Raw genomic sequence first — 72,089 nt, forward strand, 5'->3', positions numbered from 1 at the left:
GCCGCCCTAGTTTCCGTCATATCGGTGTTATGTTCCCGGATTTTGCGTTCCTTACGCGGTTGGGTTATAATGGGAACCCCTTGACAGTTCGCCTTGAATAAAACTCCTCCAGCAATGCCCAACCTTGTTTTTACCATTTGCCACCTAGCCTCTTTTTCCCTTGGGTTTCCGGAGCCCAAGGGTCATCTTTATTTCAACCCCCCTGGGCCAGTGCTCCTCTGAGTGTTGGTCCGAACTAGGCAGCCTGCGGGGCCACCTCAGGGAAACTCGAGGGTTGGTTTTACTTGTAGCTTGACCTATCTGAGTGTGCCCTGAGAACGAGATATGTGCAGCTCCTATCGGGATTTGTCGGCACATTCGGCGGTGTTGCTGGACTTGTTTTACCATTGTCGAGGATGTCTTGTAAAACCGGGATGCCGAGTCTGATCGGAATGTCTCGGGAGAAGGAATATCCTTCGTTGACCATGAGAGGTTGTGATGGGCTAAGTTGGGACACCCCTGCAGGGATTTGAACTTTCGAAAGCCGTGCCCGCGGTTATGGGCAGATGGGAATTTGTTAATGTCTGGTTGTAGAAAACATGAAACTTAACTTAATTAAAATGAATCAACCGCGTGTGTAACCGTGATGGTCTCTTCTTGGCGGAGTCCGGGAAGTGAACACGGTGTTGGAGTAATGCTTGACGTAGGTTGTTCTAGGATCACTTCTTGATCATAGTTGTTCGATCGTGCTTTTGCCTTCTCTTCTCGCTCTCTTTTGTGAACAGGTTAGCCACCATATATGCTAGTCGCTTGCTGCAGCTCCACATCATACCTTGCCTTACCTATAAGCTTAAATAGTCTTGATCGCGAGGGTGCGAGATTGCTGAGTCCCCGTGACTCACAGTTTACTTCCAAAACCAGATGCAGGGACCGATGATACCGCTCCAGACGATGCGCTTGAGCTCAAGTGGGAGTTCGATGAAGACTCTCGTCGTTACTATGTGCCTTTCCCAGATGATCAGTAGTGGTGCCCAGTTGGGGCGATCGGGGACCGTGTCGCATGTTGTGGTTGATCTTTATTTTGGTACCGTAGTCGGACCATGAGTGTATTGGATGATTGTAATGTTATTCATGTATTTGTGTGACGTGGCGAGTGTAAGCCAACTATGTATCTTTTCCCCTTTTATCTATTTACATGGGTTGTTGTGAAGATTACCTTACTTGCGACATTGCTTTCAATGCGGTTATGCCTCTAAGTCGTGCTTCGACACGTAGGAGATATAGCCACATCGAGGGCATTACAAGTTGGTAATCAGAGCCTTCCCCGACCTTAGGAGCCCCCTGCTTGATCGAATCGTTGGCATTGTTGAGTCTACAAAAATGTTTTGAGTCATTTAGGAATTATATATCGGAGAGTTTAGGAATTCTTTTTACTCCCCAGTCCCTTCATCGCTCTGGTGAGGCATCCTGACGTAGAGTTTTGACTCTTCTGTTCTCAAGTTTCACTAAAAAAAATTTAGGATCACGCGGGTATCTTGGAATCATTTCGATCGATTTTTGACGAGAACATTGTTCTTGGTGCCTCCTGTCATTTAGGGGTTGTGGCAGTGTCCCGGGGAGTTGAGCTCCGAGGTGTTGTCGTCACAATTTTATCGTTGAGATTCTGGAATACCTGAGTTTCGCCTACATCGAAAATCTCTTTTATGCAGTTGTTGGTGAGATAACCTCGACGCCACCCAGTACTGGGGCGAGAGTTCGGGAGTATTGCCATAACTCGTATAACGGATGCTTTTCGAAGGTTGAGGTAGATTATTTCCGAAGGTTTCTCGGTTATGTGTTGAAGGATGGATACAGCTGGATGTAGGATTTGCTAGATTTGGGTGAGATATTATGCTTCCCTTGTATCCCCAACACCTGATTTCATAACCGGAAAGGTTCGGGAGTTTCATAGGTGGGAATTCTTCTAGCTCTAGTTCTTCTTCCGCGGATATTTGGTTTGGGATTGGGTAATCCTCACCAAGTATTTGTTCTTGTTCCGTACCTTGTTGTTTTTTCTTCTACCTCAATTCTAAGTGGCTTCTCAATTTATGGAAATGTGACCATTTCGATTAGAATGCATTCGTTCATTTTGTTCGGATGTGAAGACTTCATGTTCCAATTTCAATTCGTTTGATTCAGCTTCAATATTTGTCTGTCTATGTGCTAATGGATGTCGACCTCTTCAGGATGGCTCCTCCAACACGCACGACTCCGAATCCTGATCCGCCATCACCACCTCCACCTACGGAGGCATGGCAAGCTGTGATGGCTGCTACCAATGCAAACACGTAGCTGATCATGCAACTTCTTCAAGAGCGCAACCAAGGGAACCAGGGCCTGTAAGTGCATCTAGTGCCACCCCTAGTTGGTTTTGGAGTATTGACGACAAACCTAGTTGAGGGACTAATGTGTTTGTGAGAATTGCAGGATAACACAGGTAGAAGTCCCTCATTGATTCGGTTTTCCTACCAGAGATGACCCCTAAAAATGTATGAAGACATTGATGTCAAAGGTGGTATATGAAGATATTCACTTAGAAGACTATGACAAGAGAAGACATCGCATGAAGCCTATGGAGCTCGAAGACTTAGATCTTTCGTAGTTCTTTTTCTCCTTTCTTGAGTCATAGGAACCACCGTACTATTAAGTGGGGTCCAAGAGAACCAGTCAGAATGACTGAAGTGATGCTTAACCAAAACCTATGTCTTCGAGTGAAGACTATGAGAGCGAATCTTGTCCAGAGTCGGACAAGTCACCTTTGCTTGTAGCCCAAGTAAAGTTGCCGTGTGAGTTTGAAATCTGACCGTTGGAACACATGTCAGTTCCTTAGTGACCCAGGGTCATTTCGGACAAATCAGGTCGGGTTGCCTAGTGGCTATAAATAGCCCACCCCCTACAACCATAAACGGTTGGCTGCTCAGAGTTAAAGTACGGCTTTTGTCGTTTGAGAGCAACCCACCTCGAAGCCTTTGAGAGAGAATTCCTTGCGAGGATAAAGCCCTAACCACCTAGAGCCAAAGAGAATTAGGCATCACTTAAGTCTTCTTGTCTCTGTGATCTGAAGACTTATTACACTTGAGGACTGTGAATCCTCCAGCCGGTTAGGCGTCGCGTTCTGAGCATCCAAGAGACATTATGGATCGCCGGTGAACGAAGTCTGTGAAGGTTTGGGAGTCTACCTTGAAGACTTACCAGAGTGATTGGGCGAGGTCTGTGTGACCTTAGCTCAAGGGGAATACGGTGAGGACTGGTGTCCTGAGCTGCGTGTTCAGGACTGGGTGTCCGGGACTGTGTGTCCTCAGGTTTAAATACATAGCCGCCCTAACCAGACGTACAGTTTTCACAGCAACTGGAACTGGTCCAACAAATCATTGTCTTCAACGAGTCACTGGTTTCATCCTTCTCTTCCCTCTACTTACTGTTACTCCTTGTGAAGTCATTATATGTTTGCACTATCTTTTGTCTTCACTGAGTGACTGCGTGTTCTATTTGGCTTCATAACATCTTCCTACCTGATCCTTACTACATTGCTGCTATTAGTCATTGTTCTCTCACTCCATTGAATACTTGACTATGGTTTGCCTAGTGTAGTCTACCTTCCGCTGCATGGTAATAGGTTTATTTCTATCGTTTGTCTTCGAAACTTCCACGTTTTGAAGACTTTCATAAAAATCGCCTATTCACCCCCCCTCTAGTCGATATAACGCACTTTCAATTGGTATCAGAGCAAGGTACTCCCTTGTTCTGTGTGATTCGGTTTAACCACATGGAGTTTTAGCTATGTCGACTGCAGGGATAATTAAAGTCTCCGCTGCATGCCCCGTCTTCGATGGAACTGAATATCCCTACTGTAAGAATAAGATGCGCATGCATCTTGAAGCCATTGACGTCGACCTATGGTATGTCGTCAAGAACGGCGTTCCCAAGGCTGGAGAAGGTGTCACTGCTGCTGACATCAAGAAGTTCGTTCAACTGGACTCTACTGGCAAGAATATCATCTGTGGTCATCTGACCAAAGGACAGTATGGCTGCGTGAGTGCTTTGGAAACATCTAAGCTAGTCTGGGACTGGCTCTCCAAGGTCAATGAAGGCGTCTCAACTCAGAGAGATCAAAGAATCAGTGTCCTTCGCAACCTCTTTAACCGCTTCAAGCGAAATGACAATGAGAATGTCCAGCTCACGTTTGATCGACTCACTGACATCACAAATGAGCTTCAAGCCCTCGGCGCTACTGAGATCACCAAGCACGAAGTCGTCAAGACACTACTGAGATCACTTGACAGTTCGTTTGACACCCTAGCCCTGATGATTCAAGAACGTCCTGATTTCAAGACACTCGATCCGTCTGACATACTTGAGAGGCTCAACACACATGAGTTTCAGCTTTCTGAGAAAAGAGATATCTACGGTCCAAACTATGGGCGAACTCGTGCCTTGAAGGCAAAAGCTGTCTCCTCATCTGAAGAAGAATCTGACAGCAGTTCTAATGATCCTGAAGACATTGGAAGGGAACTTGCTATGCTTGTGAAGAAGTTCCAAAAATTCACCAAGAAGAAAGGTTTCAGAAAGTCTTCACGATCAAGCTCAAGGAATGATGAAGCTTCTGCTCATGACTACAAGAAGAAAACATGTCACAAGTCCAAGAAACCTGGCCACTTCATCTCTAAGTGTCCGCAGTGGGACAATGAGAACAAAAAGAAGAAGAAGAAGAGCAAGGAATATGACTCTGACGACAAGAAGAAGAAGAAGAAGAAGAAATACTCAAAGTCTTCTTCCAAGTCTTCCTCAAAGTCTTCATCACACAAGAAGAGCTCATCTGGCAAGGCACGTGCGTTTGTTGGCAAGGAAATGGATTCAGAGGAGGAGTCCGCTTCTGAGGAGGCGGAGGTGGAGTCTGAGGAGGAGTCCGATTCTGGCGTCGCAAGTCTGGCTACAGCATACGTTGCCAAGTCCATCTTCAACACTGAAGACAATGACCTCATCACCGACACCGATGCAAATGACAAGGACTACTCCGCTCCTACCTACTGCTTCATGGCACGCGGTGCCAAGGTAAATACATGCACTACTCACTATCAAACGTCTAGTGACGATGACTCTGATTGTGGTTCAAAACCCAGCTACAAAACACTTGCTAAAATTGCAACTGAACAACAGAAAGCCATGGAACATATTCAAAAACTGTTAGACAAAAGCGATGATCTGTTAGGCGCTGAAATGACTCAATCTGAGTCCTTAATTGAAGACATAAAAAATCTTCACGTTATGTATGAGGAACTTGAAAGTCGTCATGAAACACTCTCAACAACTCATGAAAAGCTTTCCTATGATTATCTTCAAAGGAAGCAAGATCTTGAAAAATTGAGAGCGGCTCATGAAGATCTTCAAAAAGAAAATGAGTCACTTCGCGCCAAATAGATCAGTTCTGCTCAGGAAGGATTTGAACCACCATGTCTTAAATGCATTGAGCGTGATAATACTACTTCTGTTGCTGAATGTTCTACTACTGCTACTGTTGCAATATCTTCAACTGTTGATGTGGAAACTAACCCCTCTGCTGAGGATACCACTGCTATTGCTGATGAGAATGCTAGGTTGAAGACATTGCTTGAAACAGGGATGTACAAAAGTCTTAAAGGGCATCAGACACTATGTGATGTCCTCAAAAAGCAGATCTTGAACCGAAACCTGAGGAAAGAGGGTGTTGGGTTCGTAAGGAAAATGAATGCTGATGGATCTTACTGGAAACCTGAGCAGTACCCCAAAACCACATGGGTTGCTGCAAAGGAATCTTCAGCAGATCCATCCACTCTATCTGGCTTCACTTGTGCAAACCCCATTGTCATTGATGAATCCTTTGATGCAAACTATAAACTGTTTAAGAATCAGAATGGTGAAGTGATTGCCAGGTACATTGGTACTAACTGCAGGAATGGACCGCCTATGAAGAAGATCTGGGTTCCGAAAAAGTGTCTGGAGAATCTTCCTATGAATGTCATCATGACACCACACGTGAAGAAGACAAACCCCAGACCACAGGCTTCATACGGTCCAAAGGCTTCATACAGACAGAGGACTCACCTGAGTCGCACTAACGCAAATGTTTTGCAGGGAAACCATACTCAGGCCTATGAATATGAGCGCGGTTCATCAAACCGCCATGTTCATAAGACCAAGAACTATTCTACTTATTCTTATGAGTACTATTGTCCGCCTGCAAGACTGTTTGCTAGGGCTCCAAAGCCAAAGTTCTAAGATGCTGCACTTAGACTTATTGCTTCTAAGACACCCTTGAAGATGTGGGTGGCTAAGAAAGCTTAACTCTCTTTTGCAGGGATAGGTCTCCAGCAGAAAACCAAAATCGTCTGACGCTATTGCTGGGGACCTTAAACATCTTGTAGGGCGCAAGATCAAATGCCCGAATGGTCTTACTATGTACTTCGTTCCTGAATCTCTTGCTACTCTCCCTATTAGTCCTAATCTGGATCTAAGCTTTCATAACCCACTGGTTCGTCAAATGTTTTTGCTTCACAATTCTCTTCGTGAAGCCTATCCCCCTAACTGCACTGTAGGGTATGACACCAGCGTCTTCAGAATGGATTATTGATAGTGGATGTACCAATCACATGACTGGCAAAATAAGCCTTCTTATGGACTCAACCTTATGTCCATCCGACAAGAGTCACATCACATTTGCTGACACTGGTAAAAGTAAGGTATTGGGTCTAGGTAGAGTTGCAATCTCAAAGGATCACCACATGTATAAAGTCATGCTTGTTGAATCCCTTGGCTTCAACTTAATGTCTATCTCAATGCTTTGCGATTTGAACATGATCGTAATGTTTGGAAAATATCGCTGCCTTGTTCTAATGGAATCTGACAAGTCTCTAGTGTTTGAAGGGTATCGGAAAGATGATTTGTACATGGTAGATTTCTCAGCAGGACCACAGCTCGCCGTATGTCTTCTAGCAAAAGCCTCAGAATGCTGGCTCTGGCATCGGAGGCTAGGGCATGCTGGCATGAGGAACCTCCACACTGTTGCAAAGAAGAAGCATGTCATAGGCATCGAGAGCGTCAAGTTCAAGAAATATTACTTATGCGGTGCCTGTGAAGCAGGAAAGATGACGAGGGCTAAACATCCCTCGAAGACAATCATGACAACTACTCGACCCTTCGAACTGCTCCACATGGATCTTTTCGGTCCCACTCATTACTCAACTCTTACTACTACTGCTTGTCTCTATGGCTTTGTCATCGTTGATGATTATTCTAGATATACTTGGGTGCACATAATCCTCTACAAGACTGAAGTGCAGGATGTCTTCAGACGCTTCGCCAATCGAGCAATGAACAACTATGGCGCCAAGATAAAGCACATCAGAAGTGACAATGGCACTGAATTCAAGAACACCGGCCTTGATACATATCTTGATACCTTGGGCATCACACATGAATTCTCAGCCCCGTACACGCCACAGCAGAATGGCGTCGTCGAACGCAAGAACAGAACACTCATTGAGATGGCCCGAACTATGCTTGATGAATACAAGACTCCAAGAAAATTCTGGCCTGAAGCCATTGATACTGCATGCCATACAATCAATCGTGTTTATCTTCACAAGCTTCTGAACAAGACATCTTATGAGCTCCTTACTGGCAAGAAGCCAAATGTCAGTTACTTCAGAGTATTTGGCGCCAGGTGCTGGATCAAGGATCCACATCACACTTCAAAATTTGCACCAAAAGCACATGAGGGTTTTATGCTTGGATATGGAAAGGATTCGCACTCCTACAGAGTCTTCAATCTCTTTCATTATAAAGTGGTTGAAACAGTGGATGTGCGGTTTGATGAGACTAACGGTTCACAAAGAGAGCACCTCCCAAATGTGCTAGATGAAGTTCCATCCAGCGAATCAATCAAGCTTATGGGAACCGGAGAAATCATACCCTCTGAAGCTCAACCTGAAGAGGAACTTATCATCTCCGCACCTGATCAACCTGAAGACAATGCTCAACGTGAAGACAATCCCACTAACAATGACAATGATCAGCAAGAGCAAAACCTTCGCCCTGTACATCCTCGTGTTGCCAATGAAGTGCAGATTGAGAGAATAATTGATAGCATCAATGCACCCGGTCCGCTCACTCGTTCAAGGGCAACTCAGCTAGCAAATTTCTGTGGGCACTTCGCATTTGTCTCAATAACAGAACCCAAGAAAGTTGAAGAAGCCTTCATGGAACCTGAATGGATTCAAGCTATGCAAGAAGAGCTTCAACAGTTTGAGCTGAATAATGTATGGGAACTGGTTAAGCGTCCTGATCCTCGGAAGCACAACATAATAGGCACCAAATGGATATACCGCAACAAGCAAGATGAGCATGGTCAAGTTGTCAGAAACAAAGCTCGTCTCGTTGCTCAAGGATATACTTAAGTGGAAGGCATTGACTTCGATGAAACATTTGCTCCTGTGGCTAGACTTGAAGCCATACGCATACTGCTGGCCTATGCAAATCATCATAACATACTTCTATATCAAATGGATGTGAAGAGCGCCTTTCTCAATGGCAAGATTGAAGAAGAAGTGTATGTTGCACAACCGCCTGGCTTTGAAGATCCAAAACATCCTGACATGGTATACAAGCTCAACAAGGCACTGTATGGCCTCAAACAAGCCCCTCGGGCCTGGTATGACACACTCAAATACTTCCTGAAGAGCAAAGGCTTCATACCTAGTTCCCTCGACCCCACTCTCTTCACGAAGACATATGATGGTGAACTATTTGTGTGCCAAATATATGTGGATGACATTATCTTCGGCTGCACCAATCAGAAATACAGTGAAGAGTTTGGATATATGATGCAAGAGCAATATCAGATGTCCATGATGGGAGAGCTGAAGTTCTTCCTCGGTCTTCAAATAGGACAGCAACGCAACGGCATCTTCATATCTCAAGAGAAGTATCTCAAAGATTTCCTGAAGAAGTTTGGTATGCAAGACTGCAAAGGCTTCACGACGCCAATGCCACCCAAACATCATCTGGGTCCTGACGACAATGGTAAAGAGTTCGATCAAAAGGTATACCGCTCCATGATTGGTTCTTTACTTTATCTATGTGCATCTAGGCCAGATATTATGCTTAGTGTTTGCATGTGTGCTCGATTCCAAGCGGCACCAAAGGAATCGCATCACTTAGCTGTGAAGCGAATTCTTCGATATTTGGCTCACACCCCAACTCTAGGATTATGGTATCCAAAGGGCTCAGAGTTTGATCTGGTTGGATTCTCAGATGTTGATTATGCTGGTGACAAAGTGGATCACAAGTCTACATCAGGCACATGTCATTTTCTGGGACGATCACTTGTATGTTGGTCTTCAAAGAAGCAGAACTGTGTATCTCTCTCCACTGCTGAATCTGAATACATTGCTGCTGGATCTTGTTGCGCTCAGCTTTTGTGGATGAAGCAAACACTCAAGGACTATGGCATTCATCTGAAGCAAGTGCCACTCTACTGCGACAACGAAAGCGCCATCAAGATTGCCAACAACCCAGTTCAGCACTCGAAGACAAAACACATTGAAATTCGTCATCACTTTCTCAGAGATCATGTTGTGAAGGAAGATATTGATATCATACACGTCAACACTGAAGAGCAATTGGCAGATATCTTCACCAAGCCCTTGAATGAGAAGAGATTTTACAAGTTACGGTGTGAGCTAAATATCTTGGAATCCTCAAATGTCCTGTGATCAGGCACACATCCTAACACTTATGCATATTGATGACTTAGATGTGCAACACACGAAGTAAAGTATATCTTTAATCAATGAAGACATACATTCTAAGTGTGAATAAATTAATGTGGAATTTGACTTCGGAGCACCATGATAATTGTGCGCCGTGTCTGGGTCTAATACTTCCTATACGGTGGGTAATGCCACCACCAAATGTTCTGTTTGAAGTGTTTCACTCATGGCGTTACATTTGCTATGTCTTCACATTTGGTTTGGCTTCAATCTCAACATGTCTTCATGATTATCTTCACTATGTTGATTATATTTATATATATACTAGTATTCTGTCCTCTACAGCATTCACTTATAGCTATGTCTTCTTGTTGAATCTTTTGAACTAAGTGAATGTGACCGGACCCTAATCTCTCTATGCTTTCTATCTCAAACTCTATCTCTCCAAATCATATGCATTCTATTGAAACTGTCGAATATCTTCTCTGCGTCCTTGTCAGCAGAAGATACAGAGACAAACATTAAGTCCGTTTTCAATGCTCATTCCTTCACCTGAAACCCGGAGAAGTGGGAACGACCACCCGACAATCCAGGCGTGCGTGGGACGTGGAACAACCCCCGATATGCTGCATGATGGCCACGTGTTCCTCAGATGTGAATCGCCAGGGGCACCTGTGTAATAACGCAGTGCCGCCCCTGTACCTATAAATACACACCTCACAGCAGTCATTATCTCTTCTTCCACTCTCGCACGAACCCTAGCGCCACCGCTAGCCCTCGACGACGCTGGCGACGAAGCGCTTCACTGCCGCAACCTCTCCGACGCCGTCTTCACGCCGACCGCGGACATCATCTTCTCCGCCGTCGCCGTAGGTGTCCTCCATCACCAAGTTAGGGCACGGACGATCGAACTGCTCGGCCTCCTCTTCCACTCCATCTAGCAGTTCTTCGTGTGGTAAATAAAACTTCCTTTTTACAGCCCCTTTGATCCTATAGCTTTATCACTTTCTACCACAAGAAGTTTCTATTCACACAAGTTGGATCTCTTTCATACTGCATCTCATAACATGCCTAGTATATTCACTTGTACTTCACAAAGTAGTTAGATTCCTCACTTGTACTGATCCGTGGATTCGTACAAATCTGGAACCAACTCCTTATCTATGAGTGAATGTCTTCGCACGATGAGGTCAATGTCTTCTAAACTGATTTATCTTCAAAATCTTCTGAGAATGCATATGACCTCTTCCCCTTCCCTCGCACCTTAATGCTGTCACAGGTACATGTCTGTGGGAGAATCCCTTGGTTCTCATAGTCTGCATTCATTTGCAGAATTCTTACAGTATCACATAAATTCTCCCGAAGCCAGTTCCTGTCTGTCCAGCAAGCGAAAGCCTTTGAAGCCTTTGAACGTATTGAAGCCTTCCAGTTTAAAGTTCATGGCTTCAGAGAAATCAGCAAGGAAGGGTGGCAGAAAGCGTCGAGGAGAAACATCAAGAGATCTGCCCGATGACCTCTCAGAGCTGTACAAGACAGATCCTGAAGAGGATTACAATCAGCGCAAGACACGAATCCAATGGATTCGACGCTATTGGGCAGAACAGTGGTTCAAATACAGATTTGTGACAAAGGAATATGCTGAAAAGAATGCCATCAAGCGACCATGGGGAGACATCCTCTACAAAAATCTTCAACCCAGGACCAGAGATGAAGCCATTGAACAAGGCTTCTATCCCTGCATGGTCCGTGGACCACAGCCTGCGGATGCTGACCCATCGTCCCTGCTATGGTGTCGTGATGACAATCTATTTAAGCGCAACTTCCAGTTTGCCCAGAACTCAGCGAAGCAGAACAAGAAGTCTTTGGGATTAGATTTCAACCCTGGTCCCTCTGCTCCCCGTGCCGATGGAACTCACGAAGCTAAACCCAATCTTCTTGGGCCCTTCTACAACCTTGAAGGTCTCATCACCCACATAGTGGTTCAAGGGACTGCCGTAAATGAGCCTGCAGATGACGCTGACTCAGATGAAGCGCCCGCAGCACCGAAGCCAAAGAAACTGAAGCAGCCAAAAGCTTCCAAGCCTGCCTCTGCACCAAAAATCTCACGAGCGAAGCCATTGGAAACTGCACCTCCTGAAGACAGTGTGCAGTCTGAAGATTTGTCACGCATCTCCAAGCCCCAGAAGGTCAAGATGCCTCTGCCACACACCGGCCAAGAGCTGACAGCTGCTGCCATTCTGCGCAATGATGCCATTGATCTGTCCAGTGATGAAGATCTTGCAGATGACGCTCTTGAGCAACTCATCAAGAGCAAAGAAGAAGCAGAAATCTTCAATGATCTGCCTCTCTTTGATGTGACAATCATCCACAACTTCATTGATGAGTGGTTTGACACGCCAAACATCAGCTTCGAAGATCCGCAACTACCCATTGGCCTCAGTGTCGCCTTCCATGGCGCCATTGCTTCAGAGCTAGCTCTCGCTCAGTGCATCGTCGAACTGAAGCAAAAGATTGACTATGAAAAGGCTCAGTTCAAGAAGCATATGGCCAAGCTCAGCGTGCAAGAGGTGAAAAACTTCAAGATTATGCTGCACGAGCTCAAAGAAGTCTTTCTCAAGAAACGCGCGGAAGCTCAGGGTTCTCGGGAGCGCATGAAGAGCCTTGCTGACAAGTGTGTGCAAGGCTACAACGAGGCTGAGAAGCGCAAGGCCCTTGGGCGTCCGGGCATTGATCCCAGGATGGCTGCTAAGAAGAAGAAGCCCATTGTGGCCAAACCTCTAGCACCAAGGCAGGAAGCAGATCCCATTATCTTCCCAACTAGCATGACTGGCTCGAAGCCAAAGGCCCGGTCAACTGCTTCAGAGCTGAAGAAAACGAGGACTGCTGAGGCTGAAGCCAGGAAGAGGAAACATCCTGAAGCTTCTGCTACTGCCCCCTCCAAGAAGAAGAGGAAGACCAAGAAGGAACGGGCTGCTCCCACAGAGCCCTTGATTGTTGAACCCATTTCCATGGTTCGTCCTGACGCTGAACCTCAAGAGCGCCAACTAACAATCCATGAGCCTGCTTTCACAGAGGCTCATGAAGCTGAAGACTTTCCAGCAGTTGATCCCATCGCCGCTGAAGACATTGGTCACCATGACCATGTTGAAGATGATGCAGTCCTTCCTCAGCTCGAGCACCAACAGGTATCATCGCCTATGCTAACGCACAGCGAACTCATCAGCATTGGTCATCCTCTGATGCCAATTGCTCAGGATGCTTCATGGGCAGATCGCCCACAAGAGGAAGAAGACTTTGAGGCCCAGCCAACTCCAACTCCACAGGCGTAGCCAGCGTTGCACAGGCTTCGCAAAGGACCAAGGCCTCCAGTCTCTGCGTCTGAAGCTAAAGCTGCTGAAGACATTCCGGCTGCATCAGCCGATGAAGAAGAAGAAGCCCCACAAGCTACTACTCCCCTGTCCCACCAAGAAGCGGTTCTCGAGGAGAACGTGATTGTGACTGACCCTCCAGCTCATCAAGTGGAGGTTGAAAATCTTGAGGCTGCCACCACCAACACCAATGAAGCCACTGACATTGTCATGGCTGAAGCTAATGTGGAGCCCTCACCAACAAAAGCACCAGAAGTCAGCGAAGCCACTGATCCCACTGCTTCTGTTCCTGCGTCTGTTGCCGGTCCTCAGTTCGACTATCATGTTGAGCACAGGCCTCAGGTACAGAAGCCAATCCCAAGATTGCCCAGGTTCCCAGGTCCTGCATCAGCACCTGGATCCTTCAATATCAATGGCTTTAGAGCAGACAACACATTCTTCAATAGCTCCAGGAACCCCTACTCAAGGGAAAGAATATCATCTGATCGGTTCTGGAGCTATCCGCAACGAAGCTATTACTCCTGCATTCCTTACAATCAAGGTCGCATCTTCCCACACAAGCGTCTTGACATTGAAGCAATAGCTGGTCTGCCCTGTCTGGAAGAAGCTCTGGATTGCTTCAAAGAGGTTGGATTGCTACCATTCGTCACCGATCAAGAGCATTGGAATGAAGAGTTGCTGCTCCAATTCTATGCTACACTTCACATCCGCGGGTATAACAGAGATCCGAAGACTTGGGTCCTGGAGTGGATGACAGGAAATGTTCATCACGAAGCCAAAGCCTTTGACATCATTGAGCTCACTGGTCTACACACTCCTGGCGATCTCTACGAATCTGGCTGTCAACTTCACAGTGAAGCTGTGGAGAGCATCTTTCAGAAGCCTGAACCTAACATGAGTCAAACGCTCAGTATGATGAAGCCATTGCCCCAAGATGCTGCATATCCCAAAGAGTTCTTTGTTGAAGACCTTGAGTATCTGCCAAGGACTATTTATCACATCATAAGGCGAACTCTCTGGCCCATCAAAGGACACTCTCCACATGCCAAGCTGGAAGGTGCAATGAAGACTTTGGTCTTCTATATTCTTCATGGCAAATGCTTCAATGCACAGGACTTCTTCATTCGCCAACTTGCTGCATCAGGCTCTGATCTCTTTGGCTTGAAGTTCTACACCCCATGGGTAATGCGGCTGATCAAACTTCACTCCGCTATCTCATATCAGCCATCTGCTTGCAATCATCGGATCTTTCTGCCTGATGTGGATATGTCTATTTAAGCCATCTATCCTGAGCCTGCCAAGGAACCTCTAAGTCTTCAGAATGCAGAGCATCAAATTTTTTCTCAGAACATTGAAGGAATTGAAGCAGTCACTCGTGTGTATCCTTTGGCTGGCACTACACATGCACTGCATCCTGCTCTCACTGAAGCCACTGATAGCACAACTGCCCAACGACCCAAGAAGCGCACTCGTGTTCTCAATGACCGAGAGCATCTTGTGGCTCTTCATCAGAAACAGGATAGGCATCATGACTGGCTGAAGCGTCAAATGCAAAGCCTCTTGGTGGATGTTAATCGCATTCGCAATCTTGCCACCAAGAATGCCTTTGTTGCCCATGAAACCTCTCGACGCACATGGAAAGGGCTAACGCTGATGTGTTCTGAAGATGATCTTCAAGAGGGTGGCTTCTTTGAATGCTTCAAGTTTGACTCCACACCTCCTCGAAGGTCAGTGCTGCGACGAACTCCATCTCTTGAAGACTATGAGTTCTCTTCCTCTGCTGCAAATGTGAATGCCAGAGTGATCGAGGATGAAGACACTTCACCGCCACCTCCTTCAGCATGCTTCGACGCCGCTCCAAGTTCTTCTGCACCGCCGAACACCACCGACGACCCTGCTGCTTCACCTACTCTTCATGGGAACGAGTAGATGCTCTATGTCTTCAAACCTTTTTGGTCCTCACTGACAAAAGGGGGAGAAGCATATGAGTTTGATAGTTTTCAAGCGGGTCCATATGGGCGGGTGCTTTATACTTTTTGCTTCGTGTTTACAACTCTCGTTTGCTTTGATACAGTTGGTTCTTTGAGTTGTAACACTTAAACTCGATGGTCGTCTGCTACTTATTTGCCACCTCGTGATGCGATGATAAATTCCGCACTTAGATCATTTTGCAGACGTCCATTTTCCATTATGCATGTCATTATTTCACATACCTTCACATGCATAGTGGATTGTCATCATAAGTTGAAGAGGATCTCCACAAGCACAACCTACCATGTGCATTTACATTCCAAAAGCAAATTACTTATATGCACATCTTCAGGGGGAGCCCTTGCAACTTATGAAGACAATTCCTTATCCTTTACAATTTCAAAATTTATATTCCCCATTGAAAACTTCAACTAGTTTGTCATCAATCACCAAAAAGGGGGAGATTGTAAGTGCATCTAGTGCCACCCCTAGTTGGTTTTGGAGTATTAGCAACAAACCTAGTTGAGGGACTAATGTGTTTGTGAGAATTGCAGGATAACACAGGTAGAAGTCCCTCATTGATTCGGTTTTCCTCCCAGAGATGACCCCTAAAAATGTATGAAGACATTGATGTCAAAGGTGGTATATGAAGATATTCACTTAGAAGACTATGACAAGAGAAGACATCGCATGAAGCCTATGGAGCTCGAAGACTTAGATCTTTCGTAGTTCTTTTCCTCCTTTGTTGAGTCATAGGAACCGCCGTACTGTTAAGTGGGGTCCAAGAGAACCAGTCAGAATGACTGAAGTGATGCTTAACCAAAACCTATGTCTTCGAGTGAAGACTATGAGAGCGAATCTTGTCCAGAGTCGAACAAGTCAGCTTTGCTTGTAGCCCAAGTAAAGTTGCCGTGTGAGTTTGAAATCTGACCATTGGAACACGTGTCAGTTCCTTAGTGACCCAGGGTCATTTCGGACAAATCAGGTCGGGTTGCCTAGTGGCTATAAATAGCCCACCCCCTACAACCATAAACGGTTGGCTGCTCAGAGTTAAAGTACGGCTTTTGTCGTTTGAGAGCAACCCACCTCGAAGCCTTTGAGAGAGAATTCCTTGCGAGGATAAAGCCCTAACCACCCAGAGCCAAAGAGAATTAGGCATCACTTAAGTCTTCTTGTCTGTGTGATCTGAAGACTTATTACACTTGAGGACTGTGAATCCTCCAGCCGGTTAGGCTTGCGTTCTGAGCATCCAAGAGACATTGTGGATCGCCGGTGAACGAAGTCTGTGAAGGTTTGGGAGTCTACCTTGAAGACTTACCAGAGTGATTGGGCGAGGTCTGTGTGACCTTAGCTCAAGGGGAATACGGTGAGGACTGGGTGTCCTGAGCTGCGTGTTCAGGACTGGGTGTCCGGGACTGTGTGTCCTCAGGTTTAAATACCTAGCCGCCCTAACCAGACGTACAGTTGTCACAGCAACCGGAACTGGTCCAACAAATCATTGTCTTCAACGAGTCACTGGTTTCATCCTTCCCTTCCCTCTACTTACTGTTACTCCTTGTGAAGTCATTATATGTTTGCACTATCTTTTGTCTTCACTGAGTGACTGCGTGTTCTGTTTGGCTTCATAACATCTTCCTACCTGATCCTTACTACATTGCTGCTATTAGTCATTGTTCTCTCACTCCATTGAATACTTGACTATGGTTTGCCTAGTGTAGTCTACCTTCCGCTGCATGGTAATAGGTTTATTTCTATCGTTTGTCTTCGAAACTTCCACGTTTTGAAGACTTTCATAAAAATCGCCTATTCACCCCCCCCTCTAGTCGATATAACGCACTTTCAGGGCCATGGCAACAATCAGAATCAGTTTGCTACACTCAACCAGTTCCTTGCTAACCAGCCCAAGACCTTCAGCAATTGTGTTGAGGCAACAGACGCTGATGATTGGCTCGTGGACATATGCAAGCATTTCGAGTGCAGTAACGTCAGGCCTGAGGACTTTGTCAAGTTCGCCTCCTTCCAACTCAAAGACCAAGGTGCAGAATGGTTTCAGCAGTACAAAGATTCCAGAGGAGGCCGTGTGATTACCTAGGATGAATTCCGTCAAGACTTCAAAGCTCATCATATTCCTCAGAGTGTGGATGAAAGCAAGCCTGAGGAATTCCGCAACTTGAAGCAAGGCTCTATGTCTATTTACGAGTACAACAAGATGTTTCAGAAGCTCGCCCATTTTGCTAAGCAAGATGTCCCTGACGAGAAGAGCATGATATACCAGTTCAGGGGTGGTCTCAGAGAAGAAATCCAGCTAGCTCTCGTTCTCTTTGAGCCCAAGAGGTACGATGAGTTTTACAACATGGCAATGAAGCAAGAGACTGCTCAACTGAAGTGCGATGCTTCCAAGAAGCGAGTCAGAGATGCTACTCCTTCTTCCTCAACTCAAGTGGCTAAGCAGCAGAAGTATTGGCTTCCTCCTCCTCCATTCCGTCAGCCTTATCAGCAGAAGAGCAAAGGTGGCAGTGGATCTTCCCACCCACCCAACCCTGGCTTTCAGAACAAGACTTCGTCTCAAGCTCCAAGATCAAGTGCTCCGTATCACCGTCCTCTCTCGGAGGTCACGTGCAACAAGTGCCAACAGAAGGGTCACTATGCCAACAAATGCTTCAATCAGAGGCGTCTCCCTCCTCCTCCTCCTCCTGTGAGATCGGCAAGTACAGCTGTGGTCAAGCATAACCCGAAGCACGCCAAGGTCAACTTGATGAATGTTGCTCAGGCAGAGGACTCGTCAGATGTCATCATGGGTAACCTTCCTGTTAACGATGTTCCTGCAAAAGTACTTTTTGATACTGGTGCATCGCATTGTTTCATGTCAAAGCCATTTTTAGCCAAGAATGAATTCGTTTCTTCTCATTTGGGCAAACAAATGGATATCGTTTCTCCTGGCATACGTTTGAGTGCAAGTTTGGAGGTTCCAGATGTTACTATCACGTTGGGCGATTACAAGTTTCTTTCTTCTCCAATAGTCCTTAGTAACTCGGATATTGATCTTATTTTTGGAATGGATTAGCTTTCTAAGCACAAGGCTCAGCTTGATTGTGCTGCCAGGCAGATTCAATTGACTCAGATGTAATTGTCTTTGCCGCTTGTGATGATACCATCCGTCTGTTTTCTCTCAATGAGAAGGGTGAACTGGATGCCATCTCTCAAATTCCAGTTGTTTGCGAATATCAAGACGTCTTTCCAGAAGAGCTTCCAGGAATGCCTCCGCATCGGCCAGTTGAATTCGTCATCGATCTTGAGCCTGGCACGGAACTGTTTGCAAACTTCCTTACAAGCTTGGACCTGAAGAGTTGAAGGAGCTGAAGAAGCAACTCGATATTCAAGAGCGAATGGGTCTCATCCGACCTAGTTCTTCTCTGTGGGGTTGTGGAGTTCTTTTTGTGAAGAAGAAGGATGGAACGGACCGACTTTGTGTTGACTACCGTCCATTGAACAAGAAGACTATAAAGAACAAGTACCCACTTCCCAACATCAACGAGTTGTTTGAACAACTCAAAGGTGCTCAAGTATTCTCCAAGCTTGATCTCCGTATGGGCTATCACCAGATTCGAATTCGTGAGCAAGATATCCCCAAGACGGCTTTCAGAACAAGCTATGGTTCATATGAATACACTGTCATGTCTTTTGGCCTCGTCAACGCTCCGTCGACTTTCTCTCGCATGATGAACTTCATCTTCAACCCCTACATAAATGACTTTGTCTTGGTCTACCTTGATGACATTTTGGTCTTTTCCAAGAACAAGGAAGATCATGCCAAGCACTTGCGTTTGGTGCTGGATAAGCTTAGAGAACATCAGTTCTACGCCAAGTTCTCAAAGTGCGAGTTTTGGCTTGATGAGGTTCTCTATCTTGGACATGTCATCTCAGCCAAGGGCATAGCGGTGAATCCTGAGAAGGTGTCTGCAATTTTGAATTGGGAACCACCTTAGAACGTGAAGCAACTCCGCGGCTTCCTTGGTCTCGCAAGCTATTGTCGAAGGTTCGTTGAGAACTTCTCAAAGATCACAAAGCCGCTTTCCAACCTTCTCTAGAAGCACGTCAAGTACGTTTGGTCTCCTGAATGTGACATTGCTTTCAACACCCTGAAAGAGAAATTAGTCACTACTCCAGTTCTGACTCCTCCTGATGAATCCAAACCGTTCGAGGTCTTCTGCGATGCCTCTCTTCAAGGTCTTGGTGCAGTGTTGATGCAAGAGAAGAAAGTTGTGGCTTATACCTCTCGCCAGTTGAAGCCCAACGAGAAGAACTACCCCACTCATGACCTCGAGTTGGCGGCAGTTGTGCATGCTCTTTTGACTTGGAGACATCTCTTATTGGGAAGAAAAGTGGGCATCTTCACTGACCACAAGAGTCTCAAGTACATCTTCACTCAGCCTAATCTCAACCTCAGGCAGACTCGTTGGGTCGAAATGATTCAAGAGTATAATCCGAGTATCGAATATACTCCAGGCAAGGCCAATGTAATTGCTGACGCATTGAGCAGGAAGGCTTACTGCAACAGTCTGATTCTCAAGCCTTACCAACCCGAGCTTTGTGAAGCTTTCCACAAACTCAATCTGCAAGTTGTTCCTCAAGGTTTCCTCGCCAACCTTCAAGTCTCTTCTACTTTGGAAGATCAGATTCGCGAGGCTCAACTCCTTGATTATATGGTGAAGAAGGTGAAGATTGGGATTGCTAAGAGTCAATCCAAGTACAAGTGCTATCACCTTGATGACAAGGATACTCTCTTCTTCGAGGATCGCATTGTTGTGCCTAAAGGTGACCTTCATAAAGTCATTATGAACGAGGCTCACAATTCTCTCCTCTCTATCCACCCTGGGAGCACGAAGATGTACCAGGACCTCAACCAGGCGTATTGGTGGACTAGAATGAAACGTGAGATTGCTCAGTTCGTGAATGAATGTGATGCCTGCAGAAGAGTGAAGGCAGAACACCAGCGACCAGCTGGTCTCCTCCAACCTCTTGCCATTCCAGAATGGAAGTTTGACCACATTGAGATGGACTTCGTGACGGGATTTCCAAAGGCCAAGCGTGGCAATGATGCTATATTCGTTGTCGACAAACTCACTAAAGTGGCACATTTCCTGCCTATCAAAGAGACTATCACAGCAGCTCAATTGGCAGAGCTTTATACCTCTCGGATTGTCTCTCTGCACGGAATTCCACAGTTGATTTCTTCAGACCATGGCAGCATCTTTATCTCCAAGTCTTGGGATTCTTTTCAGAAGGCCATGGGCACCAACATCCGTTTCAGCACAACTTTTCATCCTCAAACTAGCGGCCAAGTCGAGCGTGTCAATCAGATTCTCGAAGATATACTCAGGGCTTGCGTTATCTCTTTCGGTATGAAGTGGGAAGATTGTCTTCCATATGCCGAGTTCTCCTACAACAATAGCTTCCAAGCGAGTTCGGGCAAGGCCCCATTTGAAATTCTCTATGGCAGGAAGTGTCGTACTCCTCTTAACTGGTCAGAGACCAGTGAATGTCAACTTCTTGGAAATGACTTGATCACAGAGGCAGAGGAAATGTGCAAAGTCATTCGTGATAACCTCAAAGCAGCGCAATCGCGCCAGAAGAGCTACTATGATAGTAAGCATCGTGATTTGGCTTTCGAGATCGGAGACCATGTTTACCTCCGCGTCTCTCCAATGAAAGGTACTCGTCGCTTTGGTATCAAAGGGAAGCTTGCCCCTAGATACGTGGGTCCTTTCAAGATCGTCAGCAAGAGAGGCTATCTCACCTATCAACTCGAGCTTCTCTCCAACTTTGCAAATGTGCACGACGTGTTCCATGTCTCTCAACTCCGCAAGTGCTTCAAGACTCAGGACCGCACCGTCAACTTTGAAGACATTGATCTCCAAGAAGACCTTTCTTATCGTGAGCACCCCGTTGCTATTCTTGAAGAAACTGAGCGCAAGACTCGCAATAAGTCAATCAAATTCCTCAAAGTCAAGTGGTCACATCATTCCGACTGTGAAGCCACCTGGGAACGCGAGGACCACCTCCGTTCTAAGTACCCGGTGTTTTTCCAGTCCTAGATCTTGGGACGAGATCCTTTCGTAGTGGTGGAGTGTTGTAACACCCCGGATGTAATTTACCTTATCTGTACTCCAACTCTTGCCGTTTCCGGCCTAAGTTATTTTATTTTCCTCGGGTTCGGGTTTTTGTCTCCGTGTGTTGTTGTCTGTGTCATGCATCTCATATCATGTCATCATGTGCATTGCATTTGCATACGTGTTCGTCTCATGCATCCGAGCATTTTCCCCGTTGTCCATTTTGCATTTCGGCGCTCCTATCTCCTCCGGTGGTCCTTTCTACCCCTTTTCGTGTGTGGGGGTTAAACATGTCTGGATTGTACCGAGACTTGCCAAGCGGCCTTGGTTTACTACTGGTAGACCGCATGTCAAGTTTCGTGCCATTTGGACTTCGTTTGATACTCCAACGGTTAATCGAGGGACCGAGAAGGCCTCGTTTGTGTTGCAGCCCAACACCCTTCCAATTTGGCCCAAAACCCTCTCCATCATCTAGAGTGTTCGATCACGATCGTGTGGCCGCAAACCGCACCTCATTCTGAGCTTCCTAGCTCCTCCTACCCCTATTTATAGATCCCCTTCCGAAATCACGGGTCTTCTTCCCTCGAAACCCTAGAAATCGCCCTGGCGCACCGGACATTGTCCGAATCCCACCGGGTGAATCCCGCCGCCGCGCCCGCACCAGTCAGCGCGCGACACGTGGCACCACCGCCCGCCGCGGCCGCGGCCCGCGAGAGCCCGCAACAGGCCCCCGCGGCCCAGATCCGCCTCGCCGCCGCCTGCCTTCTTCTCCCCCGACGCCGCTCCAGCCCCGCCGCCTTCGCCCGAGCGCTGCCTTCCTCCGCCTAGATGCCGGTGAGTCGCCGCGCCGCCTCGACGACCGACGTCGCCGTGCCTCCTCGACTTCCGCAGAGGCCGCGCCGGCCCTGCCTCCCCGACGCCGCGCCCGCCGTCCCGTGCTCCGGCGAGGGCAACTCCGGCGAGCCCGGGCGTCCTCTTCTCTCCGGTGAGTTCTTCGTCTTCGGCGAACAGGACTTCCAGCAAACCTCGTAATCCGCGCACTGGATCTGGATCTGAGAAAAAACCCTCGGTTGACTTTTATCCCGTAACCCTAATTTTTTAGGCTTTTTCATCATGTCGTAACTCTCTCATCGTAGATCCGATTTGTGCGTGTAGCATATCAAAATGTTCGTCTCGACGAGTACATCATTTCATCTCATTGCATCATTTTCATTTGAGCTTATATTGATGCCTGAAATGCTGTTGGAAGAGGGCTATATGGTGAATTTGGCAGATCTGTTTCATCAAATGGCTATTTGTCATTTTTTTGCCATGTTTAATGTGTGCATGATATGCTCCTGAGCTCTACATGAGTTTTGTTATATGCCATGCCATCTTTACAGAGGTGCTTGCCATGTATTTTGAGATATTTGTGGTGACTAGCACAAGCTTGCAAAGTAGCATAATTGGTAATGCTGATTTCAGGGACTTAGAATTTCTCTATGTCCTTGTCCTGATTTTGTCGTTATGCCATATGTTCATGTTGTTTCCTAGTGATCCGTGCCTCTTTTGAGGATGATCAGTAAGGATGATTTGTTAACATTGTGGTGCTATATCCATCCATGTCTTTGTTTGCATTTATGGAGCAACCTAGCTTGAGTCAATCGAGCTCTACTTTTGCTATATCGTGAATCCTGACAGATTGTTGACATGTTTAGCGATTTTGCCAAGGATGTTGCTATTGACCCGTGCATGCTATGTTGTTGTTCTTTCCATGTCTAGCTTCTATGATATGTATTATTGATGGGTGTATGCTTAGTTTGTCATGCCATGCTCTGTAGTGCGTGCATCGAGCTCGTAAACATGCCTACTCGTTAACTGATTTGCATGCTCCAGTTTTTCACCAAGTCTGAGATCTGTTTATGTTTTTGCCATGTTCACATGCTTGCAATTGTATTTTATTATCCCTTTTGGCTCAAGGTCACTAAGGGACTTTTTTTACGTGCTTTTAGTAGCTTCATGACATGCCTTTCTTTGCCATGTTGAGTTCCTGTAGCATGTAGTTTTTATGCTCTAAAGTGTGCTTCCTGATGATAAACTCCAGACTTGTGTTAATTTCACCAAGTCTAAAACCTGTTATCATTTGCACTTTTGACATGCTTGTTTGAACCTGTTAATGGATGAACTAGCCATAGCTCAGTGTTAATATTTTTTCAAGCATCATGAATGGATCCCTGCCATGTATTTTGTTGTCATGTTTGAGTGCTTTAGCATATTTATCTTGATGCATTTAGTTGGTCACTTGCTGATTATCGCAGATCGGTGCCCTATTTGTTTTGCTTGCCATTTCCAAACCGTGCATCCGATTCCGGTGATCTTTATATCGATTTCAACCGAAATCACCTCACCTTTCCAGTGGCACTCTTGGATTTCCAAGTTGAGGCCAGGTTCAATCATTCCTTGTCAAATCTTGCATATGCATCACATATCGCATCCTACATAGCATACCATGTTTGCATCATGTTGTTCGAGCATTGCACGTGGTTGATTGTGTTCCGTTTGCTTGTTGTTCTTGTTTGGGTAGAGCCGGGAGACGAGTTCGTGAACGAGGAGCCCGTTGAGTTCGTTTACGAGGATCAAGTCAACTCTGACAACTTTCTAGGCAAGATGATCATACCCTCGAAATCACTTCTATCTTTGCTTGCTAGATGCTCGCTCTTTTGCTATGCCTATGCTACGATACCTACCACTTGCTTATCATGCCTCCCAAATTTGCCATGTCAAACCTCTAACCCACCATGTCCTAGCAAATTGTTGATTGGCTATGTTACCGCTTTGCTCAGCCCCTCTTATAGCGTTGCTAGTTGCAGGTGAAGATTGGAGATCGTTCCTTGTTGGAACATTGTTTATTCTTGGGATATCACCATATTATCTTGTTATCTTAATGCACCTATATACTTGGTAAAGGGTGGAAGGCTCGGCCTTTTGCCTAGTGTTTTGTTCCACTCTTGCCACCCTAGTTTTCGTCATATCGGTGTTATGTTCCCGGATTTTGCGTTCCTTATGCGGTTGGGTTATAATGGGAACCCCTTGACAGTTCGCCTTGAATAAAACTCCTCCAGCAATGCCCAACCTTGGTTTTACCATTTGCCACCTAGCCTCTTTTTCCCTTGGGTTCCCGGAGCCCAAGGGTCATCGTTATTTCAACCCCCCTGGGCCAGTGCTCCTCTGAGTGTTGGTCCAAACTGGGCAGCCTGCGGGGCCACCTCAGGGAAACTCGAGGGTTGGTTTTACTCGTAGCTTGACCTATCTGAGTGTGCCCTGAGAACGAGATATGTGCAGCTCCTATCGGGATTTATCGGCACATTCGGGCGGTGTTGCTGGACTTGTTTTACCATTGTCGAGGATGTCTTGTAAAACCGGGATGCCGAGTCTGATCGGAATGTCTCGGGAGAAGGAATATCCTTCGTTGACCGTGAGAGCTTGTGATGGGCTAAGTTGGGACACCCCTACAGGGATTTGAACTTTCGAAAGCCGTGGTTATGGGCAGATGGGAATTTGTTAATGTCCGGTTGTAGAAAACATGAAACTTAACTTAATTAAAATGAATCAACCGCATGTGTAACCGTGATGGTCTCTTCTCGGCGGAGTCCGGGAAGTGAACACGGTGTTGGAGTAATGCTTGACGTAGGTTGTTCTAGGATCACTTCTTGATCATAGTTGTTCGATCGTGCTTTTGCCTTCTCTTCTTGCTCTCTTTTGCGAACAGGTTAGCCACCATATATGCTAGTCGCTTGCTGCAGCTCCACATCACTTGCCTTACCTATAAGCTTAAATAGTCTTGATCACGAGGGTGCGAGATTGCTGAGTCCCCGTGACTCACAGTTTACTTCCAAAACCAGATGCAGGGACCGATGATACCGCTCCAGACGATGCGCTTGAGCTCAAGTGGGAGTTCGATGAAGACTCTCGTCGTTACTATGTGTCTTTCCCAGATGATCAGTAGTGGTGCCCAGTTGGGGCGATCGGGGACCGTTTCGCATGTTGGGGTTGATCTTTATTTTGCTACCGTAGTCGGACCATGAGTGTATTGGATGATTGTAATGTTATTCATGTATTTGTGTGACGTGGTGAGTGTAAGCCAACTATGTATATTTGCCCCTTTTATCTATTTACATGGGTTGTTGTGAAGATTACCTTACTTGCGACATTGCTTTCAATGCGGTTATGCCTCTAAGTCGTGCTTCGATACGTAGGAGATATAGCCGCATCAAGGGCGTTACAGGGTGATAGGGGGTCCTTCCCACATGACCCAGAAATCGTCGGGGATAGGCCCTCCTGGGACACAGGCTGAGGCAAAATGAGCTCGTGTGCGATCGGGCGAGGAATCGAAACCCGATCATTTCTGTTCATATGTAAATCCCACACGGTGAATCCCAGAAAAACATTTCCATTCGTATGTATATAACACAATGTCAATCCAAGGAATACATTTCCGTTCTTATGTACATCCCACACAGTCAATCCAGGGAAAACGTTTCTGTTTGTATGTATATCACACACAGTCAATCCAAGGAATATGTTTCCGTTCTTATGTACATCCCACACAGTCAATCCAGGGAAAACGTTTCCGTTTGTATGTACATCCCACACAGTTTTATGTGTAGGCTCGTGTGTGAAAGGTGTAACTATCACACACGCTCTTCCCTGGTTAACTGTTTGCTTTTATCAACTACATCACACATGATTTGATGAAGAAAATTGTGTGGCATTGGGCAATCCATCACAAGCGCTTTTACTGCTAGAACCGTTTGCAAAGTTCCATCACACATTTAGCAGGTTTATTAGTTTACAATTAATAATTCCGGTATTACGCAAATTCACATTTCATATCGAACAGCTATTTGCCAATTTCATATCAGGCACATATATATATTTTGACATCATAGTACGATATAGGTAGTTCAACTTCATAAGAAAAATATTAGAACAATATATTCATTTCCCTAATCGAGATCATCCAGGCTCGTCTTATCCACCTCTGCTTTCAGTTCAGTAAGAACCTGTTTTGCACTGGCCAACTGGGAAAGTGCCTCCTCCTTCGCCAACACCATCTTAGCAAAGTCTGATTAAAAAAATCTAAGCTCATTCTCCACCTTCCTCTTTTTATCACGCATCTTCAAATATTTTTCAGCGTTGACAACACTTTCTCTGTTCTCTTCCTCATACATGCTCCAGAGCTTCGCTAGGAACATCTTCAAAGACTATGGCCACTCTTGATCAACCCACTCCAAGTAAGAACACTTCCGTTCATCCTATAATATTTAAAACTAGGTCAGTAACAATTGTAGGGGAAATGGGTTTATAGCAACATAGAAAATCACCAATGCTTATTTTGAAAAATTGAAGAAACATGTTAATTATGATATAAATTCTCAAAAAGATCAATGTGAAAATGAATTAATTGCTACTAAGACAACAACCAAATTCTGGAACATCAGAAGCTATAGTTAACTACAACAACGCTACAAGTTCTTACTCATGTACAATAGATAACAAATTGAACATTTTATGAGGAAGGTAAATATAACTGCAACAGCATAGCGACAGTGTTTGGATGACATCAAATTGATACTAACAGGTGTGTACATGCACAAATTTAGTAACATAGAACTAATAGCACTAAGGCCATCCAGTATGTATGCCAAAACTGGTGTAAAGACAACTGTTGCTACATCTCGCACCAGTGCCCTACACTGGCGAGCCGATGCAGCAAAAAAAATTAGGGACTCGGACTCTGGAGCACCTAGTTGCTCCGATTCCTAGTTCCTTTGTGCCATAAAGATTTAGTATTTTACTGCTTGGCTTCTCGGATGTGTGGACCAAAGTTGGCTGCACAAACTGCTGAAGCGGTGCCAAATAATTTTCTAATGGCACTGCTGATGATATGGCAAGATTTTAGATACTAGGTACAAACTGTGACACTGTCTTAGGATGTGTTTGGTTGAAGGTATGGTATGAATGGGTTGGGACCGTGGCAGTGTCTGAATCACATCTAACAAATGATTTGTAACAACGAAAGAGGGTCTAACATTCTCTGCACATGCTAGAAACCTCCTCCCACTCTCCACAGATTCAAACGCAACTAGTTTCACACATGGAGATTGATGGTGACAACGAGCAGATAGGTCTTCAGCCACCCCGCTCCATTCGTTGCCATTGATGGTCCTAGGGAGCTACTAGAGGAAGAAGTGACTCAAATCGACCGCCGGGTAAAAATCCTTCATTCCAAGTCATAGCCCGAGAGAGAGAAGAGAGGCATAACCGGGTGGTGAAGGAGTCGTCGGAGGAGGAGGAACCGCTGGAGAGGTCTTTGAAGAAGACCATGGCGACCCCGGCGGTAGGATGCGAGACGGCGAGAGCGAGGAAGCGGCTATAGCTTAGGAAGGAAGGAAGGAGGAAATAGGGGAAATGTGACTTGTGGTCGGGGAGAAAAGGGGGCGGGGAAGGGGGGAGGGGAGGGGGTAGATATTTTGGCGATAGGCCAAATTTTTTGAAATGTGGAGGGAAACTTTGCGTGCGGTGCCGCCGGACCATTCACTTTGAACGATTGTGTGCATCACAAATGATTCTTTCGCTTTACGCGCATGGGATGAGTTTGATAATTCAAATTTTGGTGGAAATTTCCCTGGGTACGTCATTGCATAATTTAACATCGCTTGCTAATTTGGCCACACAAAAGAGCATACAGCAGACATACCACACTTACTAAATCAAGCAATTTTAGTAATTAAACAGAGCCAGTTGACCTAAACATTGCTCTAACAAAAGACTAGCATTAAAAACAAAGCCTAAGTACGCATAATTTTAACAAATCCGCCGCCGTGCCGGCCTATGCATCGCCGATGTGAGATGAGACGTCGATGACTTGTCTTGGTGACATGCCGCCGTTGGTGGACTCCGCGTCCCCCCTCCTGAAGTCGACCGTGTCCTCATCCTCGTCCTCGGTGCCACCCTCAAGGTTGTAGTACTCATAGTAGTGGATGCGCCAGAGCTCACGTTGGTACTCCACCGCCGATTCCTCGACGGATAGACTCTTCTCTACCTCGACCACGGCCACGCACAACTCCTCCTCCCAGTGTTCCTCGATCTCCGCCGCCTCCTGCATCTCCAGTTCCCACTCGGCGACCTCATAAGGAAGTAGGTGCTCCATGGCCACCGCCGCCTTTTCGGACATGGGTTGCATGCTGGAGTCCGAGGTGGCCTGGAATATCTTGGCGTGTGCATCCTTGATCTTGGTGTGGATGACCTCCACCCGGGCCATGGCGACATCGGTGGCACGGACGACAGCTTGAGCGCTCTCAGCGTTTGCAGCCACCGTCGTAGCAGCAGCTGCAGCCGTCTCAGCTGTTGCAGCTGCCCTGTCGGCTGTTGCAGACGCCCTCTCGGCGGAAGCGGTCATGCTCAATGCGGATGCGGCGGCACTCTCAGCGTAGGCGGTCGCGCTCTTGACGCAAGCGGCGGCGCTCAGGGGGGGACGCGACCATCATACGGACCTTCACAGAGCGTTTCCATGGTGTCATCTTTGCAAGAAGGGGGTGCGGGAATGGGGATCGGGATTCGTGGATTTGGGGGTTGCCGACACTGGAGTAGGCGAGCCGGCGAAGCTTAAGGAGGAAGACTCAAATAGACCCAGATATTTTCATCACAAGCGGTTCCTAGAAAACAATTGTGTGTGATGTTATGGATATTTTTATTAGCTGTGAAAGATGAATTTGGAGTAAAGTGGCAACGTATGGTGTTCTAAATGTACGAGAAAATTTGTAGTACTAATACAACTGTCATGTCAAAATTTGGAAAATTTCAGGGGTCATTTGACCTTTCAAGACATTTAAGTGATTTTCTAGCCATTTAATGACCGTACTTGAAATTTGAACTACATGTACATGCAATAGCTAACCATAACGGTTTGAAAAGTCATATTTGTGTACTTATGTGCGATTTAATTCCATGTGCAGTAAATTGGAAGGAATTTTCAAACATATTGGTCTAACGGCTATGACACAATTAAGCATGGAGTGCCATGGCAGTTAAATTCCAAAAAATTACAAAAATATCAGAAACACATGAAACCTTGGTTGATGTAATGTCATGCCACCAAGATGATGTGGTAAAAAATTGGCATGTGTGACAAAAGTTTGGACACACACCCCTCACAAACCGGAGCAACTCACTAGAAGGCTCGTGGTTCCGAGAGGGAACAATGCATGTTTGATGAAGAAAGGGAGATAGCTTCCTCTTACAGCCTTCAAATTTTTCCACGTGTGACGTGTACTAATACAATTGTCATGTGAATATTTGGAAAATTTCAGGGGTCATTTGACCTTTTAAAGACATTTAAGTGATTTTCTAGCCATTTAATGACCGTCATTCAAATTTGAACTACATCTACATGCAACGCCTAACCATAATGGTTTGAAAAATCATATTTTTGTGTACTTGTGTGCGAGTTAATTCCGTGTGCAGTAAATTAGAAGGAATTTTCAAACATATTGGTCTCACGACATGGAAACATGCATATGTATGCATGGAGTCCCATGGCATTTTAATTCCAAAAAATTAAAAAATGATCAGAAAAACATGAAACCTTGCTTGATGTAATGTCATGCCACCAAGATGATATGGTAAAAAAATTGGCCTATTTGACGAAAGTTTGGACACACCCCCTCACAAACCGAAGCAACTCAGTAGAAGGCTCGTGGTTCCGAGAGGGAACAATGCATGTTTGATGACGAACGGGGGATAGCTTCCTCTTACGGCCTTCAATTTTTTTCTACATTTAACATGCACTACTACAACTGTAATGTGAAAATTTGGAAAATTCCAGGGGTCATTTGACCTTTTAAAGACATTTAAGTGATTTTCTAGCCATTTAATGACCGTAATTAAAATTTGAACTACATCTACATGCAACGGCTAACCACAACGGTTTGAAAAATCATATTTGTGTACTTGTGTGCGAGTTAAATCCATGTGCAGTAAATTAGAAGGAATTTTCAAACATATTGGTTTCATGACATGGACACATGCATATGTATGCATAGAGTGCCATGGCATTTTAATTCCAAAAAATTAAAAAATGATCAGAAAAACATGAAACCTTGCTTGATGTAATGTCATGCCACAAAGATGTTGTGGTAAAAAAATTGGCCTGTTTAACGAAAGTTTGGACACACCCCCTCACAAACCGGAGCAACTCATTAGAAGGCTCGTGTTTCCGAGAGGGAACAATGCATGTTTGATGACGAATAGGAGATAGCTTCCTCTTATGACCTTCAATTTTTTTCTATGTTTAACATGCACTAATACAACTGTCATGTGAAAATTTGGAAAATTCCAGGGGTCATTTAACCTTTTAAAGACATTTAAGTGATTTTCTAGCCATTTAATGACCATAATTCAAATTTGAACTACATCTACATGAATAGCTAACCATAACGGTTTGAAAAATCATATTTGTGTACTTGTGTGCGAGTTAATTCCATGTGCAGTAAATTAGAAGGAATTTTCAAACATATTGGTCTCACGACATGGACACATGCATATGTATGCACGGAGTGCCATGGCATTTTAATTCCAAAAAATTAAAAAAATGATAAGAAAAACATGAAACCTTGCTTGATGTAATGTCTTGCCACCAAGATGATGTGGTAAAAAAAATTGGCCTGTTTGACAAAAGTTTGGACACACCCCCTCACAAACCGGGGCAACTCACTAGAAGGTTCGTGGTTTCGAGAGGGAACAATGCATGTTTGATGATGAACGGGAGATAGCTTCCTCTTACGACCTTTAATTTTTTTTCTACATTTAGCATGCACTAATACAACTGTCATATGAAAATTCGGAAAATTTCAGGGGTCATTTGACCTTTTAAATACATTTAAGTGATTTTCTAGCCATTTAATGACCGTAATTCAAATTTGAACTACATCTACATGCAATGGCTAACCATAACGGTTTGAGAAAACATATTTGTGTACTTGTGTGTGAGTTAATTCCATGTGCAGTAAATTAGAAGGAATTTTCAAACATATTGGTCTCATGGCATGGGCACATGGATGAAGTGCCATGGCATTTTAAATCCAAAAATTAAAAAATGATCAGAAAAACATAAAACCTTGCTTGATGTAATGTCATGCCACCAAGATGATGTGGTAAAAAAATTGGCCTGTTTGACGAAAGTTTGGATACACCCCCCTCACAAACCGGAGCAACACACTAGATGGTTCGTGGTTCTGAGAGGGAACAATGCATGTTTGATGACAAATGAGAGATAACTTCCTCTTATGGCCTTCAATTTTTTTTCTACATTTAATGTGCACTAATACAACTGTCATGTGAAAATTTGGAAAAATTCAGGGGTCATTTGACCTTTTAAAGACATTTAAGTGATTTTCTAGCCATTTAATGACCGTAATTCAAATTTTAACTACATCTACATGCAATGGGTAACCATAATGGTTTGAAAAATCATATTTTTGTGTATTTGTGTGCGAGTTAAAAATCATCAGATGATGTAAATATCTGGTGTTCAAAAAAGAAAATGTAAAGATCTAGCAAGACAACCGGCCCCCACATGATTGGCACTCTATCTTGTAGCTCGAGGTTTGGTAGGTGAGTGGCGGGGATCATTAATTAGACAGGGTTCTGTATTGGAAACCGTCAGCTATTATGTTCACACACAGATTTTGCTGCGGGAATCGTGTGTAATTCAAACGACACTCGTAAATTCCGGCGACCGGCGTGTGTACTGTTCCCGTTGATCTAGATTTCAGCCGCCAATAAATACTACCTTGATCACGTCGTCCCGCCTGCATTCTCATCTACATCCTCCCCTCACTCGCCCTCTCTCTCTCTCTCAAATCTCTGCCATGGCACCGCCAGTCTGCCCACACGCTGATACGTCTCCAACGTATCTATAATTTTTGATTGTTCCATGCTATTATATTATCTATTTTGGATGTTTAATGGGCTTTAATATACCTTTTTATATTATTTTTGGGACTAACCTATTAACCAAAGGCCCAGTGCAAACTGTTGTTTTTTTGCCTATTTCAGTGTTTCACAGAAAAAGGAGTATCAAACGGAATCCAAACGGAATGAAACCTTCGGGAGAGTTATTTTTGGAACAAACGTGACCCAGGAGACTTGGAGTGGACGTCAAGAAAGAAGCGAGGAGGCCACGAGACAGGAGGGTGCGCCCAGGGGTGGTAGGCGCGCACCCACCCTCGTGGTCCCCTCGCAGCTCTACCGACGTACTTCTTCCTCCTATATATACCCATATACCCCGAAAACATCCAGGAGCACCATGAAACCCTATTTCCACTGCCGCAACCTTCTTTACCCATGAGATCCCATCTTGGGGCCTTTTCCGGAGCTCTGCCGAAGGGGGAACCGATCACGGAGGCCTTCTACATCAACACCATAGCCTCTTCGATGATGTGTGAGTAGTTTACCAAAGACCTTCGGGTCCATAGTTACTAGCTAGATGGCTTCTTCTCTCTCTTTGGATCTCAATACAAAGTTCTCCTCGATTCTCTTGGAGATCTATTTGATGTAATTCTTTTTGCGGTGTGTTTGTCGATCCGATGAATTGTGGGTTTATGATCAAGATTATCTATGAACAATATTTGATTCTTCTATGAAATCTTTTATGCATGATTTTATCCCTCTACATCATGTCATTTTTCCTAATGCGTTACTCTGTTCTTATGAACTTAATACTCTAGATGCATGCTGGATAGCGGCGATGTGTGGAGTAATAGTAGTAGATGCAGAATCGTTTCGGTCTACTTGTTGCGGACATGATGCCTATATACATGATCATGCCTAGATATTCTCATAACTATGCGCTTTTCTATCAATTGCTCGACAGTAATTTGTTCACCCACCGTAGAATTTGCTATCTTGAGAGAAGCCACTAGTGAAACCTATGGCCCCCGGATCTATCTTCCATCATATTATTTTCCTATCAACTTGCTATTTTTATTTTTGCAATCTTTATTTTCCAATCTATACAACAAAAATACCAAAAATATTTATCTTATTATTTTTATCAGATCTCACTTGTATAAGTGGCCGTGAATGGATTGACAACTCCTTTTATCGCGTTGGTTGCGAGGTTCTTGTTTGTTTGTGTAGGTACGAGGGACTTGTGTGTAGTCTCCTATTGGATTGATACCTTGGTTCTCAAAAACTGAGGGAAATACTTACGCTACTGTGTTGTATCACCCTTTCCTCTTCAAGGGAAACCCAACGCAAGCTCAAGAGGTAGCACGCGCCGATGAGGAGTCGCCGCCCCCTGAGGACGCTCACTCGAATAGCAGTGACGAAGACCCCTACGCGCCGCCGGACGAGGTTGCGCCGGACCCCCCAACTTTGGATTGGATTTGGGGCTAGTACAATCTTTGTCTATGGAAGTTGCTATCGTCGGCTGAGAAAGCCAAGAAAGTGGTGTTCAAGAAGGAGACGGCGGAGGAGGAAGTCAGGTACCAGGCGGCCTGTGAAGCCCGTGATGCCGCTTGGGAAAAGGAGGCGGCGAAGCTTTGGGGGCGGGTGCGTCGTCGTGTGGAGGTGTACAAAGACGGGTACTTTGCCAGGAAGGTCATAGGCGCTGGGCGCATCGTCGCTGCGGGGAGGTGGGCCGATAAGCTCCAGCGTGCCACCGACGAGGAGCTTCGGTGGGCGCCCAACGAAATGGCAAGATCATTCGCGCGCGTCCGCCAACAAGAGGCAGATCGGTACGTCAAGTGCTGCGAGGCGGAGGAGGCAGAGTACTGCCTCCATACTAGGAAGACGTCGTGCACCAGGGAGCTGCTGGCGAGGGGCTGCCGGAATACTGGCCCCAGGATGGATTATTAGTTTTAGTATTGTTCATTTTCAATTTTATGCATTGTACCTAGTAGTTAAGTATCATCACGTATATGTGATGATATTATATATATATATATATATTCTATGAGAACTAATGAACAATTAATATATATATATATATATTATGAATTCCATTTTCTATCTATGTTTGTATACTAATTTGAATCTAGCTGTTATCATACACATATACAGAATGGAAAGCGTATATACACACACTGAAACGGAACATATAAGAACGGAAAACAGAGTACACACATTGAAACAGAGCAATAATACATAGCTATCCACGTCGAAACGACTCAACAAAATAAAACGCGTCCATGAGACCATAACTAGCAGCCCTTGCTTATGGTAGCTCTTGGCTTTGCCTGAACTCGTGCAGGCGTTTGTCCAAGCGGTCGACACGCTCACCGTACATCTGAAGCGCGATCTCGAGCTCCAAGTTGGCTATTTCATCGGAGATCACCAGCTCGAGGATGCGACGGCCATGTTCCTCTACTGCGCCCAGGTGGACACCTGGGCCAAGGAGGAGGTCGAGCCTACCGACCAGCGCGTTGGCATTGAGCGGGCCGCGGACAAGGCGAACGGCGCGACCCATGGGAATGGCGTGGCGGCCGTCCGGTGTAACTACGGCGCAGCCGACTTCTGGTGCACGTACAGCGTAGAGGGCCTCTGCCCACTCCTGGCGCGGAATGGGGGTACTGACGGGACGTGTACCCAGCTGTGATGCCCTGTCGACAGCAGGCAAGCGCCGATGGATCTGCTCTTGCTGTGCGGCACGCCACGGCTGTCGCTCTGCCGCGCTCCAACGGTCTCGCCGTGCGGCGAGCCACAGCCTATCTGCGCGGACGCGCCTAGCTTGCTCTGCAGCGCGCCATCGATCATGTTGTGCGGCGAGCTGCAACCTGTCGGCACTGACATGCCTATCTTGATCCGCGACGCTGAAGCGCCATGCGCCAACGGTCTGCTCAACCTTGGCGATGACGCGCATCACGACGTCGTCCATCGCGTTGCCGGGAGCACCTCGGCCTCGACGGGCCGTAGCGCCTGCTCGTTTTCGTCGTCGACGAGGTTGATGGCAGAGGCGGCGCTTTGGTGGGTTGGCATGCTTGGAAAAGGTGGATGTGCTACAGGCTGCGCTTGTTGCCTCTGTGCATTGCACGCGGCCTAGGTTTATGCGCAATATTGCTGGGTGGCGGGAAGCCGGTGAGGAAATGGCGGGAAACGGTGGCGTGTTCATAAAATGCCATCAATTAATGGAAACTTAGCATAGAAGGAACAACGAGCTAGCACAAGAAGTAGATGATTATCAGATGATCGTTTATCCTAGTTAATTATGCATGTAATAGTTTACTTTAGTATGTGGAAATGTCATGTGTGTATTAGCCACCTATGTAATTGGATATTTGCCGTGTATTACACACATCTTGTTTATATGAAACGTTTCTATTTTCTTGGCTCAACAGAAACAGTTTATCGGAATGAACAGTATGCCCTCCATTGCACACACCTTGATCTAGTTGAACCGTTTCTGTTGTGTTGCCTAATCGAAAATAGTTCATCCGAGTGAACCGTATGCCGTATATCGCACACACCTTGATATGGCTGACCATTTCTGTTGTGTTGCCTAATCACAAACAGTTCATCCGAGTGAACTATAAGCTGTATATCGCACACGCCTTCATCTGGCTGCTTGTTTCTTTTGTTCTTCCACATCACAAACAGTTAATTGAACTGAACCGTATGCCCTGCATCGCACACGCAACTAAAATTTGAACCGTGTTTGATGCATCTGTCATCACAAACGTTTTGCACCTTTTTTGACGGTTATTTTACACCATCGTTTGCGATTATTGCATCGCACACAGTTTCGTCGAAGGGTCCTCTGATCGTAGTGTCGCGTTAGCAGCAACCTGCAGTAGTGTTAGAACGGCAAAAGAATGCCGCATATAGGTAGGTATGGTGGACTCATGTGGCAAAACTAGTTTAAAGGATTTTGGATGCACAAGTAGTGATCATACTTAGTGAAAAATGAAGGCTAGAAAAAGTTTGAGAAGCGACCAACCAAGAAACGAAAAATCTCATAAGCGAGCATTAAGCATAATTAACACTGAATAATGCACCACAAGTAGGGTGTAATTGCATTGCATAACTATTGACTTTCGTGCTTACATAGGGAATCACAAACCTTAACACCAATATTCTTACTAAAGCATAATTACTCATCAACATGACTCGCATATCACATCAACATATCTCAAAACTATTACAAGGAATCAAGTTTATTTTGACCAATGATATTCATGAAAGTTTTTATTATATACTACTTGGATATCTATCACTTTGGAACCAATTTTCATGTGTTGCTTTTGGTAAGCTCAAACAAATATAAGTGAAGATCATGAGCATAATATTTCTTTCTCTCAAATTAGTTTAAGTGAAGCAAGATAGAATTTTTTAAAAATTTACTAACTCTCAAATAAATCTAAGTGAAGCAACAGAGTATTTCTTCAAAAATAACAAAGCACACCGTGCTAAAAAAGATATAAGTGATGCACTAGAGCAATTCGATAGCTCATAAAGATTTAAATGAAGCATAGAGAACAATTCTAACAAGTCATGGCATAATTTTGGATCTCTCAAATGGGTGTGTCCATCAAGCATTCAAGACTTAAAATAAAAAGCAAAAAAAGCAAAGACTCATATCATACAAGACGCTCCAAGCAAAACTCATAGTATGTGACGAATAAAAATATAGTTCTGAGTAAAATACCGATGGTCATTAGAAGAAAGAGAGGATGCCACTCGGGCATCCCCAAGCTTAGTTGCTCGCTTCTCTTTGGATAATAGCTTGGGATTCCATGGGCATCCCCAAGCTTAGGATCTTCTTACTCCTTATTCCTACATCCATCGAAACGTCACCCAAAACTTGAAAACTTCAATCACACAAAACTCAACAAAACCTTCGTGAGATCCGTTAGTATAAGAAAACAAATCACTACTATAGTTATTGTTGCAAACCTATTCATATTCTATTCTTGCATTATATCTACTTTATTCCAACTTTTCTATGGGAAAAACTCTTCAAAGAAAACCATAGAATCATCAAAACAAGCACACAACGCAAAGAAAACAGAATCTATCAAAAACAGAACAGTCTGTAGCAATCTGGATATTTCAAATGCTTGTGTAACTCGAAAAATTCTCAAAATTAGGACAAGGTGAGTAATTTGTATATTAATCTTCTATAAAAATAATTGGTATTTTATCAAGCTCCTGTTAAAAATGATAATTATTTTCATGAGCACAAAAGTTTCTGTTTTTCAGCAAGATCAAATCAACTATCACCCAACATGATCCTAAAGGCTTTGCTTTGCACAAACACTAACTAAAACAAAAAACACAATCATAATAGTAGCATAATTATGCAAACACTCAATAACAGAAAGCAAAAGGCAAAAATAAATTTCATTCATTGGTTGCCTCCCAACCAGCGCTATTGTTTCATGCCCCTAGCTAGGCATAAGGCAAGGATCTAAGTATTGTCATCTTTCTCCTTAATTTCCTTAGAGGTATTTTAATCATGAGGTTTTGTAAAAACAACATAAAATGTATTATCCATGGAGACCTTAGCACTATCAAGGTTCTTATCATCACAACCTCTTTGATTTCCGGCAACAATCCAAGAATAATGTTGATTAACATTATTAAAAACTTATTGGATTATGTCTAGAATAGGGACTTCCTTTTTAATATTGTCATCAAAAATTTGATTATCCCCAAGCACATGTCTTCACGCATAATCACTATTATAAAATTTCATCTATCATCGCTTTTTCACGATTCATACCATATAAATCAAAGATTAGCTTCGCGTATTATGTAGTCAAATCCATTCATAAGAACAAGAGTGGACAACTTTTTAGCCTTGGGATTCTTTATAACGGGTAGTTCAAAAAACAATCTTTGCAAGGTAGGATGAGTGTGGATAAATTTAGTTTCAAGTTTCAGAACTAGTGCCGAAATAGCTTCGCATAAGATTTAGTCCTCTTAAGTATAGGAACATCATCAATACTTAAATTTCCAACGCAATTGAAAAATTCTTGGATACGTTCTTTTCCTATAACATTCCCTTTACCCAAAACAAAAGTTTTAGCATCTAGATTGCCAAATCATCCAATTTTAGGAGTCAGGCCATCATCTGTTTTTGCCATACCAAAATCACTCATGATTGCAAACAAAGGGTAGATCTCACGAAAAGAAGGCGAATAAAATGGCAAATTTTTGTGAAGTGGGGGAGAGGAAAACAAGAGGCAAATGGCAAATAATGTAAATTGCAAGGAGATGAGATTTCTGATTAGGAACCTGGTAGATGTTGATTATGTTTCCCCGGCAACAGCGCCAGAAATTCCTTTTGATGTCTGCTAGAACTACGTCAGTATTTCCCCAAAGAAGAAGGGATGATGCAGCACAACAACGGTAGGTATTTCCCTCAGTGATGAGACGAACGTTATCGAACCAGTAGGAGAACCAAGCAACACTACATAAATAGCACCTGCACACAGATAACAAATACTCGCAACCCGACGTGTTAAAGGGGTTGTCAATCCCTTTCGGGCAACGGCGCCAGAAATTGGCAAACGAACATGTGAAAGTTGTAATAGAATGATAGATCGAACGCTAAATAAAATAAAGTGCAGCAAGGTATTTTTGTATTTTTGGTTTAATAGATCTGAAAATAAAAGCAAATAAAAGTATATCGCAAAGGCAAATATAATAAAGAAGAGACCCAGGGGCCGTAGGTTTCACTAGTGGCTTCTCTCTAGAAAAATAGCAAGCGGTGGGTAATGAATTACTGTTGGGCAATTGATAAAACTTCAAATAATCATGACGATATCCAGGAAATGATCATTATATAGGCATCACGTCCAAGATTAGTAGACCGACTCCTGCCTGCATCTACTACTATTACTCCACACATTGACCGCTTTTCGGCATGCATCTAGTGTGTATTAAGTTCATGGAGAAACGGGGTAATGCAATAAGAACGATGACATGATGTAGACAAGATCAATTTATGTAGAAATAGACCCCATCTTGTTATCCTTAATAGCAACGATACATACGTGTCGGTTCCCCTTCTGTCACTGGGATCAAGCACCATAAGATCGAACCCATCACAAAGCACCTCTTCCCATTGCAAGATAAATAGATCAAGTTGGCCAAAGGAAACTCAAATATCGGAGAAGAAATACGAGGCTATAAGCAATCATGCATATAAGAGATCAAAGAAGACTCAAATAACTTTCATGGATAAAAAGATAGATCTGATCATAAACTCAAAGTTCATCGGATCCCAACAAACACACCGCAAAAAGAGTTACATCATATGGATCTCCAAGAGACCATTGTATTGAGAATCAAAACAGAGAGACAAAGCCATCTAGCTACTAATTACGGACCCATAGGTCTACAAAGAACTACTCACGCATCATCGGAGAAGCACCAATGGACATGATGAACCCCTCCGTGATGGTGTCTAGATTGGATCTGGTGGTTCTGGAACTTGCGGCGTCTGGAATTGATTTTCGTCGACTCCCCTAGGGTTTCTGGAATATTGGGGTATTTATAGAGCAAAGGGGCGGTGCGGGAGGCTACCAAGGTGGGCACAACCCTCCAAGGTGCGCCTGGGCCTCCAGGCGCGCCCTGGTGGGTTCTGCTCCCCTCGGAGCACCCCCCAGGCGCTTCTCTGGCCCACTGGATGTCTTCTGGTCCAAAAAAATCCACAAAAAGTTTCACTGTGTTTGGACTCCGTTTGGTATTGATTTTCCGCGATGTAAAAACATGCAAAAAAACAACAACTAGCAGTTGTCACTATGTCAATAGGTTAGTACCAAAAATGATACAAAATGGCAATAAAATGATTATAAAACATCCAATAATGATAATATAACAGCATGGAACAATAAAAAATTATAGATATGTCGAAGACATATCACCCCAGCCCCGTTTCCAAGCCTAAAGTCATCTCCAAGCTTCCGCGTCTCGTGCCCATGGATGATGGAGATCAGAAGGGGAGGTGGGTGTCCTCCATTGTCACTGATGCCACCATCAACATGAAGGAAATATGCCCTAGAGGCAATAATAAAGTTGTTATTTTTATATTTCCTTATTCATGATAAAGGTTTATTATTCATTCTAGAATTGTATTGATCGAAACCCTAAATACATGTGTGAATACATAAACGAATACTATGTCCCTTGTGAGCCTCTACTAGACTAGCTCATTGATCAAAGATGGTTCAGGTTTCCTAACCATGGACATGTGTTGTCATTTGATAATGGGATCACATCATCAGGAGAATGATGTGATGGACAAGACCCATCCGTTAACTTAGCATATTGAACGTTCAGTTTATTGCTATTGCTTTCTTCATGTCAAATACATATTCCTTCGACTATGAGATTATGCAACTACCAGATACTGGAGGAATACCTTGTGTTTTATCAAATGTCACAACGTAACTGGGTGATCATAAAGATTATATACAGGTATCTCCGAAGGTGTTTGTTGAGTTGGCATAGATCGAGATTAGGATTTGTCACTCCGAGTATCGGAGAGGTATCTCTGGGCCCTCTCTGTAATACACATCATAAGCTTGCAAGCAAATGACTAAGGAGTTAGTCACGAGGTGATGTATTATGGACCGAGTAAAGAGAGTTTCTGTAACGAGATTGAACTAGGTATGAAGATACCGGAGATTGAATCTCGGGCAAGTAACATACCGATGGACAAAGGGAATTACATATGTTGTCATAACGGTTTGACCGATAAAGATCTTCGTAGAATATGTAGGAGCCAATATGGGCATCCAGGTTCTGCTATTGGTTATTGATTGGAGAGGTGTCTCGGTCATGTCTACATAGTTATCGAACTCGTAGGGTCTGCACGCTTAACGTTCATTGACGATAAAGTGTTATATGAGTTATATGATTTGGTGACCGAATGTTGTTCGGAGTCCCGGATGAGATCACGGACATGACGAGGAGTCTCGAAATGGTCGAGAGGTAAAGATTGATATATAGGGCGATGGTATTTGGACACCGGAAGTGTTTCAGGACGTACCGGGAAGGAATCGAGTCACCAAAAGGGGTTCCGGGCACCCTCCCTGTCAAGATATGGGCCTTATGGGCCAAAGGAGGGGACAGACCAGCCCGCAAGGGGGCTGGTGTGCCCCATCCCTTGTTTGGCCAGACCTAGGGAAGGAAAAGGGGGAGGTCTAGCCCCTCCTGCCTTTCCCTCTCATGGGAGAAATGAAATGGGGGGGGGGGGCGCCACCCTCTCGTGCCTTTCCCCGCACTCCAAATAAGGAAAGGGGGCGCGGTTTGGGAGGGACCCCAAGTAGGATTCCTCCTACTTGGGCGCCTCCTTTGGCTGCTCCTCCCTCCCTCCCACCTATATATATGTGGGAGGGGGCGCCTAGCACACAAGATACAATTGCCTAGTTGTGTGCGGCGCCCCCTCCACCGTTTACACCCCCGGTCATATTTTCGTACTACTTAGGCGAAGCCCTGCAGAGATCACTTCAACAGCACTATCACCATGCTGTCATGCTGTCGAAACTCATCTACTACCTTGCCGTCTTGATGGATCAAGAAGGCGGAGGACGTCACCGAGCTGAATGTGTGCAGAACGCAGAGGTGCGATACGTTCGGTACTTGATCGGTTGGAGCGCGAAGAAGTTCAATTACATCAACCGTGTTGTTAAACGCTTCTGCTTACGTTCTACGAGGGTATGTAGACACACTCTCCCCCTCTCGTTGCTATGCATCTCCATGGATAGATCTTGCGTGTGCATAGATTTTTTTTGTTTTCCATGCAACGTTTTCCAACACAACGAGCTCCGAGCAGCGGGATACCTTCCTGCTGACGCCGCCTACAGGCCCCAAGAGCCCGGCCAATGCATCCCTATTCCCAAGCCCGAGGAGCAGATCATCTTCATCCCCCACCTCATCCAAGGTCTAGGGTTTCCCCTGCACCCTTTTGTGTGGGGGATTCTCTTCTTCTATGGGCTAGATTTCCACAATCTAGCCCCAAATTCCATTATTCTCCTCACCACCTTCATCATTGTATGTGAGGAATTCATGCGCGTCGAACCACACTTCTTGTGGCTGAAGACATTCTGCATCAAGCCGAAGAGTAGCAGCACCGAGTTCACCGAGTGTGGGGGCGCCATGATCAGCAAGCTCCAAAAGCCGGACTGGCTGGAGGGCACCTTCATTGAGACCGTGAAGATATGGCAGCATGAGTGGGTCTACATCACAGAGCCCATCGCCACAGGCCAGGCCGCAGCTCCAGTCTTCACGGGCACGCCTCCGAGGAAGCTAGTGTCCTAGCAGAAGTGGGGCATGGAGTGGGGCAATTCGGATGAACTCATCTCTCTCCAGGAAAGGGTCCGGGCCCTTTAAAAGAAAGTAAAATTGGTGGATGTGATGTTGCATTGCCGCATCCTTCCACTCCAGTTTCGGGCCAGCCCCATGTGGCTCTACAATCCCGAAGACATACCAACAGTGCTAAACTTCTTCCGTGCCAGTATAGATGGCATGTGGACGACTCAATTCAAGCCGTCCCAGAATGAATTCCTCGAGGAAGGGCCAGACAGGGGCTATACTATCGTACGTGGCCCATTCGAGGTAACAATCGTTACGCATGTTTATTAATGATTCTGCATTTTATATCTATCTGAATCCCCCCCTTTCCTCTAGAAATGGGCATCCAAGGTGGCGCTCATCAAGTGCTCAGCATCGCTGCCCGAGGACAACAGGACCCCCGAACTCCAGGCTCTCTTGGTCGTGGTGCCCCCTAGGCCCCGAAGAAGGCAAAGGAGCCGGGGAGGAAGAAGGGATGTATTTGGATCCAAGACCCCTCGGACGCTAAGTCCGAGGACATTCCAATTCTTTCTTCCAACGAGGAGGAAAGAGAGGGAGAAGGAGAAGAAGGGGAGGAAGGTACCTCTTCCCCGAAGAGAAAGAGAGCGGCGTCCAAAGACGTCGTGGGGCTGATGCGCCCCGAAACCGAAGGCGCCATCTGAAGGCCGACAATGTCCTACCCCACAAGGCTCCCGCTATGACCAAGGTTGTCCTCTCCGATTTGGAGGATGACCTTACCAGGCCATGCAGGGAGAGACCATCGTCCAGGAGGTATGTCTTTTATATGTTTTATTTCGAAACACATTGTATGCGCACTAGTCCCTTTCTCCCAAAGATCTAATCGATTAATTACCCTTCACGACATTCTACACTCCCGTATCAGCGATAAGGAGTCATCGAGCGGGCTCCCTCCCCCCAGCGCGTCGGAGGAGCGTCTCCCCTCCCCCTCTTGCACATGATGGGCTAGGGGAGGCGACCTCTCAGCAAGCCCTACCCGTGCCTACCATGGGGAAAGCGCTGGTGTCTCCACAGCCGAGGTGGAGGCCTCGGCCTTCAAAGCCCGTTGGGGAAGGACCCTTCCACCAAGGAAGCGGAAAAGCTAGGGCAGCCGACAACCTTGGCCCCCGTCTATCCAGTGCCACCTCGATAACCGACCACGACAGTTGTTCCTCCTTCAATAGAGAGAATCAAGGTTCCCATCCATCCCTCCCCACTGGAGGGCAGCACTACAAAAAAAGACACATCCGTGACATTTTGGGCCGAACGAAAAAAAATTCTGTCATACTTATGACACTTCTATGACGATAATTGTGATAAAACCCGGTATCATCATAGATGTGGTGGGGTCCTACTTCTATGACAAAAAATCATGACAGAAAATGGGCTTTTCATCCTGGGCGGGCCGGACACGCAGCTACATGACATTCTTTAGGTCGTCCATGATGGAAAAAACCGTGGTAGAAGCGAGGGTGAGGAAAATATCGGGGAGTTCCCGGTCACGGTGGGTGGTCGGGGGCCGAGTGTGTGCGAGGCGTTGCGCTCTAACTGAACCCGAGCGAGGCATCGGGCTCTAAATGAACCCGATCGATTGCACTGCAGGCTACATGTTACTGAACCCGAGCGATCGATCGATCCCTTGCTGTTAACTAAAGTCGAGTGATTGCTTCGCTACTGCCGCTAACTGAAGTCGATCGATGCTGCCTCTGGATGAACAGTGAGCGTTGTTGGGGTTTTGGATGAACAGTTCCCGGTGGGGGGTTGGATGAACAGGACCCCATGGTAGTAGAGGTCGTTGCCGCTAGATGAACAGTACCCCGATCGATTGAGCCGGTGGATGAACGGGACCCCATGGAGGGCTGGATGAATAGGATCCTGTGGAGGGCTGGATGAACATGACCCCATGAAGGGCTGGATGAACAGTAGCCCGTGGAGGGGTGGTTGAACAGGCCCCCCTGGAGAGGGCTGGTTGAAGAGTAGCTGGTGGAGGAGCACGCGGTGGAGGCTAGATGAACAGGAGCCCGTGGATGAACAGTCGCAGGTGGAGGCTAGAGGAGGTCGACGGTGGATGAACAGTAGCCCGTGGAGGTTGGAGGAGGTCAAGGGTGGAGATGAACAGTATCCTGTGGAGTCCCGTTTTGTGGTACGCCACACCCCTCCCGATGAACAGGACCCCCATTTCAACTGTAGCGCTCCAACACAAGTCTGTTTCCTCTGTTTTGCGGTACGCCACACCCCTCCCGATCGACAGGACCCCGTTTCCACCGTAGGAGGTCTATTTCCTTCGTTTTGCGGTACGCCAGACCCCTCCCGGTGAACAGGATCCCGTTTCGACCGTGGCCGGTCGAACACAAGGCCATTTCCTCCGTTCTGCGGTACGCCAGGCCTTGTTTCCATTAGCTATTCCGTCCAAGCCGGTTGGATCCCGATGAGCAGCACACGTTCCATTGCCTCCCGATGAGCACGACGCATTCTGTTGCCTCCCCATGAACACGACGGCGGCGCAGCTTCTCCGTTCCGACCCAGCCATGTACACGAGCCCTGGCCGTACATATGCGCGAGTAGGCGTTCGAGACCCCGCCCGTATGTACGTACGTGGCCATATTTTCTTTCTTGCACCCTGGCCATTGTACGTAAGTGTACATGCTACGTGCGCGCCTCTATTACGACACGTGCACGCCTCTATATCGACTAGTATGGACGTACACGTTCGCGACCAGAATGACAACGCTACGTATGCTTCGACCAGGTGGGTCCCGACTGTCAGGCACTTCCTTGCGTGCGAAGATGTAGCTGATGGGTCCAAGCAGTCAGGGGGGGAACTTTTTTTACGTGAAATCAGGTGGAGGAATCCTTATTTTTCGCGTAATAAGGAGGCACTTCCTTGCTACGGCTTTGGACCCAGCTTTCAGCCTCTCCACGTACAGTACTCTTTCAATGGAAGTCGTTCCTTGACCATGTTGACCGCGCCGCGCCGAGAGCACCAAGGCGGTGGACGACGGCGAGGCCTAGGAAGGGGACGACACGGAGCCGGGGAAGAAGCGACAGTGGATGCCCACGTGAAAAGGAGTATGAGGGTTCACTGGTTCGGCTGTGGTGTGAGGCTGCCGTCGCCGCAGGTCCTGGCCAGTGGTGGAAGTAGTAGGGGGCGGTGAGGCCTCCGCGGCAGCACAACTGGCCACGAGAGGCAGGAGCAGGCGACACGACCGCGCGCTGCTTTGGGTGGATGGAGCAAGAAGACCAGAGGTTGAAGAAGCACTACGGTCGATGGATGGACATTGTACGGTCACTAGAGCTAGAATCGTTCATATTGACTAAGTTGACAAAGCCCTCCGTCCCCGTCAACTTAGTAGGCCCACATGTCAGCCTCCCACTATGCTGGGTCTCAGCTAGCAAGGGGAGTATTCATTTTTTGTGCGTAATAAGGAGGCACTTCCTTGCGTGTGAAGATATAGCTGGTGGGTCCGACCTGTCAGCGGGGGAATGTTTTTTTCACGAAATACAGAGGCCTTTCTGGTGGGTCCCAGATGTTAGGTGGAGGAATCATTATTTTGCGCATAATAAGGAGGCATTTCCTTGTGTGCGGCCATGGACCCAGCTGTCAGCCTCTCCACGTAAAGTCCACGTTCGATGGATGTCGTTCGTTGACCAGGTTGAGCACGGCGCCGAGAGCACTAGGACGGTGGACGACGGCGAGGCCTAGGAAGGGAACGACACGGAGCCAGGGAAGACATGTCAGTGGCTGCCCACGCGGTGGGGAGTACATGGGTTGACTGGTTTGGCTGCCGTCGCCAGAAAATAATAGGAGGTGTGGGTGAGTAGAGGGATAGCCAGGCCAGGGATGCGACAATGGTGGGGCCATGAAGCCTGCTGGCAGCACAGCCAGCCACGGGAGGCGGGAGCAGGCGGTTCTGCCAGCGCTGATTTGGGCGGCTGGACCAGGAAGATCAGAGACTGAAAAAGCATGATTGCCATTAGATTGACATCTAACGGTCTCATTAAAATCTCCTAGAATCACCCATGGATGATTACCCTTATGATACAAATTATGAATATCCTCCCAAGATAAATTGCGATAGCTCCAGTTCGGATGACCATAAAAACCCGTGAAACGCCACTGTACGACTTCCTCATTCATAAACAAAATATCAATAAAATTAGCCGAGATATAGTTTAACTCAACTTTATTCACTTTATGATAAAACAAGACAAGGCCCCGGCCCAACCATCACTCTCCACCACAAACATGGAATCAAAACTAAGGACCTGACGTAACTCATCGGCTTTACATTATTCAAGTGGGATTCTAAAAGAAAAATTAAGTCTGCCCGAACCCGCTCTTGAAGGTCCAAGAGCTCTCGAACTGCCGTGGTAGATAGCATCCCACGGCAGTTCCAACCAACGCTTTTCATTTGGCCCGGCGGACCTGCTCACCGGAGGCCGCCGATGCACCATCGTCTCCAACTGACTCCTTTCTCTCCTGCACGTACTCTTCTTCTCATCCGTCTCCTTCGCTATGTGGCTAACAACACCATCCACATCTTTTACCGTCTCTACTCTACCCATACAAACTCTCTTGCTTGAGACATTTACATCATCATACAGTAAGCGCTCAAGACTATCCATGCTATTTTTCTCAAAAGAAAACACTAGATTACTACCCGTCGGACACGCATCGGAAATAGGTATTCTCTTTTTGCCTATCGTTTTCTCACGGTCTTCCACCGAACGATCAGCACCTCCTTCCTTTCTAGCCTTTTCCCCTTTCACCTTCTTGTGTCCCTGCGTAGCAGATTTAGTGGCATTGAAAATAAAAGATGAGCCAGGCTCCCCAAAATCCCCCTTGGCATCTTCCATGCCGGCCGCCGCGACATGCACTTGTCGTCGCTAGCTCGCCACCGCAATATGCGCTCCTCTTTCTTCTCTCCAAGATCCAGCCGCGTACCACTCCACCACAACATAACTTAACGGATGCGCGCTCCACCAGATGTGCTGCGTTTATTTCTATTTTTTGTTTCTGTTCCCATTGATTTCTTTCTAAAATCCTGTTTAAAGTGACAAAATCTGAAACTGAAATCTGCACATTATGTTCTGTGTATAAATTTCGGTAGTAAACCGAACCGATTTTTCGGTTAACCGAAGTTTCGGTTAGTAGATTTGCAAGCTTATTTCGGTTTCCAGATTTGCTAACCGAATATACAAAATAACCGAACAGTAGAAACTGAAAAAACGCCCAGGCCTAGTAAGTAGCAAGAAACATGACAACACTGGAGTAGCTGATAACCCCTACACCAGCTGCATTATGATTTACTCTGGAGTATTGTGTTATTTGTTGTTGCCTGCAAATGTTAGATTTGGTGGAACATACATTCCTCGTACCTTTTATTTGCTTAAGCCCATTTTATTCTCGTGTTGAACAATTGCAAGCTTGCAGCATAGCTGAAGCATTGCAATCTACGGAGCTAAAGTATTGTGAAGAAACAAACATCTGAATAAGTGTTCAGGCAAAATATGTGTGGATCCGGAAGGTAGCACGATTCTCAATTCATTCTTCAGAACCTACATTTGAATTCATTAAAGTTTAATTTACTGCATCGTCATGATCTAAAACATAAGAACACAGGTTTTTCAATACAGTTTTGAGTGGCATCCTATGTAGGCTAACTTGTGCAAACTGGAAGATACTTCAACATATTTCAGAGGCCTTATTTGGTACAGAAGTAACATTCAACACGACAGTAAATCTTGACATTATTGGTATTACCTGGTTCTACTTGTGGGGCCGATGACTCGGGTTCTTCGACATTAGCAATTCATTTGTCACCTTAGTAATTCAATAACTTTCAGTTTGTCACCTTAGCAATTCAATAATACTCCCTCCGTTCGGAATTACTTGTCCCGGATATGGATGTATCTAGAACTAAAAGATATATCCATATCCGAGACAAGTAATTCCGAACGGAGGGAGTAGTAACTATCACTACAATTAAGAACAAAGAGTATATACTCAGTCCTAGAGAAGTAGCATAGACCAACCTTCTCAACTAATTCTTCTTGCAGGACAGTCTAAATTCCTGGAGCTAAAAAATTGCAGGAAGCGTTAGATGGCAGCACTGTACTTGGGCTCAAGATGCTACTATGGTCACCCTGGAGGACACATAAAAAGGATAAATAAAAAAATTGACTAACCAGTAATACATTCATTTGTCTCAAGTATACACATGTGATTCATCGAGCACGTTAATCTGATGCATCCAATAATTAGATAATTGCATGTGGACACCTTCGTGTGTACATTGTATATACCTTGAGCGTCACCAAGGATTTGGATGGCACCGCCGGTAGTGTAGCTCCGGCGATCAGCACTGCCGAGCCTTCCGGTGGCCGCACCAATTACCCTTCCGGATCATTGCCATATTCTGCAAATCGATTGGTTCTACCATACGAACTGCATGCACAGATAGTATAACAAGAATTTCAGATTTAAGCCTGAAAACACACTCTCATACAATTCACTCCCCTATACAGAGCAACTTCAGATTTAAGCTTGGGAGGCTAGGACCAAGTATGAAACACAAGGTAATGAATGTTCAACCATACTATTGAGAATAATAATGTAAAAAAAATTAGGTGTATGTCAATGAGCTCTACACCCAGAGAAGTATCTCGCTGATTGTTTTGACCCTTTTATAGGTCACTGTACATCAAAGCAATAAGCATAAGATGGAGATATTCCTGAGCAATTTTCGGTTGCCCTATGCCTATATATGCTCCAATTTCCTTTGCACTCTTTCTCATATTGTTTTGAAGAAAAGAGCTGGAAAGCAACCACAGGTCCATCCTCTATTGTTGTCGCTCCTCCATTATTTGTGCTGTAGGTTCTAGGTTCATCTGTGCATCCTAACCAGATATGATTGTTCTCAAGAAAATTGTTTTGGCTAGGTAATAGAAGAAGAAAAAGAATGGAGAAGTGCTTGGCTCGGTTGTGGATCTTGGGCTGGTCACGTACTGCTGGCTGGACTGGAGAGGACCTCCACGCTGTCGAGCTCTTACTGGGCTGGTGCTTTCAGTTCGCCATGATCGGAAACCCTATCTGAAAGCCTGCAAAGCGCGTAGGCAGGGCAGGTGGAGGCATACCTAGGTTGCCGCCGTGGCGGACGGAGGAGCAGCCAGAGTGTTGTGCGGCGAAGGAGGCGCAAGCGGCGAGGATCTGGTCGCGGAGCTCGCCGAGGCGCGCGGCAACATCGGGCTCCTTCCAGGATGCCTCGCGCCGCTCCTCTTCGTGCTTGATCCGCATGTAGGACGCCCGCCGCCGTAGACGCCATCTGTCGTGGAATTGTCACGGCAGATGTCCTTAATGTCAGGACTTAGTCGCGAGGCCAACGCATCTATGTGGTAGCTTGAGAGGGGTTGAACGGGACGAGAGGCGCGATGTTTTACCCAGGTTCGGCCCCTCACGGTGGAGGTAAAAGCCTACATCCTGCTTCATTGATATTGATGATGATGATCACGGTTACAAGAGTGCTCTATCTCGAGAGCTATTGTCTAAACCTAACTTGTCCAACTTGTGGAACTTGTCAATCTTGTCCCCTTTTGGGGAGCCCTGCCCCTCCTTATATATGTTGAAGGGGCGGTTTACATGTGGATTCCTATTAGGATTAGGACTAGTCTATCTCTAATACAAACCGGATACAAGTCCAGGTCTTAACTCCTTGTAGGACAAATATTCCTCATGCCTTTCCTCTTAAATCGGCCCACCGTTAAACGTGAACCGGCCTTCTGGGCCTTGGGCCTTGTCATCCGTCTGTCTCGCACGCCGGATCACCAGTGAGTCATAATGACCAGGTGGGTTGCTTGTAAACCGCCAGGTCAGGGCGGGTCGCCAGTAACTCGCCAAGTGTCAGCGGGGTCTTGAGTTAAACCGCCAAGTCCGGCCGGGTTAACTTCCGGCCGGTTTACACCGCGGGGTATATCCCCGACATTAGCCCCCAAGTTTAGCTTGGATTTATTCATGGTAAACTTATGCTGCAAAATAAACACAAGAACAAATTTGATAGGTTATTCTCAGGGTTAAGAATTTTTGTAAAACGGTACCTGATCATCCTTAAGTCCTTGTTATTTCCTCCTTCTGGGAAATCCAGATCAATAAACCAACTTCATACTCAATTTGCCGACATTGGTTTGTCATCGAGAAATATTGTGAAGAATAACTCCTTTGACTCAGCTCCCAAAGCACTCGTTTAAGAAATATGGGTCTGAAAATACTTATCTGATATTCAGCCGGTTTGAAGATGTAAAACGTACTGGTTTAATATTACCAAAATGGCCGGTTTATAAATATTGATGGCACCGGGTCATAATTGTTGTCGACACCGGGTCATGTAATTGATCTTCCTGATTTGCTCAAAACTGATAAAATGAAGATGTTCCTCCTTTATATGCATAATACCTGTAGCCCCCAAGCATTAAGAGGAGAACATAGTGATAACTTAAGACTTGCTCCAATAAGTGTTTCAACCTTGAAGAAATCCGATTAGTTCATCTCAATCATATAAACTGAATACTCCATATGTGTAGCCCCCAAGTGCCGGGTTGTCATGCTTGCAGCAACCTGGGACTTGTAATTTCCTGATGCTCATAAAAAACTTCAACCAGTGTAGCCCCCAAGGGCCGGGTCATTATGTAAATAATGAGCAGGGACTTTGAAAATATGATCATGTAGACTTTAACAGCAACGTGTAGCCTCCAAGGGCCGGCTCAGTAAGATAATATTAAGCTGGGACTTTATATATACTTCATTGAGAATAACATTATATTATGTAACTCCCATCATGGGGCTTGAACCCATATTCACAAGGTTGAGAGCTTTGTGCTTTACCAACTGAGCAATGGATCCTTCAATAATAGATGAAAACACGTGTACCTTGAATTGTTGACAGGAGCAATTGGTAGCCCCCAAGTGTCATGGTGCATGCTTGCAGCGACATGAGACTTGCATGTAATCTCGATTTGAATAACGTAGCCCCCAAGTGCCGGGTTGTAAGCCTGTAGCGACTCAGGACTATTCCTTCCATTGTAGAATAAATCATATCTATTGATAATATGATAGCCATTGCGCTAAAGCGACTTTGAAAACCTTACTCATAATACTAGTTATTGATAACCATAATAAAAATCCAGCCATGTTGGCTATTTGAATAATATACCCAATGATTTATAAGGCCATAATTCCAATGGCGCAATCCAAATATATACTGGCAACTTATAGTCCAAAGCCAGGCCGGTTCAATAAACACCGGTGATTTGTAATTATGCTTTATTCAACCTGTTTCTGCATACAACAAGTGTAAAGTATCCTGGCGGTTTACCGCCGGACGGGTCATAACGCCCAACATATAACCCGGGTTTATAACCAAGGCTGCATTTAAGAATAATCAAATATGAAATATATCATACCTGTGACATTGAATCACATTGTTGGTTTTACCAACTTTTGTAGTAAAGGTGATAACCCCAATCTTGAGTACTGATAACTCCTTCCATATTGTGCCGGTTTATGATAAAACCGTGCCGGGCTGTGATAAACACCGGTTTACTCCATAATAGGATGGTAACAGAAAAACAAACCGGGCAGATAGTCTCCGGATTAAGATTTGACCGTGTTCCGTCAATTTGTAATTGACAGTTTGGGCCGGTTTAAAACTTTGTCGGTTTAAAAACGCAACAAAAATAAAAGAAACAGTTATCAAGGAAAATATTGAAGCAAAGGCAATGATAAAACCATTTGAAAAAAGAGGCTTATTTGAGCTGATCAGATGGTGTTACCATGGTCGGACACGACCAAGCTCCCGATAGGTGTAACTATGGTTCAAGTCAGCCAGGTCCCCAAATGAAACCGTGACATTTATGCCAATCAAGTGGCATGGCAATGGTTCGGGTTCGACCAAGCCCCCAAGTGATTCTGTGGCCTTAGGAAGATCAAGAGGCATGACTGGTTCAGACGTGACCAAGTCCCCAAGTGATCTGGTGGCTCTCGCCTATCAAGACATATTGCATTGGTTCGGACACGACCAAGCCCCCAAGTGATGTAACATGATGCTTTTGAAAAGCTAACTCAAGGGGTAAACCGGAGGCTGCTTTAGAACAACTCCGTGTAACCACACATGATGTAAAAGAACCAAGACCCCGCTTTATAAAGCAGAAACCCTCATGTGATCAATAATATGTCAGGCCAGTAAGGCGGGATACCCATGTTTAAACCGCGCATCATGGCAGCAGGTCCTCTTTGGAAATTTTTAACTTTTTGCAAGAGATAAATTCTTCTTGAACCGGGATCTTGAACCGGATATTGAGAGCTTCAAAACTTTGTGGGAGACATCTTTCCCTTGAACTGGATTTTAAACCGGAATCTTCATTTTTAGCCAGAAATTTTCTGACGGCCTTTAAACTCGAACTTGCGAGAAGTTAATTCCTTTTTGAACCGGAAATTCTTAAACCGGATTTGAGAGCTTCAGAGCTTTGTCAGAGGACAAATTTCCCTTGTACCGGATTGTAAACCGGAATCCTTTTCTGATGACCCGAAACTTCTTCATTGAGCCGGGATTTTTCAACTGTCATATACTTTCTAATCCGGAAATCTTCTGACAGCACGATGTGAATCCGGGACCGGGTTATCTTTCCCTCCAACGTATTGGGTTCTTGACTTCACTGAAAACCGGCAACGTTTGCTAAGTCATATCATTGTAGCCCCCAAGTCTCAAGGTGACTTGAGGAGTTGGCTTGAGATTCTCCATATTTGACCATAATATAAACCGGCATAACTTGTATATCATTGGCGTTGATAGCACGATGTGAATCCACAGAAAGTTGAGGTGACTGCGGCGGGTTATAAATGATCCCATACGAGCCGTGTCAGCAACTCGGCCAATGGTTCCTTTCAACTGACTTGTTTGAAGTTAACCAAACTGTAGTGGCAGTGATTTGTGCGCATGTCCATTGATCCATCCAGTGCAGACGGTGGCTGAATGATAATTTGCCTCCAATTTATTGGAAGAAAATCGGGCTACCCAAGCTGTGACTTGCTCATACTCAATAAACAGCTCAGGCAAACAGGTGCAGCCTGTCGTGTTGATGTAGACCAGGCCGTGAGAGACGGACGGAAAATACGTCCGCAGCATCAGAGGCGGCACAGACAGATGAGTCGGCTGCGGCATTGTAAACCGGTGCAGACGGAGAAAATCAGCACCAATGTCGTAAACCGTCACGGACGGGCGAGTTAACCGCGGGCGCGGTCCCGGCAAGCTGATGTAAATCGGACCACCGGGACAGCAACTTGCGCACGTTCATTCACCGGGTGGTTGACACGGACGAAACGCGGGTGCATAGCATTGCTAGTCCGTGCTCCGTGCCCGTAATATAACGTCTCATTTTTAATGAACAATTGTCCTGCGTCAAAAAATATCATATGCCAAAGTAATTGTTTCTTGACAAAAATAATACTCCCTCATTCCGTTTTATAGTGCGTATAGTTTCCAGCGGCAATACCAATGAGTGAGCTGGCACATGTACTTTGGTCTAATATACCCCTCCACTAACTCTGTCCAGCCCCATGTGCACATCACCTCAACCACGTGTAATCCCGCCACGGAGAGAAATTGGAGGGAAAGTTCAGCGCATTCCCGCGTCCACGTCTGCGTGGCCAGCCCCACCCACGCCCGCTCAGCCTTTTCAAATTTGAATCAGCTCTCTAGGACGGGACCAAGAGTGTACTAGTACACCATTTTTCTCTCTGCATCTCATTTCTCTCTAGTTCTTCACCCTGCAATGGCACAGTTAGATTTAAACAACCAGATCAACTGGGAAGATGTCCAAGAAGACTACGGCCGTCTTGCCGGAGAGCTAGACTACGATCTGGAGCTGATTGTCTCGGATGAAGGTACGTCCTCTCCCGCCACGGAGAGAAATTGGAGGGAAAGTTCAGCGCATTCCCGCGTCCACGTCTGCGTGGCCAGCCCCACCCACGCCCGCTCAGCCTTTTCAAATTTGAATCAGCTCTCTAGGACGGGACCAAGAGTGTACTAGTACACCATTTTTCTCTCTGCATCTCATTTCTCTCTAGTTCTTCACCCTGCAATGGCACAGTTAGATTTAAACAACCAGATCAACTGGGAAGATGTCCAAGAAGACTACGGCCGTCTTGCCGGAGAGCTAGACTACGATCTGGAGCTGATTGTCTCGGATGAAGGTACGTCCTCTCTCCCTGCCGAGGTTCATATTTTTGTTGGTGCTCTCGTCTTCTTGCTGATCATTTGCTCACCACCTTGGTTTGTTGATTTATTTTGCCAGAGGACGAACCTCACGAGCATGTGTATGCTGAAGCTGAGCCTGGCCCTGGACGTGGTCATGGCCGTGGACGCGGAGGCGCCGGCCGCAGAGACGCCAGCCGTGGACGCGTAGGCGCCGGCCGTGGATGCGGAGGCGCCGGCCGTGGAGATGCCGGCCGTGGACGCGGAGACGCCAGCCGTGGACGCGGTCATGGCCAGAGCGGACGCGGACGAACGAGGTTGGGACTCACTGGAAGATCACCAACTGTTAGGTGGCAGGCTAGCCAACCTCCACTCGGTGACGCCGGCCTCGGCCAACCTTCCGTTCATGTCGATACTGGCATTGACTTGAATGTGGAGTCCGGCGGCGGCAGCGGCGGCGACGACGACGGACATGGCATGCTTGGCATTGACTTGAATGTTGAACTTGATGTAGTCGACGCCGGAGTTGATGCTGAAAATGTTGAAGGAAACGACGAGGGACATCCAGCTCCAGCTGGTATGCATGCTTGTACTGGTTCATGCATACATGTGTGCTATGCATTGTGGATCATGCATGCTTGCACTGATCGCATACATGCGTACTGCTTCATGGATTCTGGATCATTCATGCATGTACTGGTTCATGCATGCATGTGTGCTGGTTCATGGATACTGGTTCATGCATGCTTATAGTGGTCATGTATACTGGATCATGCATGCTTGTACTGCTTCATGCATACATGTACTGGTTCCTGCATGATTGTTCATATAGTTAGCAATGTAATAAATGTATGATGCCACTTATTTGCAAATGAAGGCAAGAAAAAGAGAAGGCAGTACAAAGATGAAGAAAAGCAAAATCTATTTGCCATGATCTTGGAGAGGTCTTCTTTGGGTAAACTGAATCATGGAATTACTAAAGCTATTGCCGAAGAAACAAACATTCCTTTGCGAACTATACAACTGAGATGGCTGGAGGGAAAGAAGGCTGGTGGATTCCAGGGAGTCTTGAGCAAGAGGACCCAGAATTGTGGCCGCAAGAGGATTGCTTTCAATGAAGATGCTATAAAGGATATTGATCTAAGAAAAAGAACAAGTCTCCAAGATCTTGCTAATGAGTTGAACATGGCAAAGACTACCTTATTCAGGCGTTTGAAGGAGGGCAGACTCAGGCGGCATTCTAATGCCATCAAATCAACATTGACAGAAGAAAACAAGAGGGCTAGGGTTAAGTTTTGTTTGTCTATGTTTCAGCCACTAAGCATCCCACAACAGCCAACATTTGATGGAATGTACAATGTCATCCACATAGATGAGAAGTGGTTCTATCGCACTCGGAAGAATCAAAAATTCTATTTGGGTCTCAATGAGGAAGATCCGAAGCGTACCACACAAAACAAGAATTACATTGAAAAAGTGATGTTCCTTGCTGCGGTGGCGAGGCCTCGATATGATGATGATGGCAACATGACATTTGATGGCAAGATTGGCATATGGCCTTTTACATTCCTAGAGGAGGCTAAGAGGGATAGCAAGAACCGCGATGCGGGAACAATTGTTACTAAGGTGTTGCCGGCGGTGACAAGGAAAGTTAGCCAAGATTACATGGTGAACAAACTTCTGCCTGCCATTAAGGAGAAGTGGCCTGCTTCGGAACGCGGTTATCCTATAATCATACAACAGGACAACGCCAAAACTCATATTCCCGTCAATGATCCTATGTTTTGTGCAGCCGCAATAGCAGATGGATGGAACATTACGTTGATGTGCCAACCACCAAATTCTCCCGATCTGAACATATTGGACCTAGGTTTTTTTGCAGCCCTACAAGCTTTATTTCAAAAGTTGTTCCCAGGTTCACTAGATGACATTGTTGCCAAGGTGCTCCAAGCATATGGAGAGTACCCCCCTGAGAGGAGCAACCGCATCTTCCTCACTTTGCAGTCCTGTATGCGGGAGATACTCAAACTTAATGGCAGCCAACACTACAAGGTTCCACACATGAGAAAGATGGCTCTAGCAGGAGCTGGTCTTCTCCCTCCTAGGTTACCATGTGATCCAGCAATTGTAAATGCCGCGATTGAGTTCCTAAATGCCACCATCTAGACATGGTCATTGTCTATGCATGCAGCTGTTTGCAATCTGGACATAGTTTGGGTTCAATGGATCAATGTAGTCTGGACATATTTTGGCAAGAAATGATCAATGAATCTGGACATATTTTGGGTTCACTTGATCATACTAGCAATCTGGGCATATTTTGGGTTCAAATGATCAATGTAATCTGGACATATTAATCAATGTATTATGGATGTGTTTTTTGTTTAGTTGATCAATGATAATTACCATGCATGAAACTGAGCTAACCACCAAGCAAAAATGAGTAATTTGTTCTGGTCATGGTCCATGCAAGCAAGTGAATGAAATCTGATTATCAGCATTCATTTGACAATAAGAAAAATACACATCATAGGACAATTCGTGCTACTGAGGACACTATCTACATTCACTTGAGAAACTACACAACACCAACTTTTCAAACAAAATACTCATCACATCATATCACCATGTCCATGCATGCAACCAAATTTGAGGTGAACACACTCACATCAGATAACCAGGAATTAATAACCTGAGCATACTATCCCTTACCTCCATTGTTCGTTCATCGAGCGAGTCGCCTCCGTGAGCGGGCATGGAGTCAGGCACAAATAATACATCGGTCTCGGCATCCTCGGGCGGCACCTCTTCACCGTCGTCGGTCTCGGCGTCCTCAGGCGACACCTCTACGTCGTCGTCACTCTGGGCATCCTCAGGCACCACATCTACGCCGTTGCCGGTCTCAGCGTCCTCGGGCAACACCTCCTCACGGTCGTCACTCTCGGCATCCCCGGGCAGCAACTCTAAGTCATCGTCGGCCTCGGCGTCCACAGGTAACACGTCTCCGCCGTTGGTCTCGGCGCCCTCGGGCAGCAACTCTGCGACACCGTCTGTCTCGGCGTCCTTGGGCAGCAACTCTCCGACGCCGTCGGTCTCGGTGTCCTCGGGCAACACCTCTTTGCCGTCCTGGGTCTCAGCATCCTCGGGTGACACTTCTTTTCCGGCCAAGATGGGCAAGCTCGATGTACTAAGGACATGCACGCCATTACTTGGGCAACAAGTGAGCTTGTTCCCGTACATGCATCATGTTCCTGTACTTGGGCAGCCGCCAAGGACATGCACACCTTGTTGAATGAAACTGAGCGGCATGGGTGAGGCATCTTCTACACAGACGCCGACATCGGCATCCTGGGTCACAAGCGAACCTTGGTTGGTGTGGCTGACATCAAATCCGTTGACGTACTCCAGCAGGTCCTCCTTACTGAGGGCATCCAGCCAGTCTCCAGCGCAGCCCTCGCCAGGGACCTCCTCCTCTTCTTCCCCCTCGGTGTCTTCGAATTCCCGCTGCCGCTTGCCAAATCGTTGAGCAACTCGTCCGTCCAGCTTGGGCGTCTTGCCTAGCAACAGCTCAATTTGCTGTATTGCCACCTTTGCCTCCTTCAACAGAGCCAGGACCTTCCTCCTCACCTCTCCCTCAACTCCTCCGCCCATGAAGACCGCCGCCTCCGCCACACCTCTCGGCCCAAATCTGTTGGACGGCTACTGATGTGAAGCGGAGAAGATCGATGAGAGAAGGAGAGGAAGCGTTGTGGGAGTTGGGGATCAGCAAGGGAGGTGGGGATCGATGGGGATCAGCGAGGAAGAAGGGAGATCGATGGGGATCAGCGAGGTGGGGAGGGAGGTGGGGAAAGCAGCGAGAAGAAAGAGATAAGGGAGAGAGAGAGAGAGAGAGGCGAGCGATGCGGTGGGCTGGGTGGGGTGCTGGCTGTTCGATTAGGTGGGGGGGCATTTTCGTCCAAAATCGCTCGAGAAAGAAGATACGCACTACATTGTGGATTTTTTGTCAAAAACTTATACGCACTATAAAACGGAATGGAGGGAGTATGTGCTAATAAAATAGGCCTTAAATGGATATCACCTGATTTGTCCACACGACGGATGATCCGTATTCAGTGTTCGTGAATAATCTCCAGTAGATTCAACAGCGATTTAGTCACTCTCTCGAGACCGCGGCAGCTCACATCAGACTCGCGACGGCTCAGAATAAGGCCTGGCTTTGGAGGCAGAGGCGGCCGGTGACTTGCAAGTAGCAGGCGAGTCGAGGAACCCGCGACCGCCCACGGCGGTTCAAAGCAGAAGCAAACAGCGGGCGTCGGAGACTTGCAGGAGAAGTGCGGCGAGGCCGCGCTGCAGCAACTCGGATGGAGGACGGTTTGCGGCAGAGGTGATCACGGCAACAGCTCACCGATGAGGGTAGAAAGGCGGAGGGGCGGACCAGCTCGGAAATTTGATAATTTGAGGCGTCCACAACGGTGATTCGGTGCATTGGCAACCCGGCGACGGGCGGCCATGGCGACTCACAACAGACGCGGGCGGTTTAAGACCGGAGCGAAGCACGGCGACGGCGAATCTCAACAGACGCGGGCGGTTCAGGGCCAGCCACGGCGGGCCACGGCTGTGGAAGCGCGTGGCAGCACAGGGGTATCGAACCGGCCGCGGTGAAGGCAGGCGAAGACAGCGGGAGCTCGAGGCAAGGCCGCGGTAGTAGCGTGAACCGGTGATGCAAGGTCGATGATGCGGCAATCCATGGCCACGACGGGTTGATAAAAGCGGCTCGATCGTTGAGCCGTGGCCGCTTGTGTAGATATAGAAGCGACTTGTCAAGGCCACGGTTGTCGCGGCGATGAAATTGGCGGGTCACACGGCGCCTGAACAAGGCTGGGAGCGACCCGCCACTGGCTTGGCGCAGGCGGCTTGAGGCCGAGGTGGTCCGAGCGGCGGTTCTGGCAACGAGGCAACGGGGCATCGGGGCTGGTAGGCGCGCTCAACGAGGCGGGTCAATACACACAGCCAGCGGGTCTCTGCATCGGCGACGAGCTAGCTTGGCAATCTGATAAATCTCAATCTATGACCCCATCAGTTTCCAGGTTATCTCTGTTTTCCGGGTCGAAGCCGTGTCTGTCTTGTTGGCTGAGACCGGCCGGCAATTTGCTTAGGCCGGCTTTGTTTAATCACTCCCATGCTGAAATCTCCTGCTGACACTTCTTTGTGTTCCGTGCATCAAAACAAGTGATCAATTCCAATTTCTTCCAGCGTTGCCACATCATCCCTTGTTACTTTGTTTAACAAGGAAACCGACGAGGACCCCGGCGATTTGATAAAGTAGATGTTGTCTTTTGCCCGCACGGTGGCCGATGTAGCAAATATCAATTTGTCTTCGGATTCGGTGAATCGCCGGATCATGTTTATCTGTTGCATCGTAACTCTAAATTTCCACTGTTCCTCTGGACTCGAAAACTTACCCTGCCAGATTCGTAGTTGTCCATCAAATTTACCCGCCCGCAGCTCTGCTTAATAGTGTTGATCCTTGCGAGTTCTTCTTCATCAGTAAACTGCGAGCTTCTCAATCCTAGAGAGGTCCCTTCAAGAACTCAACACCACCGTGCGCAGGCTTTACGGTGGACGCCAACTGTCGTGAAATTGTCACGGCAGATGTCTTTAGTGTCAGGACTTAGTCGCGAGGCCAACGCATCTATGTGGTAGGTTGAGAGGGGTTGAACGGGACGAGAGACGATGTTTTACCCAGATTTGGCCCCTCGCGGTGGAGGTAAAAGCCTACATCCTGCTTCATTGATATTAATGATGATGATCACGGTTACAAGAGTGCTCTATCTCGAGAGCTATTGTCTAAACCTAACTTGTCCAACTTGTGGAACTTGTCAATCTTGTCCCCTTTTGGGGAGCCCCGCCCCTCCTTATATATGTTGGATTGACTCCGTGGGTTCACCGTCACAATACGCTTTTTTCTCATGTCATAATACGCTTTTACGATTTGTAGAGACAAAATCGCAATATAAACGAGGTTGTATTATTAGGAAAAGATAGAACCCGCAATCCTAGCCCAACTCTTGCTGAACTGTTGGGCATCTTCCTGCGCGGTCTGGCCTGGGCCAGCGCGCTTCCTTGGGCTGAGCTGGGCCAGCTACGCATCTTCCTGCGCGGTCTGGCCTGAGCTGGCGCACTTCCCTAGCCGAGCTGCCCAGCTACACATCTTTTTTTCAGTGAAAGGCAACAATCAGCAAAAAGTTAATAGAGCTTGTATGGGATTCGAACGCTGTGGAGGTAAAAACCTACATCCTGCTTCATTGATATTAATGATGATGATCACGGTTACAAGAGTGCTCTATCTCGAGAGCTATTGTCTAAACCTAACTTGTCCAACTTGTGGAACTTGTCAATCTTGTCCCCTTTTGGGGAGCCCCGCCCCTCCTTATATATGTTGGATTGACTCCGTGGGTTCACCGTCACAATACGCTTTTTTCTCATGTCATAATACGCTTTTACGATTTGTAGAGACAAAATCGCAATATAAACGAGGTTGTATTATTAGGAAAAGATAGAACCCGCAATCCTAGCCCAACTCTTGCTGAACTGTTGGGCATCTTCCTGCGCGGTCTGGCCTGGGCCAGCGCGCTTCCCTGGGCTGAGCTGGGCCAGCTACGCATCTTCCTGCGCGGTCTGGCCTGAGCTGGCGCACTTCCCTAGCCGAGCTGCCCAGCTACACATCTTTTTTTCAGTGAAAGGCAACAATCAGCAAAAAGTTAATAGAGCTTGTATGGGATTCGAACGCTGGACCATCCCACTCAAATATAAGGGCGCAACCAGCTGGGAAAGCACACACTTTTGGTTCATAACATGGTTTGCTTTCCAATAGTCCATCTTTATTATTTTTACCAAATTCTATCAATTTATATACCTTCACAAGTTGCCTATCAACAAGCCTTGAGAAGCAAGAAATAAGGGATCAAATAAATCAACTCCAGAAATTGAGTGGTCAATGCACGACTGCTGATTGGCTGGCTAATTATTGTAAATGGTATCTTAAGGAATTAAGTCAGCGTTGCATGCAGGATTAGCGGGAAGGAAGGACAAATGGAACCCCAGCCATGCATGCATGCGAGCTCCGGTGAGAGATCAATTCCGCCCATTAAATTATGTTGCTCCCATGAGATTTTTTCTTCTAAAATCCCAAATGGATTTTCTAAATTTTACGTGAATGAACCCCAGACGGATTTGTGGGCGATATGTTTGAATCTCCAAAAAGCTTCAACAAGGGGCGCTGGTGCATGCGTTCAGGTTGAATCTCCAAGAAGCTTCACCGACTTCCCATTGGTAAGTCCAATTTATTTTGTGTTTCAACCTTCTTCCTATAGCACTTGTGCTTGATAATGATGTTGTACACAAAATGGCTTATGAGATATCTGGATAATGTGTATACAAATGATTTTTGGTTAATATTTTGTATGATTCATTTGGCAAAAAAAGATTCTTGTTCTTTGTGGAGCTTTATATAGCAGTTCTGTCATCATAGCCTTTTCAAGTCTGTACATATACATGGAAAGGTTCACCTACAAACTAGGGTTCACTTGGGTTAAAAAAAGTATATTTTACACACACAAAATGCTTGAAGTTCAATTACTGATTCTTAGTAAGTACACTCTATTTTGGGGAGTGCACATCTTGCTTAGAAAACATGGGTAAGTTCATGAAGAGAAAAATCATACGTTGAAAATCTAGGAAAGCGGTAATCCATAGGCCCATGCCACAGTGCCGATGCATACATGCCTGCTTCTACCCGCAGTTTTACTAGTTGTTTGTTGAACATTCCATGGAATGGTTTTAGATGCTAAGTGCCAGTGCCACGGTTGATGGTGGTATACATAAAAACAATGCATTGTGGCAGTGTAGCTGAACTAGAGCATCGAAGGCTAATTAATTGTAGTTTCTTGTTGCACAATAACAGTTTGTGTGCACCATGTGTGTAAGAATGTTGTTGTTGGATGGCCAAAAAAACAGAGCTTAATTAGTCTCGACAATACAATGGTTGGCTGGAGATTTCTTTTTACTTGTCCAGAGAAAATTATATCTATACTATGTGTATCAGTTTATGATATAATTTTCATCAATTCATAATTCTATCTTCTTATGATAGATAAAAATATACTAGTTTGGATCTTCATTAGTTTCTCAGTCTTCAGTCTCATTTTCTTCTTCAGTACGTCTTGTCCCTATGTCATTCTCAGTAATTGTTTAGTATTAGCTATTCTGGTTATCATTCAGAGATAAGAGGTGAGTGTTTGGTGTTTCACTCCATCTGGCGGGGAGGCGCCTCGGCCGCTGTCCGATGGGCCGTCTGGTCTGCCGCCTTCTCCGTCTGATGGGCAGCAGACCTCTTGGCTGATTTGCGGTGGTTCCTCTTGCCGTCCCTCTGCATGGCCGTATTGTGCTGATGCTGCTGCAGCTGCTGCATATTTGCGTTGGGCTTGCAGTTTCCTTATTGCACTGCTTGATTTCTTATGTGATGCCGCAGACAAGAAAGTCTCTGAGTACGTGATGCATCGATGGACGCACCCCAAGCGGCCAAACGCGACGTGTTTTGTCCTGTGCGCAGAAGCTTTGGAGGCGATGTGTTGCCCTTAGTACTTTCTCGACAAATCCAGCAGTGTTGGTTCATATAGAACTTGAAATTACCTATCTGCCATGGGGATGTACTGCCCTCAGCCCTCTCTCAGCAAAACTAGCAGTGCAGGTTCTCTGGTATACATCTTAATAAGTTTTAACATGTACATCTTTTCAGTACAAATTTTTAAGAAGTTTCTTTCTGAACTTCTCACAATTAATATACATAAACTTGATTATATTTTTAACATGTACTAATATCAGCTTCGTTGGATTTTTGTGCGTGTGTTTGTAACACAATCAGTTCAGATCTCGAGAGACCGTAAGTTCAATTACCACTGAGCATCCAAAATGGATACAAGATCAGAACATGGACAATCACCATGCGAGTAAACCCTTTTTGTTCCTTGTGAAGTATTACCTTTCAATTATTGAAACATCAAGTTTCTTGTAAGTAACTGTTAGTACTGATGCAATCATCTAATCTTTTTTCTTATGTCATTAGCAACTGTTTTTTTGCTTCAGTCATACATAAGTATCTTGATTCTTGTTTACCTCTTATTGCAGGATGATTCCATTCTCTGCAATTTCCATTAGACAAGTGGGCTAGGTCCAAAGATCGGGGAACAATATGGCGCTCCATTTGAGGAAGAGGAATTGAATAGACACAAAGAGTGTATATTTACTTTTCTTGTAAGTAAACCTGCCGCCGATCCTCCACTGCTCCATTAATGCTCCCCTAGCATGTGCAAGTCCCCTTGTTATACTCTTTATTTATTTCTGTACCATTAGCAATGTAAGCACCAAAATTAGGCTTCCAGTTTGCTAAGTTGCTTTAGTACCAGTATCAAAATGTATATGTTATAGCAGTTCCATTTGTTAATTGCTATTGCAGATTCAGTAAATGCTGCCTAATTTGTCTTCTTAGTGTAGTTTTATTGTGAAGATTTTTTAATGCACACCGAAACCAGATGTCTACTGCTACATGCGCATCATATGCATATTTTTCCATCGAGAAACCTCATCATATGTATTTTTCTTCTAACTTTAGATTTTGATAATGCGAAGTTATATACGTGTACACATTTCTAATTTCTATTGCTATTAGTTCAAATGATCAATTGATATAAGTTCCCATGATATTGTCCCATCAGTTCAAGTGATCATTGTTGTCTTTGTTTAAGTTGTTCAAGTACAAAATTAGTAGCATTGATCTTTGTGCAATGATCAGGACGTTCAGCTCTGCCTCCGCAAGTCGTTCACCCCTGCCACAGGAGGCCGTTCGACGATGCAGCGCTATCATGTTGTGTTTTTTCAGTACATGTTTTGTGTGCTTTTCAGTTCACCTACTTGATGATTCTATGTCCAATTTCCCCCCTGTTTAAGTGTTCCTCCTATAGTAAACTAGGTGTTTGTGTTGTGCCTTAATAAGCATTTGAGAAAACCTTGTATGGATCAAAACTACCATATGTTCTTGTAAATGAAGCTCTGCTTCTGTTTTGTTTGAAGTTATTTGATACGTCTCCGTCGTATTTACTTTTTCAAACACTTTTGCCCTTGTTTTGGACTCTTAACTTGTATGATTTGGATTTTTTTTCAAAACTATGACGCATTTTATAGCAAATTCGAAAACTATAGCAAAGAATAGAGAAAAAAAACAAAATTAGCACCCCGTCGGCCACGCGTGGCCGAAAAGGGTGTTTTCGGCCTCCTTTGGCCGAAATGGACTTTTCGGCCTTGCCTTGGCCGAAAAGGTGCGTACTTGGGCCGAAAAGACCTTTTTGGTCAGGAGTAGGCCGAAAAGTCCTTTGGGCCCACCTTTTTATGTTAATGGTTGACCGAAGTAGCATGGCTTCACTCTTCAGCTTACGTTAGGACGAAGCGATTTTTTTTAAAAAAATGGTATATAAATACTATGCAACCATTGCCCATCTTAGACATTGAAAAAAAATATATTTTCGCGCAACCCTTTTCCCTCAATATTTTCCCGCCACCCGTTTCCCGCCAACTCCTTCCCGTCATATGTTCCCGCCAACCCTTTCCCGCCATACCACAGTATACCATTAAATAAATTCTTCATATTTAAAAAAAATCATGTTTCTCAAAATCATTTCCCTTTTTTAAATGTATATAAAAAATTTAATTTTTTTATATAAATACATTAGCCAGATGCTATCCTATTTGGCTGGTAACACATATACCGAGCGTGAGGTCAGGTTTTTGACTCCATCGCTTGCGCTTTTATCCCATTTTTTTAATATGAAGAATTTATTTAATGGTATACTGTGGTATGGTGGGAAAGGGTTGGCGGGAAATGGGTGGCAGGAACATATGGCGAGAAGGGGTTGTCCGAAAACGGATGGCGGGAAAGAGTTGACGGGGAAATATTGAGGGGAAAGGGTTGCGCGATTTTTTTTCAGTGTCTAAGATGGACAATGGTTGCACAATATTTATATATCAAAATTAAAAAAAATCGCTTCGGCCTAACGTAAGGCGAAGAGTGGAGCCATGCAACTTCGGTCAACCATTAACGTGAAAAGGTGGGCCTAAGGGACTTTTCAGCCTACTCCTGACCAAAAAGGACTTTTCGGCCTACTCCTGACCAAAAAGGTCTTTTCGGTCCAGGTACGCACCTTTTCGGCCAAGGCAAGGCCGAAAAGTCCATTTCGGCCAAAGGGAGGCCGAAAACGCCCTTTTCGGCCCATGCGTGGCCGATGGGGTGCTAGTTTTGATTTTTCTCCACTCTTTGCTATAGTTTCCGAATTTGCTATAAAATACGTTATAGTTTTGAAAAAAAATCTATGATTTGAATGGAACTAACCCGGACTGACGCTATTTTCAGCAGAATTGCCATGATGTTGTTTTATGTGCAGAAAAAAAATATTCTCGGAATGACCTGAAACTCCACGGAACATCTTAGAAAAAAATAATAAAAAATCCTCGCCAAAGATGAAGACCAGGGGGCCCACACCCTTCTCATGAGGGTGGGGGGCGTGCCCCCTACCTCGTGGGCCCCCTGGTTGCCCTCCGACGCCAACTCCAACTCTATATATTTGCTTTCGGAGAAAAAAAATCAGAGAGAAGAAATCATCACGTTTTACGATACGGAGCCGCCGCCAAGCCCTAAAACCTCTCGGGAGGGATGATCTGGAGTCCGTTCGGGGCTCCGGAGAGGGGGATTCGTCGCCGTCGTCATCATCAACCATCCTCCATCACCAATTTCATGATGCTCACCGCCGTGCGTGAGTAATTCCATCGTAGGCTTGCTGGACGGTGATGGGTTGGATGAGATTTATCATGTAATCGAGTTAGTTTTGTTAGGGTTTGATCCCTAGTATCCATTATGTTCTGAGATTGATGTTGCTATGACTTTGATATGCTTAATGCTTGTCACTAGGGCCCGAGTGCCATGATTTCAGATCTGAACATATTATGTTTCGATGAATATATGTGAGTTCTTGATCCTATCTTGCAAGTCTATAGTCACCTACTATGTGTTATGATCCGGCAACCTCGAAGTGACAATAATCGGGACCACTCCTGGTGATGACCATAGTTTGAGGAGTTCATGTATTCACTATGTGCTAATGCTTTGTTCCGGTTCTCTATTAAAAGGAGGCCTTAATATCCCTTAGTTTCCGATAGGACCCCGCTGCCACGGGAGTGTAGGACAAAAGATGTCATGCAAGTTCTTTTCCATAAGCACGTATGACTATATATGGAATACATGCCTACATTACATTGATGAATTGAAGCTAGTTCTGTGTCACCCTATGTTATGACTGTTACATGATGAACCGCATCCGGCATAATTATCCATCACTGATCCGGTGCCTACAAGTTTTCCATATACTGGTTTACGCTTATTTACTTTCCCGCGGCTACTGTTACAATCACTACAAAATACCAAAAACATTACTTTTGCTGTCTTTACTTTTGTTGCCGCTACCACCACTATCATATTACTTTGCTACTAAACACTTTGCTGCAGATACTAAGTTTCCAGGTGTGGTTGAATTGACAACTCAGCTGCTAATACTTGAGAATATTCTTTGGCTCCCCTTGTGTCGAATTAATAAATTTGGGTTGAATACTCTATCCTCGAAAGCTGTTGCGATCCCCCATACTTGTGGGTTATCAAGACTAATTTATGACGCCGTTGCCGGGGAGCATAGCTCTATTCTTTGAGTCACTTGGGATTTATATCTGCTGGACACTATGAAGAACTTGAGAGATCCAAAAACCAAGATCTATCCCTCAACTACGAGGGGTGGTAAGGAACTGCCATCTAGCTCTGCACTTGATTCACCTTCTGTTATGAGTAAGTTAGCGACACCTACACCTGCTTCTGCTATTCGTTCTGATATGTCGCATGTTATTGATGATGCCACTTCTACTATGCATGATACTTATGATGAAACTGCTTCTATGTCTGATACTACCGTGCCCCTTGGTGAATTTCTTGATGAACAAATTGCTAGGGCTAGAGAAAAAAAATTATTGAATCTGAATACGATGATGATAGTGATGATGAAAATATGCCTGTTATTCCCGAGGACTATCTTTTTGATATGGAATCTTCTGCTGCTATTTTAGCTTGCAAAGATAGATATGAGCTTAAGAGGTTATTAGTTAAATGGAACAAAGAATCACTCAGAGATAAAATGAAACCCGACCCTGCTTTTACTACTTCACCTATTTGTGTTCCTAATAAGGATTATGAATTCTTTGTTGATCCTGATATAATTACTTTGGTTGAATCTGATCCGTTTTATGGCTATGAATCTGAAACTGTTGTGGCACATCTTACTAAGTTAAATGATATAGCTGCCCTGTTCACTAATGATGAGAGATCGCGTTACTTCTATATACTCAAAATATTTCCGTTCTCATTAAAGGGTGATGCTAAGATATGGTTTAATTCTCTTGATCCTGGTTGTGTGTGTAGTCCCCAGGATATGATTTATTACTTCTCTGCTAAATATTTCCCTGCTCATAAGAAACAGACTGCTTTGAGGGAAATATACAACTTCGTGCAAATTAAAGAAGAGAGTCTCCCACAAGCTTGGGGGAGGCTTCTCAAGATACTTAATGCTTTGCCTGATCATCCTCTTAAGAAACCTGAAATACTTGATATCTTTTATAATGGACTAACCGATGCTTTCAGAGATTACCTGGATAGTTGTGTTGGTTCTCTTTTCAGGGAAAGAACACCAGATGAAGCTGAAATTCTATTGAATAATATGTTGACAAATGAAAATAATTGGGCACCTCCTGAGCCAGCTCCTGCTCCAATTACTGAGTCTATTCCTAAACCAACTCCGAAGAAGAGAGGTGTTCTATTCCTCAGTCCCGAAGATATGCAAGAGGCAAAGAAATCTATGAAAGAAAAAGGTATTAAAGCTGAAGATGTTAAGAATTTACCTCCTATTGAAGAAATACACGGTCTTAATTCACCGCCTGTTGAAGAAACATATGATCTTAATTCTTTATTTATTGAAGAACCTCCTGATCCCGATATCCCGACACAGGTAGTAAAGGTAAATTCTCTCTATAGATATGATAAAGCTGAAGTCCCTCCTACTAAAATTGCTAGTCAGTGCTTGGATGAGTTTGATAACTTTATGTTTAAGCAAGACGACTTCAATGCTTATTTTGGTAGACAATTAAAAGAAAATGCTTACATGATTAGACGCTTGGGTGATTATATGGCTAATATTAAAGGTGAACTTAAACTTGTTAGCAAACATGCTTCTATGGTTACCACTCAAGTAGAACAAGTACTTAAGGCTCAAAAAGAAGTGCTTGATGAAATGAATAGTAAGAAAAATGATTATGCTGTCAGAGTGGCTACTAGAACTGGTAGAATGACTCAGGAACCTTTGTATCTTGAAGGCCACCCTAAGAGAATCGAGCAAGATTCTCAAAGAAATAATATTGATGTTCCTAGTTCTTCTAAAAAGAAGAAGAAGAAAAATGATAGAACTGTGCAAACTTCTAGTGAACCTATTGCTGAACCACCTGATAATCCAAATGATATTTCTATGTATGATGCTGAAACACAATCTGGTAATGAACATGAACCTAATGAAAATATTAATGATGATGTTCATGCTGATGCTCAACCTAGTAATGACTATGATGTAGAAGTTGAACCTGCTGTTGATCTTGATAACCCACAATCAAAGAATCAACGTTATGATAAAAGAGACTTTGTTGCTAGGAAACATGGTAAAGAAAGGGAACCTTGGGTTTAGAAACCCATGCCTTTTCCTCCAAAACCATCCAAGAAAAAGGATGATGAGGATTTGGAGCGCTTTGCTGAAATGATTAGGCCTATCTTTTTGCGTATGAGATTAACTGATGTGCTCAAAACAAATCCTTATGCTAAATATATGAAGGATATCATTACTAATAAAAGAAAGATACCGGAAGCTGAAATTTCCACCATGCTTGCTAATTATACTTTTAAGGGTGGAATACCAAAGAAACTTGGAGAGCCCGGAGTACCTACTATACCTTGCTCCATTAAAAGAAATTATATTAAAACTCCTTTGTGTGATCTTGGAGCCGGTGTTGGTGTTATGCCTCTCTCTTTATATCGTAGACTTGACTTGAATAAGTTGACACCTACTGAAATATCTTTGCAAATGGCTGATAAATCAACTGCTATACCTGTCGGTATTTGTGAGGATGTTCCCGTTATGGTTGCAAACGTTACTATTTTAACGGACTTTGTTATACTTGATATTCCCGAGGATGATAGTATGTCTATTATTCTTGGAAGACCTTTTCTTAATACTGCAGGGGCTGTTATTGATTGCAACAAAGGCAATGTCACTTTTCATGTTAATGGTAATGAGCATACGGTACACTTTCCGAGGAAACAACCTCAAGTTCAAAGTATCAACTCTATTGGAAAAATTCCATCGATTATATTTGGAGGTTTTGAATTTCCTCTTCCTACTGTCAAGAATAAATATAATATTCTTATTATTGGGGATGTGCATATCCCCGTTGAGGTAACTTAGTGTTATTCGAAATTTCTCCGGTTCCATGATTATCGGAATGAGTTTGTTAACAAGACTTGATCGACCTTGTTAGTGGATTCTTTTTGATGAGCATGAGATGGATGAAACTAGAAGCACAACCCTCTGTACCCCACTTTTACTTTCTGTTATTTATATTAAACAAAGTAAAAATAGTATTTTTCCGTCTGTTTCCTGACTTATCCGTGCAATATAAAAATATCCCGAAAATAAAAGTCCTCAGAATGACATGCCAATTTAATATGATTTTTTGGGAATATTTGAGGATTTACTGTGCAAAAATTACCATGGGAGGAGCTGCCACCTGGCCACAAGGGTGGTGGGCGCCCCCCTAGGGCGCGCCCCCTGCCTCGTGGGCCCACGGTGGCCCTCCTCCACTTATCCCAGCACCCATCTTCTTCCTCTATCTCACACAAACCCGAAAAACCAACTCAAGCACGAGTTCCAGCCACTTTTGCTGTGATTTTCGATCTCCTTGCTCAAAGCACCTCTCGCAAAACTGCTTGGGGAGATTGTTCCTTGGTATGTGACTCCTCCATTGGTCCAATTAGTTTTTGTTCTAGTGCTTTATTCTTTACAAATTTGTGCTGCATAGGTGACCAAGTTCTTGAGCTTGCATGTCAAATTTATATGGTTCTAAGTAGTTCTAATGCTTGATATAGGCTCTAGGCACTTGTAGGAGTAGTTGCTATCAGTTTTATTAAAGTTGGTTCACTTTTGTTTGAAGTTACTAAAAATTTCAGATTATTTCAAAAAAATAATGAGGAGATTTTTGAGGGGCTCGTCGAGCCAAAGCTCGAAGGAAAAGGCATCGAAGCTTAAGTATAATTTGCCGCGCACTGTGGAAATTCGGGCGTGTGAATGGCCTTCTGAAGATTTCTTGAGAGCAGCCAGTATCTATGAAGATTTTCATGAATTGACTCACAATGCAGGCCTCACCGCTTTCCTCCATGACCAATGCGATCAGTATCTCTTACTCACAAATACTTTGGTGCAAAACTTTCATTTTCATTCTAGGAACTCACCACCTACGGTGGAGTTTCATTTATATGATGAGCATAAGGAGATGTCACTTTATGATTTCTGTCGAATTTGTTTAGTCCCTTTTGAGGGCAAGACAGAAGAACCACATCATGATGATGTGGCTGGGTTTATTGATACTATCACTGTAGGAGAAACTAGGAAGGTTTCCGATGCACGAATCACTAGCATACATTTTCCTGTTTTACATTACTTGCATTATTTGCTAGTCGTTTTTTAATTGGATGCGGAAACTGTGGAAACTTTAGTACCCTGATATAATTATTCTGCACCACGGTTTATACAGTGATAACACTTTTAGTATGGGCGGTATTATTGCTAGACGGTTAAGTATGAACCGTACCAAAGGCCCCATCTTTGGAGGCATCTATGCTACACGCCTAGCTGCACATTTTAACATACCTATTAGGCATGCTGAGAAGGAAGAAAAGGTGCTGCCCTGTGTTTATCTAGATCATAAAAATATGGTGGCACATGATTTTATTGTTAAGAATAGGGCAGGAGAGCTTAAATATCAATTGTTCTTTAACAAACATCATCCTGAGACTATTATCCTGCCTGCTCCTTCTTTGTTTAATTTTGT

The sequence above is a fragment of the Triticum urartu genome, chromosome 7, assembly GCF_003073215.2.
Source record: "Triticum urartu cultivar G1812 chromosome 7, Tu2.1, whole genome shotgun sequence".
Lineage (NCBI taxonomy): Eukaryota > Viridiplantae > Streptophyta > Magnoliopsida > Poales > Poaceae > Triticum > Triticum urartu.